Consider the following 72,089-nt stretch of genomic DNA (forward strand, 5'->3'; position numbering starts at 1 on the left):
CAATGTCATTTATATAGATAATAAAGAAAAGTGGTCCCAGAACAGACCCCTGCGGAACCCCATACGTGATTAGTTCAAGCATTGATCGGTAGCAGTTTAGACAAGTGTACTGCATGCTATTCGATAGATAGCTACGGATCAGTTCGAGCGCCACAGTTCGGATTCCATAAAAAGGAAGTTTGTGAAACAGGATATCGTGTTTCATTGAATCGAATGCCTTTTTAAAGTCAAGAAATACTCCAACAGTGCATTTTTTCATTTCAAAATTATTTAACAGCTGTTCTTTGATATTTACTAGCGACATTTCCGTAGATTTGTCCCTCTGAAATCCGTATTTTTCTTATACAAATACACGTTGTTCATCAAGAAATTTAATCATTCAAGTTTTTAGCACATGTTTAAGTACCTTTGAAAACAGTGAAAGGACAGATATGGGCCTGTAATTGTTAATGTTATAAAAAATGCCTCCTTTGTGTAAAATAGCTACTCTGGCGATCTTCATGCCATCTGGAAAAGTTTCTGTAGCCAAAGCATTAATGGATACATGTCGTAAAGGGGAACACAATTAATCTGCGACAGCTTTGATTGGTTCAGCTTTTATATCATCGTCTCCTGCCGCAGTATTATTCCGTAGGGACCTCAGAAAGACAAATATTTCACTTTCGCTGCATAGCATCAAAGATATAGAACTTTAGACTCTAGGAAAAACATATCTGCCCAAGTCATGCATCGAATCCGCTGTTCCTAACGCAGCGCGGGAGCCCAAAAAATGAGAGTTGAATTTTTCCGCTAATAAAGCATCGCTATACTGATGACCTTTAAAATTAAGAGTATTGGGGATCTTGTTGTTCGATTTACCAATAAGCCTTCCCATTTCCTTCCAAATTTTCTTAGGGTCGTCCGATACGGCAATGAAGTTGTTCTTATAGTATTCTAACCGTGCTTTCTTTAGATCTGCGTTGAATTTATTTTCTTTTTTTGTTTACATTCAATTAATATTGTCTGGTCTTTTGATCGGATAACTTGTAAAATAATTTATTTAGTTTTGTAATTTGTTTATAAAGCTCACGGCTGATTCATGGTTTTCTAGACCTTTGGTGTCTTCTTACAAGACATAGAGGGAATGCACTCTCATAGCTATTCGTTATTTAACGTAGAAATATTTCATAGGATAAATTTGGGTTTTCTTCCCTGTAAACATCATCCCAACTTATTCCTTCAACTAGAGAACGGAAATTAGCTAGGGTATCCATACAAAATCTCCGCTGGAATATGGGCGTATTCGAAGTGCGTCTCTTTTCCTTTTTAGCTCGCTGAAAAACCTAAATATTGGAAGGTGATCACTTAGATCAAAAGTCAAAATGCCAGACAAAATATCAGTGGAGTGATAGCTGGTAATACATACGTCGATCAGAGTTTTAATTTCTAGAGTTATTCTGGTTGGTGAATGATTCGCTTTTGCGCAGCCAAAAGATTCAATGATATCGCGGAAATGTCGGCATGTAGGGCTTGATGATAGCATATCAATGTTTAAATCACCTAAGTATAATGACTGGCAAAATCAAAGATGACGCGTAATCAAGGACCTTGCAAAAATATTGAAAAAAATGTTTTTATTTCACCCGACGGAGGGCGATAAATTGAAGCGATTAGTGTATCAAGACCCTTCACGACGATCGATTCATAATAATCACTAACGTATGAAAATTCAGAGAGGGTCATATACTGAAGATTATCCTTAACATAAAGAGAAACTCCCCCTCCCCTGCGGTTTGTTCTATACACACCTTCAGATTACCAGCCACTGCCATCTCCGTCCTACCATTTGACACGAGGCAGTTCGTTTCGTTATTTAATTTATCTTTAACGCCTATTTCAAGGACGCCGTTTCTTCTCTACGAGAAGCCTTCAACTTAACCACGTTTATATTTTAATTTAAAAACACCACTTGTGCCAGGAGTGTGCCCGCTTTTAACCAGGTGAGCATGGGCGCCGCCATAGTTAACTTCGAGTTTTTTTTTCCTCTTATACTGTCCGCTTCACTTCGTCATTACAGTAGCAGGCCAGGTTATTGGCATTTTAGATTCCACTGTGTTCTTCTCCCGAGCATTGACATCTGTGGAGGTTCGTCAATGCCCGTTTTAGGGGCTCGGTATCACAGTAACAGACCAGAAGGTCACCAATGGCGGCTCTAATCTGACGTGTTGAAAGTGTCTATAGAAGCTTGCACAACTACGCTTCAAAAGCTAGTCGGGTCATCATGGATAAATCTTTGTTTAAGGCGCAGATATAACAACCGTGGGCACGTCTCAGCAAGGCTAGACGACACTTGATAAGAAGTAATATAAAAGGAGTATGTAATTTTCTTCTTTTATTAAAAACAAGAACAAAATTTATTTGAGGTATAAAATTAAAATATTGTCAATGTCTAAATTGTGTGCCAACTACAAGTATATGCTTGCTATAATATTGGTGAAATAAAATATGCTGGAAGCAAATTTTGCGAAGTGTTCTATGCAAGTAAAAAAATTGTATACTTTTAGTGCATTACTTTTTACCATGAATACACCTCAATACGATAAGAAAGTATGGGGTGTCCGAAGTCACCACGCTCGGTTTAAAATGGACCGTACAAAACGACGCCTGCATGAAGCAATTAAACGTTTTAGGCAAAAGTGTATTTCACAGTTCCGTTTCATTAATTTTTGGGGTAAGATCAAATCGTAGCTACCTTTCTGTAAAACGTAGGGCCAAAAGACTTGCCAGGGTCAACCGCGGGCGGCGACGCAAACGGCTGAGTCAAGCGCCGGGGCGCATTTGACGCTCGTGTCAATAAAGGGCGTCGGGAGCAGAGTTGGAAGGTGTAGCCAACCAGGGAAAGAAAGCAGACGACAGGCAAACAAAAACTGTTGGCAGAAAAACGCCGTTGTAATGCAACTGATTTTTCTTTTTTTTTTTTGCTTCAAAGTTGCTTCTATTGACCCATTATTATTTTGAAGCGAAGGTAGACTACGAAAAGATTATCTTCATTTTAGTAACTCTACAGTTGACATTTGGGCTGGTTGGTAGTCTAACATATTGTGGTGTTTAGCGCACAAGGTAGACAGAAGAAGAACAGGACAAAAAAGAGCGCTACTCACAATTACGTTTGCTGACAAGAAAAAAAAAAAGAGAAAGAAAAATGCCAAATACTTCGCCGCGGACTCGTGCATCTACCACAGCCCCGTGAATGATAGTGGCTCGTTCATCCAGGCTTGTTTGCGCCATTCCTTGGTACTGGAGGCCTTTTACACTTTCTGTAAGGAAAGGAATTTTATTAGTGTGAAGTCCGTAAGGCTGTCAAACAAGGAAAGAGAATTTCTTGAACAAACAATGAATGGCCCACACGAGCCTGGATGAACGAGCCACTATCATTCATGGGGCTGGTGGCAGATGCACAAGTTCACGGCGGATTATTCGTTTTTTAACTTTTCTTTCTTTTCTTGTAAGTAGACGTAGTTGTGAGTAGCGCTCCTTTCCGTCCTGTTCTTCTTCTTTCTACCTTGTGCGCTAAATGCCTTTAATACGGTTGTCGCGAGCAGTCTCAATAAAGAGGTCGCGCCATCCATCATTACGTGGGCTAAATGCGCTACGCCGTTCGACTCGCTCGTCGGTGTAGCCGCCCGCCGTTAACCTTGGCGTGTTTTGTGGCCCTGTTTTTTACAGAAAGGAAACTACGCTTTGTAATTTTACGAGATAAAACAGTCCTGTGAAATTCACCTTTGACGAAAAGTCTAGACTTCTTCGAAGGCATAGATTTTTACGGTCCATTTCAGATCCAGCCTAGTAACTTCAAACACCCTATATATTGGAATTACTCTTTCAGTCTGCTTTCAATATCTGACAGGTGTGCCAACTACTAGTATATCTGCAATGCCTTTGGCAAACTAAAATATAGTTTAACAGTTTGCAAAGTGTATGTTAAAAGTGCAAAATTAATATACATTTAATGTGATGACTTTTACTATAAGTATAAAAAAATATTCACACACCAGCGCCGAGATCTGGGCGCTCTAGCGCCGTTCTTGTTAACGTGTATAAACAATGGGTGAGCCAAAAGATAAAAAAAAATCCTATAACGTTAGGAAGCTTTGAATGCCGTCATGCTGAGCAACCATAAGAAGGTCCTTATCGTCAGTAAACGGCCTTGAGACACGTATTTTTTTATGGTGTGCTTAGCATAGACGGTCACTCCAAAATCAAGAACAAAGATTTTCTCAGCAAAGGGCTCGTCACGGCAATGAATACACGAAGGACTTGCACTTCAGTGAAAACGAGGCAGCGTTCTCTTCGCCAATGGAAAAAAGCAGCCGGTAATGGGGGAGAATACCCAGTGCACCATGAGTCCTTACGCTTATGTCCCTCCTTTATGTATGCCCGTTTTGGGAATTTTCAGACTCGCCTTTTGTACAGATGTCTTCGCTTTCTAGGCCAGTTTAATAACCGTCCGCTGCATCTGTGCGCGCCACTTTGAGTTTTTCGTGTTTTTTTTTTACTGTATTGATTTTCCTTCGCATTCATTTTTCGTATTTTTGGTTTATTTTTTATTTACCCATTCCTTACTGTAACTTGACATAAACATGAGAAACTACATTCAAGACTCTATGACTTCGAATGTCTACATTACTTGCCATTTTAATCCTGCCATATTTTTTTGTCTCTCAAAGCTCTTTTTTTTTTTATCCTACGTATTCATTTTCTATTGTATGGTGTCAAGACCCCCTTCCGTTTCACGAGATATTGTTGCTTTTTATTATTTAGTACTTCATGCAATTAGTTAGATACGTGTTTCTATCCGACATTGCTCGCTAATTTTTTGTTTCCTTCTCTCTAGTTTTCTGGCAACTTCAGTTTAAGTGGTAGTTTTGTTGGAACCTTGCTAATCCTTTGTTCCTTTGTCTCTATTTTTAATCCGCTTCAGCTTATGTTGTCCTTTCGTTGGAACATTTATATTTCTTCGGTAGCTTCATCTATTCGTCTGCTGTGAGTGCTTTCAGGCTCTTTTATTTTCCAATTAATTCAAATCACCCTCACCCCACTTCGTCCTGTGCTTTAGTCACGTACGTCCTACAATTTTTTACGCGCATTCTTTTTTTTTACCATTTGTTTTTTCGTGCCCGTCGTAAACATTTTTTCTTAACATTGTTAAGACCTCTATGAAATGTTGCTTTTCTTCTCCCTATTGAGTTTCAGTTCTAGTTTAACCCCATCACTTTCCTCTCTTTAACTTTCACCTCAAACTAACAAATTCGTCTAGTTCAAGCTACGGCACATGAAACACGTTTTCGCCTGGTCTGTTTCGTCCCCTACGCGGAGAGCAAGTTGTCTGCTTCTTGCACAGGAGTTGCTGTGTTGTCAGAACAGAGCCAAACTCTGAGTGGAATTCATTGAAAAGACAGTATTTACACCCCTATGCTAGATGCCTCGACGTCTATCTAACATTTTTTTTTCAATCAGCCAATTAGAGCTCGGAGCTCGGCACTCTGAAGTCATCGCAACCCATGTGCAAGAAACAGATAAACCTTGCGTTCCGCATCGCCACCCGTACAGCGAAAGCGGTACCAAAAAGGCAAAAAATGACATTCCAGAATCCACCATGTCATCCGAAGCCGCATAGATTCGGCCAAACATTGCTCAATGGCTGACCTTCATCTGGCCATTCGCCAATGGCCACTGGCCATCAGCAAAGCGTTGACCGATGAATGGCTACTCTTTGGCTATTGGCCAAAAGACCACCATCAGCCATTGGCCAATGCTTGGTCAAATGTCGTGCTGCTTGGAGTGTTGTCGAATGTCGCAATCCTGGCGGTTCGTCGTAGAAGTTCCGTCGAAATGTGGGAGCGAATGCAAGCGTCTCTGTAGTAGTTGCCTCCCAGTTCATGACTGCTGCTTCCGTGAACCGTCTGACAAACAATAATTGTATTTTCAGTGGATAAAACGAGTACAAGATATTCGAAACCTTTAATAAAACTGCTTAATTTTTATTCTTCGTTTCGTATAGCTGTCTCTTTTTTATGTATTATGAGACGCGGAATGCACTTGTTTTCAGCAGCGTTCTGCAATAGACCCTTTTCAAAAGTTTATCAGGCAACAATGGAGGTCGCCATTTGTAAGAAACGAAGCTCGTCCTTAATTAAAGTACCTAAAAGTACGAATGCTTACTTTGAAGCTTGTCATTAAACGAGAGGGATGCGAATTTTCACCGTACGCTGACGCAGACCTCGGCTCCAATACATATAGAACGTGCTCAAAGAATAGATAACTCGAGTAATTGAAGTAGCAGCTGCTGGGTGACCCGCACGTCTAAATATATTCTGTTAGCGGAGAAGTTATGAAAGTATATTAACATAAACTTTTTTTGAAAGGGAGGTGGGGGGGGGGGGGGGGGGGAACGAGGCACCCCTCTAAATCCCTTTAATAAAAGAAATGATCTACTTCTAATATTTATCTCGCCATCAGAAACCGCATCATTCACTACAATCTTTGTTCGGTGATCCTTGACTCGTTGCTAACTTAACAGTTGTCGCGTCAATCTTAAGCTTACGCATCTTTCGGCGTAGCATACAAGTTTCTGTTGAAATTACTTTCGCGGTTGCACGCAACAAGGAGACTTGCGCGCAACACTCAAAAAGAAATGTAGGCGTGGCTAAAAAAAAAGATAGATACATGTAAGTGTTTGTTATACCGTGCTCATGAACATGTGAGCCCAAAAACGTCGCAACGAGCACCTGCAACTGACACAATGTCGCTCCCCAAACTCCTTTTAGATCGTTTACAATTGTCGCAATCCCGGAGCCCCATAGACGGAGCCACTGTTCTGGGACCTAAAAACTTGTCGAATATATTTTATTTTCGAGGTCGTTCCACGTCCACAATAATGACTTGTCTGGCGGTGTCGGGTGTAGTCTGCCGTCGTTTCTTGCTTATCCCGCAGAAGCCTCCCTTCTGGAAGGTCATGCCCTACGGTTGACATTCTTGCTTTTGAGTGGTGATTTATCACTCTATAGTTTTTATCACATTTGTTCTTGTGTTTTTTAATGCATTTATTAGTTTAAGCTAAAGCACGAAATCGTAGAAGTGCAAAGACGCTAACGACGACGTCGAAGCAATTTTTCTCTTCTCCACAACGAGAACATAATTCATTGCCGAATGTACCGCTAGTACTGGGTACACATATTTCGTCATTAGTCTTGCAGTTTCTGACGGCTTCGGTGGGACCAATGATGCGACTTTAAATGTTGGCACACATTTTGTTTTTCGGCGGAAATGCATTTGTTTTTAATGTAAAACTATCCCAGGCAGTAAACAACTAAATACACTGACATCTTAAGAGACGCAGGAGGTTATTTATCGTCTTCACGTTCCTTATTTTTATATGTGTCGTTCTTATTGCATAATGTCGTAACCTCATTGGCCGCGTTGCAATAATATGATACTGAGTACGCCCCACGCTTTGCGCTTTTTTAGGTGGCAAGTAACTTTAGCTACACTAACTGATGCTTGCTGTGGTGTGTAATAAGTTAAACCCGTTCCACCCAAAACATGCCAAGTTACTGTTCCTGTTAACATGCCGATGGCACCACATGAATGAAGTTACACCACTACAAATCATGTGAGGTATTTATTTTTTTCGTTTATTTGGCGATTACATCAACGTACACGAGCTGTACTCTTCCACTGTGCTACATTCTACGTGCCTTTACTTAACTTATGCGGCTCTTCCTAAACCTCCCCAGGTGCCATTGGAAAACCCCGATGGCCTCAATAAAAGAAATGTTTCCACCCATTTCTAAAATCATTAAAATGTATCGAAGCAGCCTCTTCCGCCTGAAAATAACATAAATTATTATCCGCAACACAATACGATTTTATCTCCTAACTTCAATCCTATATCTATGCTCCTCTCCTTATCGCGGTCATAGCCGCCTCGACGGCTCCGAGGCCAGAGCGCCGGCCTACGGGTCCCCATGTGGCGGGTTCGAATCCCGGCCGAGGTGCCCGCAATCTGACGGAGGCTTATTGCGGTGAAGGCGCCGTGTAACCGAGCTTTCGGTTGCACGTCAAAAGATCCCCACGTAGTCCAAATTAATGCTCAGTCCTCCGCTGGGTCGTGCCAGATGGGAACGTGACAGAACAGCACACGACAAAACAGCACTCGACAAAACAGCACGCGTCAAAACAGCACAGCGTCAAAATAGCACGCGACAAAACAGTACGGCGTCAAAACAGCACAGCGACAAAACAGCACGCATGTAGAAACTTCAAGAGCGTTCTTCACCTCCCTCTGCGTGAATAATATCGATCTTCCTTGACCTATTCATTCATCGTAGCTCGGTTATAAAGCAAATTATGGCCTATTTCAGAGCTTACCAAACTCCGCAACCCGGAGACACCCCAAACATAATATTTCGCTTCACGATCCTCCCCCCCCCCCCCCCCCCCTCGGGCTTTTCACGAGGCTACAAGAGTCAGTTACAGTGATGAGTACTAGTAGCAGTCCACATAATAAAATGTATGCTGAAGATGAGTAAATTTATAGCAACCAAAAGAAAATACTGATAGTAGCAATTGGTTTGCGACCTTCCACTGCATCTGTCGGACCCACAATTTTGAAGGCAGGGCAGTTGTTAGTGGACCACGATTTTTATCAAAACAGGAGTTACCGATCGGCATCCAGCGTAAAGCATTCCCGTAAGGTGACAGAGGGAAAGCTTTGAACAAACGAATGCAATTGTTCGAACCTCCTTCAGCGAAGCTCTTGTTGGTACGTCTGTCGGATTTTTCCGTGTCGTTTATAGTCACCAGAAAAAGAAAATGTCAGTATTAATTGAAAAATGTCAGTATTTTCGAGGGCGTTTGGAGGAGAGCGGGGGGGATTTGACTCATTCCTGACTGTATGACCACTTCCTTCGCAGTTTTCAGTTTGTCTCCGAGGTCGGTTTAACATTCAAGAAAAGCTCCAGGGGTGCAGGGGTCTTCGGGATGAAATGTGGGTTTTTGACCTGATACAGATTTGTTTGCCGAGTTCTTTGTTCAAAGAAGAAAATCTAATTGTGAATTGCACAATGCAAATCAAGAGCTTCCGCAAATGCCGCACATTTTTTAACAACCCTAGCTTCCGTCGATTTGATGAGGGCATAAATACGATTGTTTTATAGCCGTTTATGTGGTCGGCGTGAATTTACCACCTCTCGCAGTCGTGAAAATGGGGGAAAATCACACTGAGTACAATGCTTGCAAACTTCTGGATTTTGATATTTGCCTCTCCGACCGAAGCGGTAGCGCGTCCTGTGTACAAATGCGAGCACACGACAATAATGTCAGATCAAGACAGGGCCCAAGTGCGTCTTGCAGAACAGGTCGCGTCGGCTGCCACAGACAGCAACAAATAAAAAAAAACAGTGCCTGGTTAACTCACTATACATTTTAAACAAACGCTGGTAAATATTACATTTTCGTCAGTATACTGATTTTCGTCAGTGAACCGAAAATAACCGAGAAGTTTATGAATCTACAAATATTTACCACAATAACTTCAGAAACACCTTTTTTTTAAACAATGTGCTGTCTTGTCGTTGTGCTGTTTTGACGCCGTGCTGTTTTGGCACGTGCTCTTCTGTCGCTGTGCCGTTTTGACGATGTGCTGTTTTGTCGCGTGCTATTTTGATGCGCGCTGTTCTGTCGCTGTGCTGTTTTGACGCTGTGCTGTTTTGACCCTGTGCTGTTTTGACGCGTGCTGTTTTGACCGTGCTGTTTTGTCGCGTGCTGTTTTGTCGTGTGCTGTTCTTTCATGGTGCCGTGCCAGATATCCGTCGTTGGTTTGGCACGTAAAAACCCCAAATTTGACTTATCACACTCAAACGCGGGTCGACGGAGGTGGCGTCGACTAGATGAGCCGCACAGCTGCTTCAGACCACCTTGCATGAGGAAGGAACAAACTAAAGAGATGCTAGCTGGACAAAAGCGGTGACGAACTGAGTATGCCCTCAACGTGCCAAGGAGAGGCTGGAGGAGAAAAAAAGAAAGAGAGGTATACGCTTGCCTTGTGGAATAAAGCCTTATGCCCGAGTTATTTTCGAGCGAGAAAACAGAAACATTCGGCACACCGACGAGTCTCGAACACGTGCAGCATCCACGCGATGGTCCATTTGGCAGGCTTGCAATCACTCGTGCTCACTTCACGAGCACCGAGAGGCTGCAAGCCTGTCAAAGGTAGAATCGCGTGCGTTTTGATTCTGCTTGAGGCTTGTCAGCGTACCGAATATTTCTGTTTGCCACTATTGGGGCTCCCGCATTCATAGACCCTTCCCGAAGTTTAGTTTGGCAACTTCAGTAACTTTCATCATCTAAGTATATATCATCTATACATGCTAATGGCGGCCTTCGATGGCTGGTTAAGCCAGTCTTTGAAGACCGGCATCCACGCAGAGCCTGTACATTGCACGCCTGCGTTTGCTGTATTGTAGTTCATGAGTGATTTTTACGTATAAAGGAATGAATAAATCACAATATATTTATAGAGGTACTTTAGCATGACGACTCTTACAAGCTTCTATGCGTTATGCTTTTAATGGCATCATGTAAAGTTTCGGAAAGTACGGCTTTGGCACGCCTTAGAAAAGCTCATGACAGTAAAATGTAAAGACTTTTATCGAACTTTTACTCAACTAGTTGCCTCGAACTGAAAGGTAGTTTCTTAAAGGGGCCACGATGGATTTTTTAAGTTTTTAGAGCGCAGCTCTTAGGGGCCCGTTCCCGGCTTGAGCGGCGTCGCCGTCGGCGTCGCCGTTGGCGTCGCCGTCGGCGTCGGCGTCGGCGTAACCAAGGTCATCCCAAGGTCACGTGACCCCTCCCAAGGTCATCTCAAGGTCACGTGACCCCACGTGACCCCCTGAAGGTCACGTGACCCCTTCCAAGGTCATCTCAAGGTCACGTGACCCCAAGATGACCCCACGTGACCCTTTGAAGGTCACGTGACCCCCAAGTCACGTGACCCCTCTGAGGTCACGTGACCCCCGAGGTCACGTGACCCCTTCCAAGGTCATCTCAAGGTCACGTGACACCACGTGACCCCCAGGTCACGTGACCCCTCTGAGGTCACGTGACCCCCCGAGGTCACGTGACCCCTCCAGGTCACGTGACCCCCAAGGTCACGTGGGGGTCACCTTTGGGGTCACGTGGCCTTGAGGTCACCCCCAGGTCACGCCTCCCCGAGGTCACGTGACCCCCTCCCCGAAGTCACGTGACACCCCACCCCCCGGAGCATATTAAAGAATGAGGGGAGGAGGAGGAGAAGGGGGAGGGGTCTACCCTCCCCTCAGTACCCTTCACTCCTCCTCCTCAAGAGCTGCGCTCCAATTCGGCGTTACAGGGATTTGTAAACGGCTTTCACTTTTTTTCCTGGATTTCTGCCTCATCCCGGAAGGGAGATAAAAAAATCAAGTGGTCGTGAAGTGCTCGGACACGGGTACGATGACTCCAAGCTTCTACCGTCCTTCTTAATCACACAATGGAACTTATCATTCGCAAGCGATGATAAGGGCAGTCATGGAAATCATTGCCGTAGACCGCGAACGCGAACTGGAATATTCGCCGACCTATTGATTGTTGTCGAGTGCACCCATCCGTTCGGAGCAGTGCTCCTGTCCAGAGCGGCTCCTTTGCTCGGCTGGGAGAACTTCCGTTTCCGGTAGAAAGGCATACTTTACGTCACGGCCACGCGATTTCAACAGGTTGCTGGCCGAGTCCTGTCGAGCGCAGAAGGAAAGCAGACGTTTATTTTCAACTTTATTTTTTTGTGCAAATCTGTAAGCAAATAATTAAACACAAATTCCTGGTCCGAGTTTTATAAACATTGAAGATGAATAGACCGATCTCACTAAGTGTTCGGCGCATGCGTGACGCCGCCATAACTTTAGTTCTCAGAAGACCGGCGGCCACGCATACGAAGACTCGTGCCGTCCCGTGCTCCTCACGCGCACAGCTCCAGCGGTGTTGTCGCCAAGGCTGAAAGACTTCTGTTCCCTCGAGGCATTGCAGCATGCAGCAGTGGTGGCGTAGTCAAACTGGCTAGGGAGATTGGTCTACTGGGGCTTGCATTTGGACAAAGCCGGAAACTTATTTCATGGACCCTTTAATGCTATCGACACTAAAACAAATACTGAAATAACAGCACATCTAAGAACACCGTAACTTTCGTACCTCCTCGGTTGACTTAAAGGCATTACATTTAGCCGCAATTAGCATACACAAAATTAGATTGCGATCTAAAACACTAGATGACACTGAATTAGTGAAAGGGTATACAGAAGACAAGCTTTACGTCTTTCCATAAAAGATTATGAGGGCGCGTTCATTGCTGCGTTTGTGCTTTATGCGCGTGCATTTTCCTAGTTTTCCGCAATTGCGAGCGTCCGCTGACTGGACTTTGATTTAGCACGTGCGGGCTGTAACATTTGTGTACAGTGGAAACGCGAATACTCGGCGTGAAGTTTTTTGTGCTATGTTGTCAATGACAGCGTAGCTTCGGTGGTGCTCCAACACTGTCGAAGTGCGCAAGCACGTGCAAATTAGACACAATACGAAGTCTCGTGATCAACAGTGCGGGGCTGCAGCACAGTGCAGGCTGCGCTAGCCTTGACAGTGTAACACCAAAGACGTTTATAGTTTTCTTTCGTTTTCAGTCACGTGGGTTCCGTATCTGGTATGCCGGATGAAACAAATAACACATTTCAACCTGGAATATGCTAAAAATTATAGGTTAGGCAAAACAACAATATTTTACAATCACTCAATTTTGGTAATTCATGACAGCGGTGTGGAAACGTAAAAGCGATGTTTTAACGCGTACCAGAAGTGGCCATATTTAAGGATGCTGCGCTCTTGAGGGAAAGGTGTATAGACAATCGGAAGCATGGCGCCTTTCTGGTGCCTCACGAGTGCAGGCATGTGCGTCGTGCGCCTGAGCGTAGCTTTGGCAAGCTTGGAATTGCATGCGCTTGCCTGCACGAGCGGAGACATGGCGTCGGCCAAATCCCCTGCTTGAAATCGCCTCTATGCAACCTTATCTTGAAAAAGTCCGATGCCGAAGCCCCGGAGAAGCGCAGCCCCGGTTTTTAACACCTCACTCCACAAGCCCCTACCCGAGCCCCTACCCGAGCCTTTTATTTTTATCGAGTGAATGAATAAAATATTCATTCACTCGAACATTTCGATTTTTCTCTTAGGCTTAATATTACAACTGTAGGTTAGAACACTTTATGATTATTACTGAAATTTAATTCGAACTTAACTTTCTCAAAACTATCTAATCCTTCGGAGGTCAAATAAAAAGGAACGAAGACGTTGGTCGCTTTAAGATCAAGCCGACAATTGAATTACACTCTCAGGTTTTATAGATATCTTTCCTGCTCACCGAAATTAAAACTATAGCATCTGACGGCTTAAAAAACGCAGTGAAGGGCTAATATGTTTACGCCTGCTGCTTTGTGATTGTTTTTTTATGGCGTGGCAAAGGTGTGGGTTTATTCAATACCGTCTAGGAGACAAGGCATGTGCATGAGGTCATCGCTAGTCACAAGTTGTCACGTGAGGCCTTCACACCGCTTGAAGGACTTTGGATTTCAAGTGGCATCTTTTGTCGTACATCGTAAAGTAAAACCGAGTATAGTCTTGCACCGGTAAGGTTAAGGCGCAATGAGTCCATCTCAGCAAAGGGTCAGACCTTCCGCAATGCCGTGCTTCAAGATACAATAGCGGCGAGTATAAATGCTACTGAATTTTCCTACTCGCATCGATGGGCTCGTTAGTGAGCGGAACAAAGACAGAAGACCAAAATAAACAATGGGTAAATCCCGGAGGCATCGCCGAGCCCTCGTAATCGAAGCAGCAGCGCGTGTCGGACATTGAAAAGGCGTCTCCTGTTCCTGAAGTGAGGCCTCCGCTTTTTTTTTTTTTATCGTTGTCTTCGTCGGCGTTTGTTCTTGCTGCTTCTCCCTGAAGGGAAAACCTTGGAAAGAAACAGAATCGTGCAACGGTTTTGTTTTCTCGTTCGTCGTTCCTAGTCTCAAGGGGATTCGAAAAGCGATATTTGTATTTCTTTTTTCGATCAACATTATAGGGTTGCCCTCCCCCTTTTTTTCCGACGGGGGAACATCCTCAGTGGTAATGGAGTTTAAAATCAGTATTCTTTGTTGCCTTCCATTCTACTCGACGCACTGACTCCTCAGTCGAACGGAGCTGCGGGTCCTGAAATTTATCGCCGTGTTTCCGCGTTCAGGAATAATTGTTCTTCGATCACCTTCCGGATTCGCTGAAGCGCGCCTAAAGCTTAAGATTTCACCCAAGCAAGTAAGAAGTCCAGTAACCTAGGCTCACTGAGCGAAAAATCAGTATTGTCCGGTGGCAGGAAAAAAAATCACGGTACTTTCACGTGCTTTGCAAATGTACAGTACCACTGCGACAGCCGATGCGCCCAACAATTTACTGTCCACAAACAACGCACAAACAAATTTCACACTAACCATTATGTCATATGACGTCAGAGTGTTTTTTATTGTCATGAACTCACGTGACCTCACAGGGTCACTTGACATCATGGCGTCAAGTGACGCCCATTGCATCCTGTGCCAAGGCATCACAATCCATCGTCATGACGCCACGGGACAAGATGGCGATTACCAGAGAACTTTCCCAGCCACGACCACACCCAAGAAAATTTGCTCTATAAAAATAAGACAACCTGAGACATATGTTTATTAAACCAAAATTTTAAATTTTTGTCGCCTATAGCATATATTATAGGGAATGAAATGTTATCAAGAAAGAAAACAATATTGCCTTCCTAAATGACAATTCATCTTCATTGAAATAAAGGCTACAACACTACCCTCATATTTTGGTTTTATGAATATTAGGTTTAAATAGACATCGATTTATGCAATTTTTTTATTTTTTTTTTCAACCTTTGTGCTTAAACTTTCGGATTTTATGAACACTACTAACGTCACCTTCTCCCGGAGCTTCAGATTACTGTGATCTGCAGTTTCTCTAAGCGAGCAAAAAAAAACGGATTTACTTTTCTCAATCTAACCCAGTAATTACGCAACCTATCGACGTGAGGTCCTAAGTTCCTAGTGACTTGTGCACGCAGACTTTAGACTAGTGGTTGTACTACTCCGGCTAGATTTCTCATCTTCAGCTGAGAAACCAGATGCCCATTGGAGCTGACTAAGCTGCAGTTGTCTATACTCTTTACTATATTCATATTTGAAGTTATAATTATCGTTCGTAATATATATTGAGCCTATTCACTGTTCCTCTCGCTGTTTTTTTTTCATTGAACGGAAGTCTACTGCTCAAATAAAGCTTTTACATGAACTAGATTCTATTTTTTTCCAGTTGTACACACTCTCATTTATTTTTTTCCAATATGTTTCTTGCATATGAATGAAAAATTCAAACCCCCAAAAAATGTACTATACCGTACAAAAACAAAAACAAAACATAAAAAAACGGAATTTCGGTTTACCATATTTGCATGATGGGCTTCCGAAAAGCCACCTCAGCTCAAGAGTATTCCAGATGAAATGGCGGAACCGTGTCATACCGTCGCGGACGGAGTCTTTCCGTCTGTGTTTTTTTTTTTTTTGTACATAATTTTAAAATGCATGCGCACTGCGAAAAAAGAAAAAAAAGGCAAGACATTGGATTGAAATATCAAAACCGCCAGAGTGTTTACGCTCTTCCGGGACGACATTCCTCGGTGACAACAACTCTCGTTCACGCCCTCTTACGATGTCCTTCTTTCCAGTGCAGTAAAGCGAGTGTTAAAAAAGTCTATAAGAAGAACGCGAGCTCTCGGTTGCGCATAAATTCTATTTCTCCTTTTACACTGTGGCCCTTAGGCGAGGTGTTTTACTATTTCACTGAGCGTTTCGCAACGCATTCCATTGCCCCTCTCCGACTCTAAAAATTGCTTTCCTCGAGTTGGCTTTCTAACACAACACTCGAAAAAACCTTAAAAAAATGAAAAAAAAGCTCGAATTAAAAGATAACTATATTCCGGCCTGTTTTTAGTATGGCTGACAAGCATCTTGAGGCGTGGCCCGTGGGAAAGATTCCGGGTCATGTTTTATGTTCCCTTAAAATATTTATTTCTATTAACACATTAGTGTTATGGTTTTTATAGGTGCTACGAGTCCGACATTGTTGGAAATGTTTAGAGTGATGGGCCCTTCATTGAGGCGAAAATAAATGAATATATTGCGAAGCTGGTTCGTAGGACCCGATACGAGACAATAGAAAGTTGTAGGGAAGAGGGAGGCCCCACCGCTCTTTGGGTCCCCCAATCAGCGTGTGGTGTCGCTGACGCCCCGAGAAGAGGTTGTCCGTGATGTGCGAACGCGGGCAACCTTTGTCGAGCGTCCGCACAACAATGGTTGTACGTACTTGCAAGGAAACCAATACGTGTGGACTGTTTTAAGTACAGGGTGTCACAAAAGAAAATTTACACGGTCTTTTTTGCCGCAAAAATAAACTAGGCGTCGCCGAACGCTCATTCTCCGCCCAAAGGTAGAGCTAGAGGTCACAACCAGATGCCAAAGTTTCAGCCCGATCCGATAACTTAATCAAAAGTTATAAATGATTTTCTGAAAATTTCAATGGGAAAATGGCGGCCGACGGAGTTTTCAAACACATGGGGCTCTATGGCACCAGAAACCGAAAACGGGCAAAAATGGGCTCCATTTTCCCATTGAAATTTTCAGAAAATAACTTATAACTTTTGATTGAGTTATCGGATCGGGCTGAAACTTTGGCATCTAATTGTGACCTCTAGCTCTACCTTTGGGCGGAGAATGAGCGTTCAACGATGCCTAGTTTATTTTTGCGGTAAAAAAGACCGTGTAAATTTTCATTTGTGATACCCTGTAGATTCATGGAAGGTTAAAGCACCTTGATAAAGTGCACGCTTCGCCTTGTTTTTAAATACATACAACCATTGTTGTGCAAATATGCGAGCATAGCCTCCTCTATACTCACAAAGCCTGGCAGTCCGATGAAAGGCCATTGAGTGCCCGGTCGCAGATTTGGAGCGCGAGGGTCTGGTAGCACAGAGCATTTCTCGGGGAGTGTGATGTTCAGCGCACAGCTTTTGCTGTGGCGAGGACGCGAAACATGGTTTTCAAACCCGAGGAGAAAGTAAGCGATAGCACGAGGAACGCGAAAAGCACGAGCGGACGTTCCATCGCTCGGGACAAGTGTGTTTCGGCGTCTCGCCGCAGCCAGGTGCCAGTTACATGCCTGTTGTCTGTCGCTCTGCCTTTTCACTTTTGGCGTCTCGCCGCAGCGCGGCGCCAGTTACATGCCTGTTGTTCTGTAGCTCTGCCTCTTCACTTTCGGCGGCCACGTCTCGTGGCGATCTGCCAGGTTTTGTCAGTATAGAGGAGGCTATGGTGCGAGGCTTGTTCCACGAGAAAGAGTTGCACCGCCACTTGCTTCCAAAGGCAGCACACGAGGCACTGACCTTGCTCACTGAAGCATTTGAGGCCGCTCGGGAGACAAACAGAAACATATCAAGGAACTTCATCCTATAGGAGGTATTCACTGGACGCCATATTTGAGGGCGATGTCTAGAGCGCATGCTCAGAACGAGCTCACATTAATAGCCTGCTAAGACCGGCAACCTTCATGGTGCTAAATGCAGGCTCCAAAAGGACTGCGGAAGCCCGTCGTCAGCACGCGCTCAGCAGCAGCGCACACGGATATGATCGCCAGTGAATACTCCCTATAGACAATTGCAAGCATGGTGCGTCCCTGCATGGTGCCTCTTGCGTGCAAGCATTTGCAGCGTGCACGCGACGTACCATCGGCAAGTAATGGTATATTCGGCCGGTCACTTTCGAGCACTACAATCATCCGAGTCGTAGCTACCAGATCCCGGAGCGCCTCCGCATCGGAGCGAGAGAATCGGCGCGCCCAGCCGAACGCTCTTCAACTTTTCAAAGCGGCAAGCCGAGCGGATAGAGGGCGGCGTGCGCCACTACAGGACGGCGCGAGCCGCCCTCTAGCGGAACTTTTGCTCTTTGAATTCAAAGGGTTGAGCAGTATTCAGTGATCCATCCATCCGTAAATCTTTGAAAAATGGCAACCGTCAACACGGACACTGATAAGGTCATCGCAAGTCAGCCGTTCCAAGCGGAAGTTCCTACGAAACTATAAAAAAAGACAACATTACAGCTTGACAACTCTCGTACTTTTGTACTTATCGCTTTGTCTGGTATGGGCTACTTGCCTTTCTGCGGCACCGCGGTTCTCCTGAACCAAAATAAATATTATTATTATTATTATTATTATTATTATTTGTCCGAGTAGGTTCGCACTAGAAAAACATAGGCCTTGACCTTGGGCACCGTACAAGGCAACGTTGGTACAAGGCAACGTTGGTACAAGACAACGTTAGGTACAAGGTGCGTCAAACAACCCGGCAAACTTCGCTTCGCAAACGCGGTCCTCGTCGTCGTAGTCCGAGCTGCTGGTGTTGTCGCTGTCTGCTAGCTTCGCCAGCAGCACTGGCGGTGCCACCACTAACATTAAACGTCTTCGTTTCAACGACATTTCACCTCAATTCGGGGAGCACAACACAACGGTGACGGCGTCGAGACTGACTGCTGTTTTTCGCAGCCCTCTTTTTGCGGAGTAGCTGCGTTCTCGCCGTCCGCTTCCGACACAAAAGCAAAATGGCGGAATGGCTGGAGTCACGTGACCGGTCGGCAGCCAGATCTCTCGCGCGCTCCACTTCCAAGTCAGAGCGCCTCAAACCGGTCCCATTTAGGGTGCCTAGATGTCTGTCTGTCTCAGGGTGAAGACATCCATTGTTGTCCGGAATGTGCCAGCGCGTGACGCTCTCGCGCACTCGATGCGTGACTTGGGCGGTAAGATGGCGTCTATGCATCAGCCAAAGCTACGCGCTCGAGCTGAGTGGCACCGGATTGCGCGCACTTCAAAATGCATAAAAAAACGATTGGGCGGAAAAATGGCTGAGATGTCACCACTCAAGCAAAAGCGCGCGTGTGTATGAAGGCACTCTAGTCCCATTCGGAGGCCGGCGAGAGTCGGAGCTTCGAGAACGCTCCGAAAGAACCAGGCGAATATACTTAGAGCGCCTGGCATCGACCAGCCGAATGCACACCGGCTTTTCAGAGCGCTCCAAGAGGCCGAAAAACGACCAGCCGAATATATCATCAATGCGTGCACTTGCCCCCACGAGTAGAGACCAGGTGAAGGCCAGGTTTTTTGCTTGCAATCATCTATAGCTGGTATTCACTGGCAGCCAGTCCTGAGCTCGCTGCTGCTGGGCACATACAGACGGCTAACTTCCACAACGCTTCCAACACGCCCAGTTCACACCATCACGATTGTATTTTTCGGAAAACCATAAATACGAATTCATTCCGAGCATGCTGTGAGAGCAGTAACCTCAAATATGGCTTCCAGCGAAGTCAACCTAAACACTGCGTCAACTATTTTGAGCTACATTGTCAAAGCTAAGGTAGCTGCCATTGTGCAGCCGTCCCGCCCTGCTACTAGAGTACTTTCCTGTGGCTGTTGTGCCTCATTTGCATGTACTCGCGCAACTAGCCCTGACAGTGTTGGTACACTGTGAAAGCTAGACTAGCTTTGACAACGCAGCACAGAATAGTTGACGCCTAGTGTAGCTCTAGGCTAAGGCCCCTCGTTAAAATGCACGCTTCGTGTTTGTTGCACGTACCGACAACCCTTGCGGAAGCTCGCGAGACACGTGTTACAAGCAAATGCCGCGCAACCATCTGCTTCCAAGGGTTTTTCATTTCAGCGTTGCTATGGTCGGCTACAAATGGGTGTGTGGCCCTCGCTTGCTTTTCTAAGCGGCCAAAGCGGCCCCAGGATTGATGTCTCATGTGTCCTTAGCACCATATGGTTCTCTCTGTAAGCTGGCAGCAGGGCCGCAAAGGTAAAGAGAAGTTCCTTTTAAAACGTTTTTGTTTACTTTGAGCTCCAGTCACTCTCTCGGTTCCGTTTGATACCGTCGTATGGTTAGGGCCCCAGCACAGAGAGTTTTGCCTAAGAGACCTTTACAGACTCCGCGAAGTGGGAATCGTAGAGCACAAATATGATCACCTACTGCTGGACTTCGATCTGATCGCACGGTATCTTTGATAAAGACAGTTCACTTACCTGGTTTGCCCAGTTCATTGCTTAAAGGGCGAGCCAAAGTCAAAGTCAAAGTGTTTATTGGCAATAACATATGTATGGCCGAGACTCTGAGGCAGCAAAAAGACAGAAGCCCGTACATGCAAGTGTTGGCTTCCTCATCCGCCCTAATTTAACAAGTGATGGATGATTGTAAAATGGAATGTGTAAATACAAGAATGGGCAAGCGTGTGGAAGACCAAGTTGGAAAAAAAAGATACATATTCACTCGTGATGCTGAACTATATGCTCGTCGCTACCGAAGATAGCCGACTCCGACGAGTTCGCTTCACTTGATCAGGCGATAGAAAAAACGAAACAACACCTCGCAGAGCTGACGCGCCTCAGGCGTCAGCGGCAACCCCATACGGCGGCCTCCGCTCCGCTGACTGTTCCAGCATCACAGCTCTCGACAACCGCTAACCCCCAGCCCGCGGCCGCCCCGGTGGCTGCGATAATGACTCTCCTTCATCAGCTGATGGCCATGATCGCATCAGCTTTCAACCTTCCCAATGGCCATTAATACATCATCCATCGTGGTGCAATGGAACTGCCGAGGTTTGACCTCTAAAGTAACTGAAATTAACCTTCGCATAAAAGAAGGCAAGCTGTTTCCCTGGGCCTTTCTCCTCCAGGAGCATAATGCCTTATGTCGCATATCTGGTTTCTGTGGCTACCATACTCCTTCGATTCCGGACCGCCGTCACATAGATAATAGCCTCTACCCTGGCAAAGCTGCGGTTTATGTAAACTCCTCAGTACCCCACACGTCTCTGAATCTACAGAAATGGTGCAACACTCGCCAAGAGGTCGTCGCTGCCCTCACCCAACCTGCCCGCACCCCTGTGATTCTCGTGTCATATTACGGCCGGCCCTCCTCCTCATCCCCCAACCTAGGCTGGCTTCGTCATCTCCGAGCTGCACACCCCAGCGTTCCTATCCTTGTGGGCGGTGATTTCAATGGCGCCCACTCCGCCTGGGGTTACTCTGCAGACAGCCCACGGGGTACTCATATAAACGACACGTTTTCGGACCGTAACTTCCTCCTCCTCAACCTGCCAGGCACCCATACCCGACCACGCGCTGGCTTGTCGTCACCCGACCTCACATGGTGGCTTGGACCAAGCAATCCACGCTGGCACGTTGAACCCGATACCTGGGGCAGTGATCACGCTCCGATTTTTATCCACCTCGCTGAAACGCAACTTCGCAAGTTACGGCGCTTCGTTCGCACCACGTCGTGGGATGCCGTACGCGCCGATGATCGCACAACGACGCTCACCCCAGCGACGGCGTTACAAACGCTGTCTACGGTACTGTCGGCACACACAACCAAAACAACGGTTGACGAAGACCAACCAAATCCAGATACCTACCTCCTCAATCTATGGGCGCACCGTAGGCAAGCGGACCTTTACGTATCACGGAACCCGGATGACAGCTCAGCCCTGGTCGCGTTACACAAGGTTACAGCCAAAGCTCGCCAATATGGAAAACAACTTTGCCGTTCCCGTTGGTTGGATTGGTGTGACTGCCTCTCTTCAACCCGGGGGAACAGACATCTGTGGCGAGTATTCCACGCCATGGAAAAGTCCCCCACAGTTAAAGACTATGCCGAGAGCATCCGCCTAGCCATGGCACTGGACGAGGACGCGTTTGCCCAGCAAGCGGCAGCTCACTTCTTCCCGCATCACGACCGTCCTGCCATTCCGCCACCTCCCAATCCGGTTGAAGATTCGGAAGACCCCGCTGCATCTGATTTCACTTTGGCCGAACTTATCTCTGCCATAGAGAAGGTCAAAGCCAACACCGCTCCGGGACACGACGGTCTGCCGTATGCAGTTTTTCGGAATCTGGAAGGTGCTGCCTTAGAATCACTCCTCGAAACTTTTAATGAAGTGTGGCGCACAGGCTTCATCCCACCTGACTGGAAGCACTCGATCGTCGTACCCATTCCGAAAACCGGTCAACCACCCACTAGCCTCTCTGCTTTACGCCCAATTTCTCTCACACCCACAATCTGCAAACTGTACGAACGCCTCGTTGCAGCCCGTTTATCGTGGTGGCTCGAGGAACGTCACTGCTACCCCGACGCCCAGATTGGATTCCGCCCGCACTTTGGTACCGAAGACGGCCTCGACATCTTTGCTAGCGACGTCATCCAGTGCTCGCCCCACAGCCACGTTGTACGCACGGTTCTGGCAACGGACATCTCGAAGGCCTACGACAACATTATGCACCATGCTATTTTAGACTCTATGGCAACGCTCGGTGTCCCACACCGCATCTGCCTTACCATTTACTCCCTTCTCTCGAATCGCACCTTTGGCATACGCATTAGGGGGCACTCTGTGGGCCATTTTGTCTCCAATCGCGGTGTTCCCCAAGGCTCGGTCTTGGCACCGACTCTTTTCAACATTGCTTTCATCCCAATGGTGAAAGCATTATCCTCACTTTCAGATATTGGCGTCATGGCCTATGCGGATGACATCACCTTGTGGTCTCGACAGCCGTCCTTAACAAGGCAACAGACTGCCCTTCAAGTGGCCCTTGACACCATGGCCCACCACCTTCAACCACTCGGGCTTACACTGTCGCCTACCAAGACATGCTACGTGCATATAGGCAACAAAGCAGGCCGACGCAGACTCACCACTACACCCATGACTTTTAGTATTGACTCCCAACCTATCCCAGAAGTGGACCGCGTCCGTATACTCGGCCTTTTGCTCCATGCTTCTGGCTCGGGCACCCCCTGGCTTGCTGACATCCGTAAGTCGTCCCGTACCACTCTCGGACTCATCCGCCGCATCGCGCGCCGAGCTGGCGGTGCCCGCTCACATACAGCGCGTCAACTTGTTCGTGCTATTTTTCAGCCCCGAATATTGTACCAAGCTCAGTTTCACAGACTTACTCAAAAGCAGTGGTCATCGCTTGAGGCCCTTAACCGCGAGGCCATGAGAGTTATTACTGGACTACCTCGCATCACGCCCATTCCCGTGCTGCAGGAACACGCACAACTTAACACACTAACAGAGCTCATTGAACAGCGGGAGACGAACCGGGCACGCAAGCGTAGCCTCGCTCTTCATCGACGTCCCTCACTGCCACCCTGGGCCTACTGCCAGGTCACCACTAACAGACCCACCACGAACAAGACTCCTCCTCTTCCTGACATTTACCCCGGCGTGTGCACTGTTTACTCTGACGCATCACTTGAGGGGTTCTGTGGGACCACGGCGTTCCACAGCCCTTCCCACCCTTCCATTAGTGATCAACATAGGTATTCGATGGATCACCCATCCTCACTTGCACTGGAGCTGCAAGCAATCCTCGATGCCTTACGCTGCCTGCCCTCTGCCCCCAGTTTCTGCTCAGTCAACATTTACACGGACTCCCTCGCCGCCATTAAACATTTAAAGCTTACCCGCGGCACCCTGAAGGTAGCTCAGGAAATTCATACCTTCTGCTCGTCTTATCCCACCTCAGTCCGCATTCATTGGGTGCGCGGCCACAACGGCGATTCAAACAACGAGCTAGCAGATTCCCTTGCACGCGCTCCAACCGCTACTTCCTCTTCTCCTACCCCTTTCCCTCCTGACCCACTCCTGGCTCACATCTCCAGCTCTCACCTCCTCCGCATGCGAACACGTGCTCTCATTCCCCCGTGTTCACATCCCCTCCCTCGTAACCTCACCCGAGAGGAGGAGACTTCCCTGCGGAGGATCCGAGCAGGCGTGGCGCTCACCCCCGCGGTCCGTCACCGCTGGAGAGATCGGACGTTACCAGCGACGGGTCATTGTCCACACTGCAGTGCTCCCGCTGATGCATGTGACATAAAACATCTCTTGTGGTCGTGCCCCGAAACAGCCCCTGTGCGCGATCGCCTGCTCAGAGAAGTGGGCCTTCGCAGCAATCGTCCCTCGGACTATGATGAATGGACTACAAACAATTCATACACTGACTCATTGTGCGCGTACCTGCGCGAAACCGGGTTGCATGCCTACCTATAATCTTTACTTCCCTAACCCTATCCCCTTTCCTGATGCCCCGTGGCAAAACTGACGCAATAAAAAAAAAAATATGCTTAAACTTCGTCAAGCTAGGAGCCTTTCGAGCATCGTCTGGTGAAACATTTCACAGTGTAGGAGCCTGAAATAAATTAGAAGAGGAGGAGCTAATGGTGCGAGCAAAGGGCTGCTCGAGTTTCGAAGGGTCACGCTTTGACTTCCGTATGCATTCGTCAGGGATAGGGTGGACACCATGAAGGTACTTGCACACAAGTACTCGCCTGGAGAGAAGTCGACGCTTGTTAAGTCCAGACCATCTAAGAGGCTGTAAACATCTCTCGTAGGGGGCTTGCTAGTCCTGCCGTCCTACATGTAAAGCGCTGCCTTAGGGCTTTTCTTTGAGCCTGCTCAAGCTTCTTCTCTAAGCCATCCTTGCGGGGGCTCCAGACAGTGGGATAGTACTCCAGAACCTGCAGTACAAGAGCGGTGTAGAGCATGCAAAACGCAAGTTGAGACATCCCCCTCCATGTCCTATTTACAAGTCCTTTCAATCTGTTGGCTCTTTCACAGACGAAGTCCACTTGCGATCAAAAGGACACTCAGGTCAAACCGCGTACTCCATGCAGCTTTATGCCAGCGATCTCCCGTGCCTACGTTGTATGCAAAGTTGTACAGTTTTAGAGCGCAGCTCTTTGGCACCCGTTTCCGTGTTTCGCTGCGTTGGCGTCGGCTTAACCAGGCTACATTTAACGAGAAAATCGACTTCACGTAACCTCAACACCAATTCAGTTTCCTGTTAAATTTCGCGGAGAAATTCAGTTTCTTCGCTAGATTTGGAGGACAAATTCAGTTTCTTCTCAAGATTTAGCAGAAAAATTTGGTCTCTCCGCTAGAATTAGCGGACAAATTCAGTTTCTCCGCCAGATTTAGCGCACAAATTTAATTTCCCCGCAAGATTTAGCGGTCAAATTCAGTTTCTCCGCTAGATATAGCGGGAAAATTGACGTCACTTACCTTTTAATCAATTCCATTCTCCGCTAACTTTAACGTGGAATTAAATGTGTGTTGAGGTCACATGACGTAAATTTTCTTCCCTAAATCTAGTGGAGACACTGATTTTGCTGTTGAGGTCGCGTGACGTCAATTTCTCCGTTAAATCCAGCGGAGAAACTGAATCTGTTCATAGGGGACGTAATACCGAGTCATGGACATCATTTTCTCAGTTAAATTTAACGGGGAAACTGAATTGGTGCTGAGATCACGTAGCGTCAGTTTTTCATCTATATTTAGTGGCAAACTTTGGGAGGATGGGAGGGTATGGACGAGGAGGAGGGGAGGGTACGGAGGAGGAGGATGGGGGGTAAGCAGGTGGAGAAGGAAGGAAGGAGGGGTGGAGAAGGAGGAGGGCAAGGAGGGGAGGAAGGGAGAAGGAGGAGAGGAGGAGAGGAAACGAAGAAGGGGGAGGGGCATAGCCTCTCCTCCGTATTCTTCACTTCTCCTACTCAAGAGCTATGATTTAATTTCGCGTTACAGATATTTGTAAACGTATTTCTTTTTTTTTTTATTGTGAGCTCCTTCTTCTGAGGGACACAGCCATGGTGGGGTTAAGAGACAGCCCGTTCAGGTCACTTACAAATCCAGAGGAAACCGGACTGCAGGTCCTGCCGATTTTTGTCGGAGTAAATGGTTCTGTATACTACATTATCATCAGTAAAACGGAGGATGTTGGATTCAATGCCGCATGTAAGCTCGTTGATATAGAGGCGGAAGGGAAGGGGCCCTATTACAGAACGTTCTGGCACTCCCGCTTCCACATTCTGCCACTGGCCGTAGGCGCGTAAGTAGCTGGCTCGCTGACGGTGATCAGTAAGTAAGTTGAGTATCTAATTTAGCGTTTATACGGAAGTACCGAAGCTTCAGAGCTTGGCAATGGTAAGATTGGGGATCACACTGTCGAAGACAATTGAAAATTATATGGAGATTATGCCGGCTACTTTGGAGCCGTCAAGTGGTGCAGGAGAGAGAACAGACTCTCCCAAACCCGCCTTTTCCTAAAGCCGTGTTGGTTATTAAATTATTACAGATGAGATTCTTAATTTCATGGTGATCGAAGATTTTACTACAAATTAGGGTTTTATATACTTTCCAGAGAATGCAGGTAAGACTAATTTCACGGTAACTCTCAAGAGTGTTCGGCGGTTTCCCCGATACTTTATGGACGGGAATAACATTTTATAGTTTAACAACATCAAGAATGAGTGTCCTGCATAAGGAGCTGTACAGGCCTGCCAGTGCGGACGACAGGGCTGTAGCACAGAATTTCAGCAGGTATGAGGGAAAGCTATCAGGACAAGTTGAAGCACCAAACTACAGCTTGGAGATAGCAGAAAGAACACCCTCAGTGCTTACGAGCGGGGGAACGAGTACAGCAGTGGTCTCTACGAAGGTATGACCTTCAGCAAAATAACTCTCGACATGAAGAGAAGGAGAGACGTTGCTAAACATAAAAATTATGTATCTGAATTGTTTACCAAATGAATCTGCGAGAACCCGAGCATTGTCAGGACAGCCATCGTATATCTTCTATTGGGTTGCTGCACTGTTTCTTCGTGAGGAACCATAGAACTGCCAAAAACGTCGGGGGCGTGTTACTGCCTTATTTCCAGCATTGCGAACGTATTACCGATTTGATATATATATATATCTTTCTTTTAAGTTCTCATTGGAGATTTTATCAGCTGCCCAGCGTGCAGCCTCATGTGTCTTCAAAGCTCTTTTAAAGAAACGATTGGTCATGCAAGATCGCAAGTAAACCAATAATGTGCTGAAAGGGTCCATATATCCATAGTTTGTACTTCTTGTTCTTCGAGGTAATCTTGGTGGCGGTGGAGTTTCTGCATATAGCCCAAAACAATAAATTATAGGACACGTTCCATGGCTCCGCGACAAAATTCGTGCAGAGAAACCAAGGGCATGAGCGACAGAGTGCTCGAGCATTTTTTGTCAATCCTTGTTGAGTTGAATGACTCGCCTGGAGATAAAAGGTTTTCTTGAGCAGCCAAAGCATTACGTGGAGAGGATTCCAATTTGATCGGAGTTTGACAGTGGAGCTGTGTCCGGCACTGATAGAATTTGGGCCGTGTTCCGGCGGAGGTCTATGTCTACTTTGTACTGCAGATCGCATAAACGTCTCAAAGTAGCAAGCACTCACTCAATCATAGACACAAAGAATACACAAAGCTCTGGCTCACAACTGTTTCTATTTTGTCATCGTTTTCTTCTACTTCCTATTAAAACAAAGTCTAGAAATTGTTTTGTCATTTGTTTCTCCGCCTATTAAAACAAAATTGTAAAATAGTCCGCGATTATCATCTTAAGGTTTTCGCTTTAATAGGCGGTCAAAATCGACAAAACAATTTCCAGATTTGATTTTATTAGAAGGTAGAAGAAAACAAAGAAAAAATACAAAGAGTTGTGAGTCAGCGCTGTGTGTATTTTTTTGTATCTATGATTGAGCGAGTGCTTGCTATTAGCGGCGAGATGTTTCGGTGGTGCCCTCGTTTGGTTACCTTTCGCGACGTCATTACCTTGCGAACAACATGTTCTATGGTGTTTTTAATGAACATGGTGAAAGCCACAAATCATAGCGCTCTCAAAGCAACACTGCCAACACCGTCAAAATTGAAGCTCTTACATTCCACTTATTCGCGTCGATGAGAAATCATTTGCTAACGTCGCAGCACGATGTCATAGTCAGCATTGGGCAGCGACGCTTTCTATCGCTCACGTCGCCAATTGTGAGACGCTTATGCGCAGGTGAAGTGCAAATTATGAAAAACCAACTAGTCCGAGCTGGGGTGTTAACAAGCTTTACTCCTAAGTCTACGGTACGGCTCAGACCTTTACCACTTATATGAGTGGGAAAATGGAAAATAAACGACCTTGATTAAGTTCGCATACTGCATCCAGTCGAGAGATTAGGCCTCAGTCAAGTTGGAAGGCATCGGTTCCGCGGAGTTCCAGTTGATGTGGAGGTTAAGATCACGAGGTAAGAGAATGCTATGAATCATTCCCCGCGAGAAATAATTTCATAAAATACTGCACACAGCTGAGAAAAAATATTGTGTCCTCCATTTGATGGCGTGTTAAAAGAACCCAGGAGAAGCTTCCCGCCTCGACCGATTTGTTTTGTCGAAACCAACAGTTTCAAGTCTGCACGTCATATTGAAGAAAAATCGTGCTTCACGGCGACCAGAGCACAACCATAATTATATTTTGGGTCCTTTTGAAAGACGGAGTATTCGGGGCTAAATATTTTATGCTCCAGAACGGAGACAGTAAAACTATTTTTTAATGCCTCCGTGCAACGACACCGCGTGTCATGCCGTAGATTTTCGTACCGATATCACACGCAATGTTAGTGCTTGGAGGCATTAAAAAATAATTTGAATGTCTTAAAACACGCAAGAAGAGCAACATAATTGTAAGATATTTGGGAAATAAGCTTCAGTGATAGGTTTAGTGCATGCACAGTGCCAAAGACGCTCATATTGGACGAGGAACGCTTTAAGTACGACGAAGCTCCATAGCGATCTTGGGGCGACTGATTTCGATGACCCTTGCGAAGCTTCAAACCTGTGGAGGCGTCCAAAATGGAGATGACCATCGCAACTGACATCGATGATCCAATCACCTTGAGAAGTTTTTTTGTCTGAATGTTGGTATTTGTTTTTGTCCGGCTAGCAGATGGAAAGGCAATGGCGCTACTTTCCCAGATCCACTGAATTTAGTCATCATCCCTAAGACGACCTGAAGGCGAAAGCCCAGGCACCGATCCCTGTGATAGCGAACCTCCGAAGACAGCGCGCTTTCTGACGACGCACTTTTGGCGCCGTTAATCTCGCGGCATGTCGCAGGCCCGCTCTTCACGGCTGCCCGAGTGAGAGTGTCCTTCTCTCCCGCTGGGTTTGCGCCGCGAGCGCGCCTCCGCCTATTCTGGCACAAGTAACGCCATCTCGTGGTCCAGTGGCAAACAATGGGTTTTGTACCTTTCGTGTCGCCGAAGTGTTTCTGCTCGAGGATTTTGAAGGTCGACTGAACAAATGAGAAAAAATAGTCAGAGTGCAGGCGAGCTGGTGTAAGTTGAACATGATTGTAAACCTGAGACTGGGGCTGAGACGTTGCCTGCTCTATTACTACCTTCTGTTGTGTTCTCTTTTCTGCCCCAGTCTCAGGTCTACAATCATGTTGAACAAATGAGACCACGGTGGAAGAATGTATGTCTTTTACCGTGGATGAGACATATAAGGCTTCCGCCTTAATAAGTAAATTGTTACACATAAATACAATAAATATATTGTAGCCGGAAAAAAGGGAACTAGATGCAGGAAACCCTTCAATTGTAGCACCTTCCAGTCGTGAAATAGGTTTTGGTTTTGTGTTTTGCTGTACGTCTAAATTCAAGGTAACCGCCGTTACCCCAAACAAACGGTAAGTTGTTTGAACATTTTTGAAGACTGTTTTTTTTTTTTGTAAGCCGCATGAGTGGGTCGTCAAACAAGAAAGAAACACCTCTGAGATGACGTCCGCAGTCTGTCTTTTGTAGGATGTAGTAGAAATATGACCGCGGTTTTACGGAGAAAACAAAGCAGCTCAGAGTAGAAAAGGCGGGCTGAGGCACGGAAAGGAAAACAAAAAAAGTCGCGTGTGAGAAACTCGCCAGGGGCAAAATCGGCGTGCGTGCTCGGTGCGTAACAAATGATCGCCACAATGAATCATAGTGCCTTCTTGCAACACCCTGCAGCAGCTTCCCATTCGCGAGTTTTTCGTGCCAATAAAGGATCCCCTCAACGGCAAGTGGAGTTCGATTTCTCCCCGCGGCTGCTCGATGCAGGGAGGCCGCAAATAACCTCTCGCAATTCACCTGACGCAAGATCGCGCGGGTCTACAAATAGTATTTCAAACGTTGGAAAAGAGGAAAAAAAAAAGAAAAGATGTTTTGCGTTCTGTAGGTTGATAACTGCATCCGATGGGATCTGGCAGCAGCGTTTTTTTGTTTTTTTTTGGCATATGGTGGCAACTGAAAGCTTGGAGTTCTTAAAGACGCATATTCCGTCTCGCTCAATGTAAGCCCCAGCAGCTTAAAGGGACAATGAAGGCGATTTTAATTTTTTTTTTAAATGGTATTTTTAGGCTTTTTGGAAACCTGGCGTACTGCCCAATTTTTTTATAGACATTTGTGACGCGTATTTCTGTACCTACAAAAGAATTGAAGAAACCGAAACTGAACTATCTGCGTTTCTCGTTTTTGGGCCTCCGAAAACGGAGGTGACGTAGGGAGTGACGTCACATGTGAATTGCCGGTACCGGCAGCATTTAGGGCGTCGAGACTCTGGTTACCGCGGTGGGTTAGAGCAGCGCGGTGGCGCGGTCGTTTCGTCGGACCAACATGGACGGCAATGCCGCTCTCGCGAGCGAATTCGGGCTCCCGTTCAGTGACCTGACACCAACAGAACGGGAGATGCTCCTAAGGACACGGAACTCTGGAATGTCTCTTTACGAGGACGCCCCAGAATCGCCGCCGACCCAGAGTGATTTGCCTCACACCTACGCCCAAACTCCGGCTAACCTGAAGGTTCTGTTCAAAGTCTCCTGACCGAAAACGTAGCGAACAAATTCTGACGCCATCGCCGAGACCTCTGCGCAAGACAACGCTGTTCAACCAGAGACTTCGCAATGCTCATCGCTTGGGAGTAGGTGAAACCTAGCGTCGCCCGAACGATCACGGGTCTTCAGTCGACCGTTTGAACATCCTTTAACGGCGCACAAATTTGGCATGACTACCGCTTTGCAGAATCCCTCGAGTGCCGTGTTCCTAAAGTAAACACGGCACCGACATCTGAAACCAGAACCAAAAAACTCCCGGCCGCGTGCTCCGCGCTGCGTTTTTTATTTTATATATTTTGTTTGCCCATAGTTGCTCGTTGCCCGTTTCGCGTGCAGTGTAGCAAAGTGAAAAATAATTATGGTGTTTTGTTAACCGTTTAGTTATCATTTTCGGTTCGATTTATAGTTTTCATGGTTATTCAAATGGAATTAGAACAGTGTTCATAAAAACCACGAACCAAAGCGTGACCGAGGGCACGGTTCTCGTTTCGACCAATCGCTGACACGTCTCTTGTGACGTCATGTTTCCAGGCCCCGCAGGGTCACGTGCCCTCTGCTTCTGCTGGTTTCTCCCGCAACGCTCGGGGCGTCGCCTCGATCGATCCCGGTACGATTATTACCGCGACTGTTTAATTGATTTGCGCGGCACACAAGCGCCGGTTTCGGCTGAAATTTGGGCATCGTGGCCTGAGGCGTGCCGGGAACCCAGTTCAATCGCCAAAAAATATCCGAAATTGCCTTCATTGTCCCTTGAACGCGTCGTTTTGTTTTAACACAAAACGTGTGTTATCACCCGGATTCGATGAGAGAACTGTCACGAAGAGCCGTCACGAACGACTGTGACGTGACAATATGGCGTCATGTAACACTACAATGTCACGTGAGAGTGTAACGTCATATCGCACCATGATTAACGTTACTAGATTACCTCAGTTGTGGAACTCAAGCGGAAGGGGGTACCCCCCTCACTCACCTCAATCCGCCAAGTGTCGTTCGAAGCGCCATCTAGATTTTCGTTTCATAACTGTGCGTTCCAAAGAGCAGAGATGAAGCGCCATCTAGACGCCGTGCTTCGAAACGTACGTAGCGATCCCAGCGATCCCGACCCGATTTCACCGTGCCCGATTCCTATAGACGCTTTACACACGCGCCGAATTACAGCCGCCATTGCTGACCTTCTCTTGTTTTACCGAGATGCCGAGCAACTGAAACGATAGTTGACGATCCTCTACAAAGGCCAATGCTTTAGAAAAGGACACAGTTGAATCTAATATGGCAATAACCTGGCCTGCTACTATAATGATGAAGTGAAATAAACGGAATAAGAGGAAACAAAAACTGAAGGTCAGTTATGGCGGCGTCCATGCACAGCTGCTGCAAAGCGTCTATAGAATACGCTGCAGTTACCAAGGCAGCCGTCTGGCGGCGCGTCGAGCGACGCTTGACAAGTCGTGGTGAGTGAGGGGGGTACTGCTCGTGCATGCAGCGTCTATGAGCAGTTCCGTAACTGAGCTAGTCTAATAACGTTGACCATGACGCTGTGTGACGTCACAGTCACTTTACTTGGTGACGCTACCTGACGTCATGGCATGGGCCCAGCTTATTCGCAACACGTTTTGTAATCCCCCGATCATTATTAGCTCGATCGAGATGTAGTAATATTGTGTTTACCCGAGCTATTTCAGTGTTTTCTGAGAGACTTTGTGTAGGGTAGTTTGTATATTCGTGGCCGATGATGAAACACACATTACCCAAAGACTTGCGGGGAATTGAGGGGAGCTACTTTCCAAATGACTATTTCCTCACTTCGATCGCTGTTATTATGTAACTCGACTAAGCAATGCGCTGTTGTGTGAATCGCCAAAATTAATCCTGGAGCAAACGGAGCCCAACAACACGGTTTCCGAGCCAGCGACGGATATAAGCAGGCACTTACGACGCTACCGCGGATCTTGACGACACAGGCATTCAGTGGCGCCCCCCTAATATCCCCACACTCACCGAAATAACAAGCCCAACAGCGTAATACGAAAACTACGCGATAATAATATCTCGCACCCCACGTCGACGCTGATCCGGGCTGTAGCGAAATGGCGAGGCGTTTCCTCCGCGCCGACACCGATGCTTGCATACTAGACGTCCTGTACAGATAAGAAGATACGCTGATTTTCCCCTTTTGCGAGATTGGAAGCCTTAATCCGAACACGTCCCGTTCATCTGCGTGGGAGCTTGCTCGCTTTTTTTCTCCCCTCCGGGGTCGGAAATAGGCGCGAACAAATCGCATACGCTGTGTTTTTGTTTTGTTTTTTTGCTCCCGGTTTTTACTTTTCGTTACGGAGTAATGTCCTTGTCGTGTGTGCATCTATTTGTTCGTTCCTTGTTGCGTAAGCCTTCGCGTCTGCTCGCTGGGAACAGAAAGTTTGTTTTGTCTGTTCGTGAATAGTGAGCCCGACTGTTTTCTTGCGGGCCAGCGCCGGATTTGAAACATGCGGGACGTTTCAGCCCCCGTTAGAATACGTTTTCCTTTGATGCATCGCGGCTATAGACACTTTGCAGCAGCTGTGCATGGGCGCCGCCATAACTTACCTTCAGTTTTTGTTTTGTCGTATTGAATTTTCTTCACTTCATCATTAGCATAGCTGGTCAGGTTATGGCCATTTTAAGTTTTATTGCGTCCATCTACCCAGCATTGGCCTTTCTGGAGGCTCGTCAACATCCTTTTCAGTGGCTCGGTATCTCCATAAGACAAAAGAAGGTCAGCAATGGCGGCTGTAATCTGGCGCGTGTGTAAAGCGTCTATACTGACAGAAAGCGAAGGAGAGAAAGAAATTAGAACGCGCAGGACGTGAGAGCGCAGAGCTCTGATTGAAAGAATTGGTGGGTACACTCTAAAAACAAATCTGGCCGTAAAATAACTCTTAGAGCCATTGTACAATAAACGCCTCGAGATATGGACAGAAAGTAAGAGCTACACTAAGTACCTTTAACGGGTCTTTGGTCTTCGGGGTCAAAATGCTTCACCCTATTAAAGCTATTTTCAACATTCCATAAAATAGTTCTTCGTGAAAAACCTAACAGGGCTTTTTGAAGCTAATTTTTTGATGCGAAAGTTTTCCTAATCGCACAGTTGCCTTTCCAGTTCGCCAGGGGGCAACAGTGCTCAAGGCTAAACTGTTCTTCAAGGGCTGCGAGATTCCTTAGGGTATCAAAGCACCTCTCAAGAACAAATTTGCTTTTGTGTAAACAGCTAAACTTGTTGTTTCACAAAAAAAAAAAAAGGAGTCTTTTCAGATTATTCATGCGCAGGGCGAAATAGTTTTTACATGGTATGGTTGTCGAGGGACGAAAGAAAGCTTTTAACGCTTGGACGTGACGGCGTGACGGCGAAAAAAGAAGCCGAAATAAGAATGTTACAGTGAAAAACATTTTTAGTTGTGTTTGGAGTTTTGGGTCTCTCTACACGTTCCTTCTTTTCCCCGGCTCCAGGGTTACCATGTCAGTATTGAACCAGCTCGCCAGCACCCTTGGTTTAGTAACATTGAATCATGTACGGAGCGATAAACTAACATAAGGCCAATCTGAGATGCACCTCTTTCTCCCTCTATATATATATATCTCAATTCAACGCACAAATGTTTAAATTAGTGATATTCCGCGTGGAGCCGAACTTTTTTTACAAAGGTTCTTGAGGTGCATACGACTACGGGCGTAAAGGATAGAGCTGCATTTGTCTTTGCGTACTGTTCGAACGCGTTTGAAAGCCGAACGCCGGCATCCGGAGTTCGAACGCGAGACGCTGCTCGAGGAGCGGACGACGCTCTTCGCTCTGATTGGAGGAACATAGTGGGTATAGGGCCAAAGGCAACTGGCCTTGGCGCCTCCCCCCTATTCCTTCCAATCGGAGCTCGGCACTCTGGCGTCCCCGCGTGTTCTCATTTCCTCCTCTCCCTGAGTGTCCCTCCGTACAAATCGCTCTTACAATCGCCTTCTGCCTGCTGCCATCGGACGCAGCAGACGCAACGGACAAACGACACCAATCAAACGGTGCCAAAAGCGCAAGTCGCTGAGCCTTCCCTCTGAGTTATTAGTTCATCGACTAGGAAACAAGCACAGAAAAAGTGACGCACTCGAATTGGTGCGTTTTTGAAGCAGTATAATGGATCTCATTGGTTCGTAATGTCGGCGGCGTCTGGACTTAGAAGTGAAAAAAAGTGTAGTTGTCGTATCTTTAGTAGCTGCCATCTTTTCTTGGCTCATACTTCGTGTGCTATAGTGAATAAAAACTACTAGGCTGACTTAATTGTTTTCGACGTTTCGAGAGCATTTGACAAGGTTCATCATAAGTTACTAATGCTTAAACTTTTTTTAATTAGCCTAGATCCCAATTTGTTAACCTGGCCGGAAAGCTTTCTTACCAACCGCTCTCAACATGTAATCCTAAATGGCAATAATTTTTCCATGACCGATAGGTATCGGTTATACCCCGAGGTTCGGTTTCAGACCCGCTTCCTTTTCTAATATTTATTAAGAATTTACAAAATTTGTGTTTATTTCTCCATGTTTTTATGCTCGAATGACTGTGTAATTTAATGGAAAGTTCATGATGATGACGATGAATGCCTTTTGCAATCCGATTTAACTAATATTGCTCTTTGTTGCGAAAAAATGGCGTATGGAACTAAACCCTTACAAAAGCCAACTAAAGCAGGTTTTCCGGCAAGGCGCGCTTCATTCAGCATATGCACTGACCGACGTTCAACTTAAATCCGGGAACTCATACCGTTATCTAGGTTTTGCTATATCATCCACTTCAACCTGTAAACCTCATATTTGTAGAATAATCACCAACGCTAACCGCATGTTAGGATACCTACGATGGAACTCCAGAGCGGTCCAAGTTAAATTAAAACTTCTTATAACATTCTTGTACGGTCGAAATTGGAACAGGCAGCCTCCATTCGGGTGCCTAACCCTGTCGTTCTACATGAGGCTCTCAAACTAGTTCGAAATAACGCCGTTCGTTTCGTTCTGTGTAATTATAATCAAACAGTCAGCATATCATCATTAAAGTCTGGTTTGCTGTTACCCTGCATGTCATCGCGTTGAAAGGTTTTTTGACCTTGCCTGTTTCATGAAGTGTATCAACATCACTCGTTACGTGACCATTTATTTACTATAACTAACTATAACACTTTGTGTGTGGATCATCAAAATAAATTTGAATTGACACGTTGCCAAGCCAACCTTCTCTTTTTATTCATGTATCCTTCATGCATCAGCGATTGGAAACACCTTACAGCAGATGTCGGAACTATACCCGATCATTTTTTTTTTCGCCAATCTCTGTTTAGATTTATGTCTGATGAACGAACATGAGTCATTTGGTTGCGTTTATATTGTTCGTGGCAGATGTTTCTTTCAGATTTTGCCAATCAGATTATATTTTTGATGCTTGCATTTCTCGCCACATCTTTTTGTTTTGTAATTTATTTCCGTTCGCTTTACCCCTCCCAACAATGATTCGGCAATTAAGGGTATGCACAATAAATAAATAAATAAATAAATGAATAAATTAGTTTTAAAGATATACATATAATTTACACTGTTCTTGACAAGTTCTATTCATTGAGTCGTGTTTTTGACATCATGCCCAGCAGTGGGCAAGGTTTAAAAGGCAGAGCGCACGAAGATGCTTCGCCCTTCAGAAATGTAGTTGCTGAGTATGCGTATTGCATCGTAAGGCTGGTTCACACAGACCCGTTTGCTTAAGTTACGTTGAGTTACGTTACGAAAAGTCACCGGGAAATCTGTGATTCGTATTAAGCGTGGCTACCAATTCAAAGTGATCGCCTGGCACGCGACTTTCGAGACATGAATGCTTCAGTGACTGAGACGTAACTCAAAGGGCCCATGAAACGAACTTTGCCCTGGAATAAATCAATTTATATTGAGATTTTACCAACAGCACATTATTCCGTGGACCCCAAAAAAAGGTATAAAGTCAAAAGCATGACTTTCGGTACAAAAATTCGAAATCACAGCGGACTATTTTGTACCTCCTTCCCTTCGTAAGCTCTCTGCATTTTCACTGTGATTCATCCGCGGTCCCCGAAGCGCGTCACCAGGTCTGCAGCGCGTCACCGCGCGAAAACGCTCCTTACACGACGCCCGACCTCACTTCTTCCCTTCACCCCTAAGCTGACATTTAGCGGAAGCTACGCGCTTGCCGGACCAATCAGCCGCCTCCCTTTCATCACCTGACCTCCTTCTCTGCGCCTGGGTATGTGCGTGAGAGCGTGATCACGTGGCAAAAGTGGCTAACCCAACGAGCACGTAGCTTCCAAAGCATTGTCAGCTTCGGGGTGAACGGAGCGGGGGAAAGCACATTTTGTCTAAATTTTGAGCGACGGGATTCTCTTCTAGGTGGAGAACGAGAGTCCGTGCAAAACGGGACTCCCCCCTTTCCGTCTCCTTGAACTGTTTGGTAGAATGCGCGATTTATGAGTTGAGCAATAAAACTGAACACGAAAAAGTTGGAAAAGAGCTTCGTGACTAATTTAAAAGGATGGTGAACCGAAATTTGGATTAAAAAAAAAAAAAAAACAATGCTGGAGATGTAGGCGGAACGCTACAATCACTACAACACTACTCGTAGGCGATATCTCAAATGAACGGCCGTATTTTTGGAAAAAGAAGGCGAGATTGAACCAGGCCGACGAAGCGCGTGACCGTCAAGATACCTAGTTCCCTCCTCTCTTCGCTTCGCTCCCTCAAGGCCGCGAGGCGGAGAAGATGCAAGGCCGTTCCCTCTCCTTTTCGGAGAAACATAACGTGAACATTCCTGCCAAATGCACCTCTTTTTTTTAAGAAAAAGAAAAAAGAAATACGGTCATCCGTTTGAGATATCACTGTATGAGTGATGTTTTGGTGTTTCTAGCATCCCGTTGTACGCTTTTGCCGCGTGTTTTGGGAAATCCAGATTTCGGTTCAGCATCCCTTTAAAGTGGCCCTGCAATCATATTTAGGAGTATACCTTTTTTGCGGTTTCCATGTCTCTTGGGGCTCGGGCAAGTCAGCGGGCACGGACAGAGTAACTACATATCAGTGCGTCATATTTTAACCGGACGACGTGGAAACCTTCTTCACCTTCGAGGGCGACCCGCGTTGCCGAAAGCGCGCGATATGTGACGATTTTGGTCCTGGGCTTACTACTAGTCAGAACCGCTAAAATCTTTTTTTTAGTGGAGATACAAAACATAAGTGTCTCAACCCGTTTCAACCATGTATTAAGGTAGTTTTCGTTCAGTATTTAATCAGAAAAGAAGCAAATGCAGTTTATAAAGTACGGAAACAAAAGATGACCCCTCGGCATACCCGCCACCAAGCGGCGGAAAAAACGGCGCATACTAGAAAGGGCTAGTGGGATGAGGCGCCGACGATCGGCGAGCCTAAGAAGGTTCCGGATGTACGCGGCGGCGCTGCGGTCGTATACCGGCTCGAGGATCCGACCGGTTCCGAGCGTTCTGAAGACTTTCGGCGCGGGCCTGGCTGGCAATTTTGCCATTTGGCGGTAAGAGAGCGCGAAGTGGCTCCCGTTCTGAAGTGATCTTTACCCGTTGTTTGCCGTCGTTTGTGGCCAATGAGGTGTTATGCCGAATGAGTCTTCAATCGTGCCGCAAATGCAATGCGAACCGCCCTGGCCGCTCGCTTCATACAGCCTATCAAACACGTGCTTTAGTGGCGCTCTCTCGAGCCGTCGACACGGAGTGCGGCACCCTGTGAGTGCTCGCTGAGCTCGCTACCCCTCCTCTAGTTCACGGCCACTCAAGCCAGGACCTACGACGTCATGAATGAGGTTATTTTTGCTTGTTTTTCTAATTCTAATTTGCCTATAACATTTGAAAGAAAGCGAAATTCGAGAAAAGAAAAGTTTCATTAAGTTACTACGTTCAGTGCGCTCAGGATCAGTGCAAATTAAAAACCAGTCAGACGGTTGTCGCAAGGCCCCTTTAAGAGAACGGTGCTGTGTTAAAAGTGGAACCGAGCTCAACTCCTTACGTTTCAATACGACGAGCCTTGTGTCCTTGGTTGCCACGGTAACTCACCATCCTAGCTCGTCGTCACCGAAACAGTCTTGTTTAGAATGTAGCGTGCCAGGCTATCTCCTTGAATTGGTAGCCACGCTTAATACGAAGCACAGATTTCCCGGTGAATTTTCGTAACGTAACGTAAGAAAACGGGTGTGTGTGAACGAACCTGTAACTGGTCCAATAGTCATTTCCGGAAAATTCCAACAGACCTCGAAGTTGAACATAATTATACTACGAGGCGAACAAAATTGTGTCCATGATTTAATGTGCTGTCGGGTCGACTCGGGTGCGTCGTTTAATCTGGGAGAAGAACGGTTCATTATTTTTTGTAGTTGTAGATAAATGCGCAGAGAAAATTATGCAAACGAAATTCAAGGTTATGAAGTATTTTGTTGTGCTTTCTCTGTGCTTTTTTTTTTCAAAGCTCAAAATGAATTATCTGATGTACAACACGTGATATATTACGGGTCGTACACCGGGTGTTCTATTCGTTCGCTTATAACTATCCAATTTATTTATATATGCCCTGAAAGGAGAGCTTGTATTTTTGAAGTCTCTGCTCAATTTTGTTTATTCTTCGGTGCTAGATGCCCCTTATTTTCTCAAATGTACGCTTGTTTTCTTTTTTTTTTTTACTTTAGCCCGTTTTCAGTTGTCACCCCTGTCACACTCTGTTCTGCCCAATGAACGACGTGGAGTCTGTCCGGAGCGGGTTCTTGTGAACTCGCCATCTGCTCGTCATCTCCCCACTCGTTGCTGAGCGACACAATTTGTCTTCCTCCAGAAACGCCAAGAAAACCCGTACTCATGTCTCTTATACCCCGTTTTCACCCACGACGGGCCATGACGGACGCTACAGACCACTTACACAGATCTGGCGCCCTGCCGGTGTCACGTGTCAACAATCCCCACGCTTCGATGCGCTCCTCTCGAAGGTCACGTGGCGCCCACATTGCACTGGATTGGCTACCGATGGCTCCTATAGCATCCACTGCGGTATACATTGCAAGGTGAGGCGGTGTATCATTCCGTCACTCTTATCTTCCAAACATCGCCAGTCCCAAGACCCGGAGCGCTTGCTCGGAGCTCCGACAGATGAGACGCTCCCTGTACCAGAGACGCGATCCACACAAAGGTGGCCGTGCTTCGGCGCTGTTCTTTCGCTGCATCTCCAACCCGAACCAAAGCTGTCGCTTTTCTAAACTTCGCCTTACGAGGAACAACGGAGACCTCTACGGGCAATCGCTGCCAAGCAAAGGTTGCTGAGTGTCACGTGACATTTAGGATGGGCGCAGCAGCGTGCGGAACGCTTAGTCACGTGATGCAATCCCAGGGCTGGATTGGCTGGGTTGGCCCGTAGCGTCGGCTGCGGTCCATCATGAGGTGATACGGTGTTTAGTACCGTGTCTGTTTTCTGATATATGCTCGTCACAACAGAAAGCAGTTTTATACGTTGTTGTTTTTTCTCGGGACAGCTCTCTCGGGGTTATCTTTCATACCAAATCTTCTACAAAAAAAAAAAAAAAAAACTCTTTGCCATTGTAAACGATAAAAAATTTGGATAAGAGAAAAAAGGAAACCAAAAACATACAAATTTGAATGAAGTATGAGAGCTGCTTCTTTTATGCAAGTTTTCTTTCAAAGGACTCCAATCTTCGAGGTTCGCGTTGTACCTGGAAGCATTATGAAAGAATCTACGAAGAAAGAGTCGTGCTCAGACGTCCTGGGTAATCATGTTTTCTCCCATAGCAGCTCGGGATACCATACGCCCAATCCGAGATACGATTATATCCTCCGAATGTTGTGTTGTATGTTGCATTGTTATTTCTGTCGTAAAATCTGACAAAAATAAAAGCGTTTTGACGTAGAGCTGTCAGCGTCCGTGCTTGGAAGGAAGCGGAAAGTGGCGAGTCGATATCACGCAAACTTGGTCAAGGAAGTGACGTCTCTCTCGAGTATAAGTCAGGTGACGTCGGGACACATGACGTCATTTAATGTCACGTGATCCTAACTTCACGTGAACTATGCACAAATTTAGTTTCCCCGCTAAATTTGGCGAGGAAATTGACGTTAGGTGACCTGACCTCACGTCAACTACGCACAAATTAATTTCCCCGCTAAAATTACCGCATCACGTGACATAAAAATTTCCGCGAAATTTAGCTGGGAAACATAACTGCTTTCTAGGCCACGTGACGTCAATATCCCAGCTAAATTTAGTGGGGCACTAAATTTCTAGTTAGTTCACGTGAAGTCAGTTCACGTGATGTATATTTACGTCACGTGACCCGACGTCACCCGACTTGTACTGCAAAGAAACGTCACTCCCGTGGCTAAGTTTTCGTAATACCGACTTGCAACTTTGCACACCCCATTAAGCGCGGACAAAGACGTTGTTCCTTTTCAAAAGAGTCAAGCATGTCTCGATGGTATCTAATGAAGTCGGAGACACACCAAATCTGTTGTGCAGGAGCTGGGTGCATGCTGTGTGCCTAGTAACGACACGTAACTTCGTGACATCACGTGACCGTCACCGTATCACCTCGTTTTAGGTTGTCACGTAAAAACCTGATGCCAAGCTCATATGATCACTATTGCCCCTATGGCGCTATAGTGCTTATATGTCTTCCACCTATATGTCTGTCGAGTGTAACGTGCGGCTTTTCTCATTGCACCCAAATGCTTAACGCTTTTTGAATTAAAAAAAACTTACATATTTCGCGGAGGTACTAAGCGAATACCCTGCCATATTTTCGATAGATTACTGCTGGTCGTTCATTACGCACAGGTTGTTTTGATATACGAAGCTGAACACGGAGAAAACACGCGGAGAAAGTATTTTTTTCGCGCGTTTAAGGCCATGCTTCGCGAGGTTCTCGGAGCTGTAATGCAGAGTACGATCGTTGTATAGATCGTTTTGTTTACGTTCTTTCAAATCATGATAATGGGGAGGCTCTGCGCAAATACTTACCTGTCGATGGAAGGGCATATGCCGATGTAAAGGCGTCCGACGGACCTCTGAACGCAGACACTAGAGGCAGAAGCGCCACAACTTACTTTAAAGCTTTAATCCCGCCTTTTAAGACGTAGAAATTAAGCTAAACGGCATTTATCTCTTTCTTAAGTATTTCAGTTTTGTGGGGGAGTATTAAGCTCTCAGGATAGTGAATACATCATGATAAAAGTATTTCAGCAATGAAAAAAAAAAAAAAAAACGGTTACACTAGCTGCGAGGGTTCACGTGTTAGAGGAAATATAAATGATCCCACGATCCAAAACGAAAAAAAAAAGATTCTATTTCGAACGCTACTCAAATCACGTGTCAAAACACGTGGTTTCATTAGAGGCGAAAGATAATTAAGGATTTTTTTTTCAAATATCATTATTGTGTTTTTCTTTTTTTTCACCGCATGTGACATTAAGAAAAAGAATTTGAAAGACACGTTAACTCCCTCAAAATGTGACCTAACTTCTACGTGACATTTTGTGTTCTGTGTCGACATTCAGGTTTCTCTCCACGTCTATACATTCCTAATAAAATGTGTATATTTATTAACTTTTTTAAATAGCAAGACGATGTGAATGCAGGGTCGTTTACGATGGCAAATGTGGCCTTCGTGGAGTGGGGGGCCAATTCTTGTCCCTTTTGACTTTTAGTTAACGCACATAATTAGTGTTCTCAATATTCCGAGTTCTATATTTGCCGTAAATTATAGAAACACTTAAAATCAGTGTTCGACTTTGGATGGATTAACATAAGGTCCACGGGTGTGGAACAGGCTTTGAGTATTCAAATAACTTGTGATATTAATTATGTGGCATTTTATTTTAATACCGACCTATTTATTTATGAGTAACATATCGAATAGTAATAATAATAGTGTTTTGTAGCAGCTGACAGCTTCATTTTTATAATTTCAAAATTAAAAAAGCAGAGTTTAGCGTATGCAACTGGAACAAATTAGAAACGATCACAGAACGAGGCAGTCACTGTCGTAGCTTCAAGAACGTTAAACAACAAGCTCCTGTGCTTCGTTTTATGCACATTAATTAGGACTTAGAGAATTCTCTCTTTGGTCTTTCATGGTAAACGTCATCTTTCGAAACAAATCCGACTAATGAGTTTATCTATCGTCGCGTTATTTTTTATTTTTTTGGACGGACGCGTATCTGACAATATTCTCGAGATCGTTGTCCCCCCTATAATTAGTCTTCATTTTCTTGGCCTCGGCGTGATCATTATTCATACGTTAAAAAGAAACACGCTAATTAATGTTGTTCGATCTAATTTTAGGCGGAAAGCGGCAATGATCTTTCCTAATCAAGAACTTCCGCCCACAACTATAGACAGGAAGCGCTACGGACGCTCAACCACGCTCGCTCAACAACAGAATTTGTGTGCAGGACTGTCTTTTTAACGATCCGTTCCTGGTTCCTGTGTTGTCAGACCGGTCGTCGGGGGCCACGTGCAGAGCGTGCCCCCGAGACATTTCGGCTTCTCACCGAGGAATCCGAATGGCGGGATCGGAAACATGGGCGAAGGCGCCTTCTGACCGCGAGAAGGTCATGGTGGGCAGACCCCGAGGAAGCGCACCTTAATCTCGCTAAGCGGATCCCCCTTCTCCGACAACGCTGACTGGCGCATGGGACGCTGATTGTCGCCGGCTTACAAAGGCTTAGGAGACAGGGACGCTGCTATCTCCTAAGAAACCGGTGCTTCTCCACTTTCTTGTGTCGCGGCTCAATTGCAGGTTGGTAGGAAAAAAAAAACGTCTACACGCGTTGTAGATGATCTGGCAACACTTAATGGATATACACATGGCAGCCTACACATCAGGCTGGTAAATACAGCATTTAAAGGGCGACCGTTTGAATAGACCTTGCCAGAAATATAAGGGCTTTTTTTAAGTTCCAATGAATCGAATAAAAGGATGCTAGTTCGTTGAAAGTGGTTTAAAATACATAGAATGTAAATACAGAATCTAGTTACTTTCCCACATAATCACAACATAGATTTAGGCAGTTGTAATGTAGTTCAAGCCTTTTGGTGGCCGTCAGTCACCACAGACGATGTTCCCTTATAACCATCATGGAGGACGTCTGTTCGTCCTTCCCCAAGGTTTATGTAGTTTCCTCTATGCAGATTACACGTCTGTGGCACGTGGGGGTCTTGATGGCGCGTGATAGAAGGACTGAGAACCACGGCGATAACCTTCTTTTGAGAGAACATATAAACGCTTGTGCCACATCATCATAACTGACTAAATGTATGCTGTGATTATCAGGGGGAAAAGCTGAGATATGTATCTACATTCTGTGCACGATAAACCATTTTTATGACCCCCGTGTTTTTTTGTTTTTTTTTTGTTCCCTAGTTTATTTAATTTTGAAGTAAGAAAGAAACAGCCCACGTATCTAGCATTTCAACCGTCTGCTTGAATCATTATGTTGGGAACATTTACCTAGGCATAGAAGACAACTTTTCTGTTGGTTTAATATTTTGATATCTTAGTACGGAAACAAGTAGAAGTAAAGCAAAGAAAATTATATGCCTTTGAAAAATACTTGTTGGGTTTTGTACACGCCGAATGTATCATGTTCTAAACTTAAATAAAAAAAAAAGAATGAACCTCTCTGCTTGGAGAATTAAAAAGGTGTCTGAGTCGGTATTAACCAAAGAGATGAGCCTCAGCGTACATCGGGACAGCCCCACCATTTCTCCTTGTTAGCAGTCGAATGTGAGGTAGCAGCGAGATCTCCTGAGACTTTCCAAGTAGGTCTATTGGTTTAGGAGACGCTAATGGTACGTTTCGGGGAGTGAAGGGAAACATGTTTTGTATTCATTTTCTCGCAAAATTTTGCAGGGAAATCTACGTCCTGACCTCACGTCATGGTGTGAAGTCGTGGTGTGTGATGTCATGTCACTTGGCGTGTGATGTCACATGATGTCGATTTTCCAGCTTAATTTTGCGGGGAAATACCCGGACGGATGCACGGACAAGCATCTGGTTTTGAATATGTAAAGTAATACAGCGTAAAAAAAAATGTTTTTGATATGTACCGGGCTTGGTCCAGCCATCCCGAAAATTAAAGCAGATCTATAGAGGAGAGTTTGGATTAGCTCACGAGAATGAAGGAAGTAGCACAAAAGTACTACAATTACAAAATGTTTAAAGATTGAGTGAGAACTGAAGGGAGGTGAAAAATGTTTCACCAAGATTCTTCTGTTAAACCCCTTTAACCTGATCTTAAGTTAGTGGAATACTATAAATATAGAAGCGGCACAATTCAGAATAAAAAAAAATTCGAGGACATTTAAGCACTTCTTATGAGTTGTGAATGCGAAAACATGAATGTCGTTCTTCCACGCCCTTAGTTTGTCTGCGGTGTACTGGCGTCGATTTGTGTTCCACGCAATCACTAGGAGCTCGGCTGGGTTAAAGGCGGGCAGTCTAACCGGTCATCATCCGGTTCGGTTCGGGTTGCTTTGCATTTTGCTTCTGTTTGGTTTTCGTTCGGTGATGCTTTTGAAATAACGGTTGGGTTACCTGTTCCACCAAGCGCAAACCATTTCAAACCGGTTATTGAAAAAAGTCCGCAGCTGCCAGTCGTGGTTAAGAAAAAGATGTGTGTTCAACACGGCGTCATCTTCATTAAAATAAGTTAGGTCACCAGAAGCAGTGCTTCGGTAACGAGGAGAACGAATCATATATGTGCATAATTTAATCTTTTTATCTTGAATCTTTAAAGCACACCGTTCACAAGAAATACGTGTACATGCGCTTGAAAAGAGTACCAAAGTACAGTACTCATATGTGAAGTCAATCGGGCACTATGATGGTAGCACGCACCGTGCTCAGTCGTTAGTTGTTTAGACAGCAGGAGTTTAGTCTGCCAAAGTATGTAGATGAGACATATAATCAGTGCGTTACGACTGGTAGCCTGAAGACTTGAACGGGCGTCACGCAGTACTAATGGACGACCGCACGCCGGTACGATGGTCATCCAGACTGCAACTGGAAAACTGCATACCCCCACTGCCACACCGCACGTCTGAACGACTTGCTCGAACGTCTGAGTGAAAATGGAGAAGGATAGCGAAGGACTCTGAAAATACGATAAACGCAACATATGGCGCAAAAAATACAAGGCTCGAGTTGCTGGTTTTATAAAGCGCACACATAATTTTTTTTTTTGTTCAAGCAGCGTCTAGGGTTTTGGGCGAGTAGCGTCACGGCGACCGAGGCCGCAGTGTGACGCTCGTCGCGGCTTCACCTCTTGGCACCTCCCGATTTTGCCACCGCGGAACAAACACGCCAACAGCCGTAAGATTTTTTTTTTAATTTTGATGTTTATGTTTGCTGTTTTTTTGCTTAAATAATCCTCTTAGAAGTAAAAACAAAAATGAATGAACACATAAACACAGACGCGGAGACACACACACACAAATTATATCTATTTAGCCTCTTGGCATAGATATACTCCGCTTCACCATCAGATGTACCACGATGAGCGCAACGACCTTTAGGAGCCAATCCATCGTTCGTAGCATTTTCTTTTATGGAAGTGTACTCCTCCAGGCCGACCCGCGGACGCCAATTTGTGCTTCACATAAACGTAAAATATAGTTATTTGTTTCATTATTACTGGGCTGCCTCCATGTCGTCGCTGCTGTTGCGCTTTGCTTAGTCTAGGCTGCGACGTTGACGCCACCGTTGCGAATATTTATTTGACTTCGCGGCGCCACCCGGCGCGGCTCACAATTTATTACTCCGAACCGTTTCCAATTGACTGGTAACCACCACACGAGATTATGGTTCAGTTTCGGTTCAAATTCAATATACCGGGTGTACCAAATAGCGGCCAGGCTCTTTAAATCGACCGCAAATTTTGGTTTCTTAACCTATGGCGCTACCATTTTGTGCAGCGTTGCCCATGGATGGTGCATTTTGTTTTCCGTAAAATTTACAAAGAGCGAACTTACCTGAGGAAAACGTAAAGAAAGAAAATGGCTTAAATCCTATGAAACTGCAGCGAAGCCACCGGTCTTCAATCCATAGGGCGCCCTATTGTTTAAATACCAGTGGCTTTTCTGCGTTTCCAAACCCTTTTTTTTCTTTATTTTTTATTCAGAAAAATTCGGTCTTCGCAAATATTACTAAAAAATGCATCATCTGTGGGCAAACCTGCACAAGATCGTAGCGTGGTAGGTTAAGAAACCGAATTCTGCGGGCGATTTAAAGAGCCTGGCCGCTATTTGGGGACGTTCGGTATATTGATCGATTTCGGCTAGAGTTTTGTTCCGGTTCAGTTAAAAAGAAGTGTTTTGATAAGGCGTTTGGTTCGGGTTTAGTTTCACACCCTAGTTAAAAGGTGTATGCTATTCGGGCATGGTTATAACAGCCGTTTTGTCGCGTCTCGCGGCGTCAGGAACCGCACCTTGTCCGTCTTCAACTTTTCAGTTTTGGTTGCTTCACCACAGAGGGCGCGCCATTTTCATCCTCGAAAGAGCACGAGCCAGTGAGACCGACCTTGAGCAAGGAAGCGCCCGGGTGATACCGCGATCGCGAGGCGCTCGCTTAAAAGCATGCTTCAAAGGCTCCGGTAGTGCGGTATGTGGAACACGGTAATGTCTTAATAAAACTTCCCAATAAAGTCGTCAGTGAACCCCTGCGCAATGATGTTGTTTCAAGAGACACTTACAATGTGCTAGCGAACATACCTTTCCGGAAATATGTGGTGCCCCCACCGTCTGCTTCCCGCATTGCGGCGTTCAGATGTACGGAACGTGAAATTATGCAAGAAGCGAAGCGGGCGGAGTTGTCGTTGGTCTAACAGTTCGTGATTTCAAAACGGAGAGGAGGCAGAAGGAAACAAAATAGGTTATGTGATGTAAAATACCTTCTTTTTCGGTAGCTTTACTTTGTTGCGTCTTCCGAGCTCCTAGTGAAAAGAAAGAATAAATCGTTCCGCTTCTGCATTATACAAAGCGTTCGGGCCGGCACCCCGAGCGTACATCCGAACAGCCTCACAATTCACCTCGTTGTGAGGTCTCCTGGGATTTTCTGGAAAGGTTCATTGCGCCATTTTCCCATTCCATTCCCACTCCATTCCGAGAAAAAAGAATATAATTTCATTCTCGATTCCTTCCCTCAACGCTGCCGCCATCCCATTCCCATTCCAATGCGGGGTCGCGAAAATGCGAAATGATTGCGGAATCATTCCAACTCTGGATTGGCAACTCCGCAACAGGGGAGTTTACGAAGAAAAGGGTCTGCTCTGGCACAGGCACGAGAGCAGGAGGTCGCTTCTTTGAAAAGTTCTCTTACAAAGCTATCATTTGCGTTAGAAATGCGAGTCTCAAAGCTAGAAGCACGGGTTAGATCGCGCTTGTAGCTTTGGGTACGATGGCTAGAAGGGGAGGTGTCAGCATCGGCGCGGGTGAGAAGGGCCAGCCGGTCAGGATGCAGCGCCGGCTCTGCTGTCCACACTGAGATGCGGTGCCCACTTGCGTCCGCTGCGATTCGGCTGCTTTCTCACTCCGCGAGTAAGCACCGGGTGCTATACGCGCTTTTTAAATCTTTTTTTAAAGTTGAACTATGTTGATTTTGGACATGTGGGTAACGTAACACAGGAATGAACCTGTCGATACCTTTGTTGTCGTCAAGGACGCCGAATACGGAGGTATTTGTATCTTTGTTTTTCGAAGAAATGTGTCTCGTGGTGCATCTTGGAGCAAAGCAGTGTGTTTGCCGTTTTGCCAAAGCGGTGGTCTGAACGCATGGGGCTATTTTTCAGCCAAGAGTGCAACAAACGAGCACTTCTAGCGAAGCAAATGAGCCTATCCCAGCGCGGCGGCGTCTGCATTGGGACGGGGGCACTCTATCGAGCTTGTTGTTAAAGCCCCTCTATCCTGGAAAAATTGGCGCCATTCATTGTTCTGGAAATGCTCGAAACACGTGCCGCTCCCCACTTCTGGGAAGAACATGGCGCCTGAAATGTAGCTCAGTGCTGCGCTGTGCCGCCATGATCTTCCCAAGGGCTACACGTGGAGCGTGCCTCTTCAATCCACGCACCTTGCGCCACTTTTAAAGTATACAGGAGCTTTACTTGTTGTCCACGCAGTCCGGTGTTTACTACCACGGCATATCAAAGAAATTAAACCTCGCCTAGCGCGGTCTGGGCACAAGCGCTTCGCTTTGACCAATGCTTCGGTCGCTTGAGGAGCGGCCTTCGAACCGTCATATTCGATTTCTCTGATCAAGGATAAACAAAATTTGGTTTGTTCCGCCCACATCTGGAGCGTTCCACTAAACGCATTACCGTTCTATCGCCTTCGAAATATGCATCTAAGAGTCGATGAGCGCCCCACTTAACGTCCTCATGATATACTACGGCGCCGCCGCACACGGAGAAAGCTGCGGGATGAGTAAAGCGAGCCTTTAATTATTTCCATCTATTCCAACAGGTACCACGCAGTCCCGATGCTTGATTTCGAATGCAGTCGAAAACATCAAGAAGAAAAAATAGTGAGAGGAAATTCCCCTTCGCACTCGGAAAAACGACTGCCGAGAACCGATATTTTGGAAATGAGTGCCACGGCTCGGCGAAGAGCGTAAACGAGCCATAAATAACGGCCCGCCTCAAGACTCTGCTATACTTCACGATGGACCGCAGCAGACGCTACGAGCCATTCCTAGCCAATCCAGCAGTCTGAGCGTATCTCGTGAACACACCGACCCGATCGCTGCTGCTCATCTTGTGGAAGGTCACGAGGCGCGCACATTGCGTTGGATTTGCTTCAATGAACCGCAGACTTTCTTGCGGTCCATCGTTTGGGTGAAACAGAAGATAGCTGCAGCCATCATTGATCGTAATAGCGTGTGAGCGGGAAAGAAAACCACTCTCGGAAATATACATTCGAGAGTGTGGTTTAGAACAAGGAAGATCGGGAAAGGAATTTGCCAAGCCGTCTCACTCGTTTCGAAGTTGGGAACGAAAGGGGAACACGACGGACCGAGAGTACGTTGAATAAAAAATAGGGATATAAAGAAAAGAAAAGGGAGAAAATATAACGGGATTAAAGTGGGAGGGACTGGAATTTGGTTGGCGGAGATTGTTTCTCGAGAAAGCGTATGACCGCGAAAAGGATTTGAACGGGAACTTGTAGCTATGCCGAAAGTTGCGTAAGCATAAGATGGAAGCGAAAACTTTTAAGTTCGTACCGCGTCAAGGATCACTGAAAAAAAATTGTCGTGAATGATTTATTCTGTGATGACGAGATGAATATCTGAAAGAGATAATTTGTTTTATTCAAAAATTTTAAAAGAGGGCCTGATTTCTCAAACAAAAAAATAGAAAAGGAACACAAAATGTTTGAGCAATTTTTACTTTCAGAATTTTTCCCATAAAAGAATATTTTCAGATGTGCGGGTCACCTAGCAGCAGCTAGTTCAATTATTCGAGTTCGCCATTGTTTGCAGCCGAAATCTGCATTAGTGTTTGAAGAGGACTTGGATCACTAGGATCCAATCACCAGCTACGAAGTAAGCATTCGTACATTCAGGTACTTTAATTAAGGACGAGCTTTGTTTCATACAAATGGCGACACCCAATGTTGCTCGATAAACTTTTAAAAAGGGTCTATTGAAAACGCTGCTGATAAAAGTGCATTCCGTGTCTCATAATATTTAAAACAAGATACAGCTATGTGAAAGGAAGGATAAAAATTAGACAGTTTTATTAGGGGATTCCCTTATCTTGTACATGTTTAATACGCTAAAAATGCCGATATTATAGTCTGTCAGACAGTCCACGGAAGCTGCCATCAGGAACTGGGAGGCAACTACTGCAGAGACGCTTGCATTCGCTCCCCCTTTTCGACGGAACTTCTACGATAAACCGTAAGGATTGCGACATCCGACAACATGATACGGTGGATTCTGGGATGTCATTTGTGGCCACTTTGAGACCGCTTTTCATGTATGCACGGCTAAGCGGAACGCAAGCTTCGTTTGCTTCTTGCACATGGGTTGCGGTAATGTCAGAGCGCGAAACTCTTATTGGCTGACGGGAAAAGAAAAATAGTAGGTAGACTTCAAGGCAACTAACATAAGGATGTATCTACTCTCCTTTTAATGAAAGCTAGTCAGAGTTTGGCTTCGTTCTGACGTCACCGCAACTTTTGTGCAAGAAGCAGACAACTTTCTCTCCACGTAGGGGATGAAACCGACCGGTTGAAAACGTGTTCCCTGTGCCGTAGTTTTAATTCATCGTAATTGTTAGTTTGAGATGAAAGCTAAAAAGAGAAGAGTGATGGGCTAAACAAGAATTAAAACTCAATGAAGAGAGGAGAGGCAAAAGTTTAAAGAAGTCCTAAGTTGACAGGAAATGTTCACGACCGGCACGAAAAAGCAAATGGGCACGGCAAATAAGAAATGGGCATTAAAAATTGTTCGACATAACTAAAACGCAGGACGAAGTGGCGAAAGCTATTCTGTGGTGAGCGAGAATGGTACGGCGGGGGTAGAGAAGAAAGAAGAAGAAGAAAAGAAAAAGAAGAAGAGCGAAAAGAGGCCGGTTGGGCAGGCGGTGGAAGCCGACCTTCGGAAGTCTGAACAGACGCCGACATCGACCCTGGGACTTGGCGAAGGGGTCCCGATCGACGTCGATCTCCATTCTTCCCCACGACGAGCAGAGACGGAAGGAAGACGGCTGACTCTGAGTGATGCAGACGAACACTGACTGAGTCACCTACGTTGATCTCCTGATATCTAACGACTATGACACTTACTCTTGCTTCGTGCACATAGTTTTTCTCCTTCATTCATTTCAGTTTACTTTCTCATTTTTTCTACGTTTTCTTCCCGATTTCTTAATTTTCTTCTAATTCCCAAAGTAAAAATTGTTCATATTCACAAGGTCTCCTAATTTGAAACCACCCTCTACAACATATACACACTCTGGTGTTGTGACGGCTAGCAACGTCAAAATTCGAAAGTAATCCAAGAATAAAAGAGGCTGAAAACATTGACAGCAGATGAATAGTTGAAGCTACCAGCGGAATATACAGGTTCCAACAAAACGACAACATAAGCTGAAGCCGCTTAAAAAAGTACAAATGAAGGAACAAAAGATTAGCAAGGTTCCAACACAAAAGGCCACTTAAACTGAACTTGCTGAAAAAGTAGAGAGAAAGAAACAAAATATTAGCGAGACAATGGCGGATAGAAACACGTATACAAATGATTGTCTGAAGTGTTAAATAAAATAAAAATGAACGATATCTCGTAAAAACGGAAATCATATAAGAAAAAAAAAAGAAATAGGATAAGATAAAACAACTTTGGGACAAGCAAAAAAAAAAAAAAGGGCAGGAGTAAAAAGACAGATAATGTAGACATTTGAAGCCATAGAGTCTTGTATGCAGTTTGTCATGTTTATACTAGATTGGGTAAACAAAAAAAAAATGAAGCAAAAATACGAAAACAAAATACGAAGGAAAATCAATACAAGTGAAAGAAGCGGAAATTTAAAGCAGCCCGCGCAGATCCCGGGAACGGTTATTAAACTCGTCTAAGAAGCGAAGACATCATCGGTGCAAAAAACAAGTAAAAAAATGCCCAAGACGGGCATACGTGGAAAAAGGACTGAAGCGGAAGGGCCCCAAGGTGCGCTGGGTATTCTACCCCATTACCGGCCGCTTCTTTCCACTTGCGAAGAGAACGCTGTTTCGTCCTCACCGAAGTGCAAGTCCTTCGTGAATCCATTACCGTGACGAAGCCTTCGCTGGGAAGATTTTTTTTCTTCATTTTTTGGCCACCATCTATGCTAAGCACAGAATAAAAAAAATAGGTGTCTCAAGGCCGTTTACTGACGATAAGGACTTCCTTACGGTTGCTCATCATCACGGGATTACAAGCTTATTAACATTTTAGGTTTTTTCTGTTTTTTGTTTTGGTTTTGCCTTTCGGCTTACCTACTCTTTATACACGTTTGTGAGAACAGCCCTTGGGAGCCCACGTCTTTCCGCTGCCGTGTGAATATTGTCTTTTACCTATAGTGAAATGCATCACACTAAAAGTTGATTATTTTTCACTTTTAAGAAACACGTTGCAAAGCATATTTCAAGTATATTTTAGTTTGTCTCTGGCACATTGAACATATACTAGTTGTAGGAACACCTTTAAGATATTTAAAGCAGACTAAAATAATAATTTTGATATGTAGGGTGTCTGAAGTCACCAGGCTCGATCTGAAATGGACCGCTAAACTCGACGCCTGCAGGAAGTAATTCAAACTTTTCGACAAAGGTGAACCTCAGAGGTCCGTTTTTTTTGTAAAATTGGAAAGCGTAGTTTCCTTTCTGTAAAAAATGGGGCCAAGCAACATGCCGGAGCCAATGGTGGGCGGCTACGCGGACAAGTGAGTCGAGCGGCGAGTGCGTTTAGCGCACGTAAGGTTAGATGGCGCTGCCTCCTTATTGAGACTGCTCGCGACAACCATGATTTACTAAAATGAACATCATTTTTTTTGTAGTGTACCTTTAATAAAAAAAATAGGACAAGAAAAAAAAACGGTTGAATATTGACGGCGTTTTTGCTGCCGACGGTTTTCGTCTCCGTATCGTCTGCTTTCTTTCGCGTGTCGGCTACAACTTCCGACGCTGCTCCCGACGCCATCTATCAGTACGTGCAAGACAGCGCGCCCGGCCGCCCGACTTAGTTGTTTGCGTCGCCGCGCGCCCTTGACCCTATCAAGTTGTTTGGTCCTAAGTTTTACAGAAAGAGGCTACAATTTGATCTAAAAAAAAAAAAAAAAGAAATCTTACCTGGAAAATATTTTTGTCGATAAATTTAAATTGTTTTGTGCAAGCCTCGCTTACTACGGTCCATTCTAGATCGTGCCTGGTAACTTTAGACACCCTATATTTTTTATCTTATAGAGGTGTATTCATGGTAAAACGTAATGCACTAAAAGTATACAATTTTTTCACTGACATGAAACACTTCGCAATTTAAACTTGAAGTATATTGTAGTTCACCAATAATATAGCAAGCATACACTTGTAGTTTGTACTCAATTTAGATATTAACAGTATCTTAGTTGTATGCCTTAAATAGAGTTTTTGTTTTAAATAAGAAAAGAAAATTATATACTCCTTTTATATCCTTTTTTTTTCAGTGTAGTCTAGACTTGCTAAGACTTGCCCAGGGTTGTTGTATTTGTGTCTTGAACAAAGCATTTTATCTCTGGTGGCCCGACTAGCTTTGAAGCGTAGTTGCGCAAGCTTAAATATTAAATAGTCGATTTCACACATAAAAACAACAACTTATGACTGTATAAAGGTCACTTAAATACATTTGTTCATCTCTTGGTGGTTTCGGTGATGTCCTATGTCTTAAGTAATATTTGTGTCACTCTATGATAACGTTCCACGGGCTTTCGCTTTCGCTATTCGGATATAATTCACGACACACTTTAATAAAGAAACAAAAGTTAAGCCATGAATCATGAAGTCTGCCGAGAATTACAGCTACCAGGAAGTACCGGGAAGGATACTTCACCGCAAGCTGGGCCTTTATGAGGGGAAGCCAAGTGGCTACATTGATCCCTAAGGTCGGCTTTTTCCTTATAAGTGTGTAAATGCGGTGAAGCACCCTTGCCGTTATCACTTTCTGCGAAGATTGTTCTGAGGACACTCCCTGCGACAACTTCTGCAATGGCTAGCTAGGCCGTAGTGACGAAATTTACGCGGCATCGAAAGAGGACCAGCACGGAACGCAAATTGGACCCGAGTACTTTGTCAGTGTTCCACTGGATCTTGTGTCCTCGGGCATTGGACACGTGTTCCAGCCATACACTGACGCAGCACTCGGACCCACTCTATGAACAGCGCTAGCCTTCGGTGGGTGGTGTACAAGATCTAGTCTACGGCCTGCTTCTCTAGCAGGTATTGCTTCGTGTAGCGTTTCTCAAGAGCGGGAGAATTTCCAAATCACTGCTTGAATCGACGCTCAAGGTGTGGAGAAATCACTTCCTGGCCTACATTTGAGTGCCACGAAACTTTGTTCGAGCTAATGCTGATAAAACAAAAAACAAAAGGGGAGGAGGGGAGGAGAGCGCGCGGCGACCTCATAGCGCAGAGGCTTACCAAGATGGCCACGAGGCATGCTACGTGTGCATTGGCGCATTTGACGCTACCTACAAAACAAACGCCAACGCATCGAGGTTTTTTTGTTGTTTTTTTTTGTTTAACTCAAGTGTCTCGCGTCACCTAGCACTAGCTCTTTGCGAAGCAACCTTACACCTAGTTTCAAGTTCATAAAATGAGAAATAGTTACTACGATACGATAAAAAATGCTAAATCAACCATCCTAAACTTCTAACGTTTCGCTCCTCGCAGCGTGGAGGGACATGTCGTAGTAGTTGGCGCAGAACGTCGCACGATTCAGACGGATTTGTCCTGGCCGAATTCGTATTCAATGGGGCGCTAGTCTCTAAGAGTAAAAAAATGAAGTATGTGGGTTGATTCTAACCACCCTTCTTGCTTCGTGAATGGGTCTTCGGAGTTCTTATTGCATAATGCGGAAATCTTCTTGACTGCGAAGGAATAATAAAAAGTTCGGGACTCGCCACACCCTACAATTCATAAGTTGCGATTGAATGATGAGGGGTTGCCGCGTCGCCTTGGCAGCTCGTTAGCAGCGCTACCAAAGACAGCGTCCAAGTTGCCTCTCGTAGTAAAGCGCTGACCGTACCGCCCTATTCCCACGCAACCGCGGCGTCCTCCCCGATTTGGCGCCATCCCGTGTCCGTGACTCTCGATCCCGCTTCGTAGTAAAGGTTTTGCACCGTGACATTGGGAACTACCCACGGCAAACGGTGCTTTGTACGCGTTTGTCTCCTCAGTTGTTTCGCAGGAGTTGCACGGCGCTCGGGGTTCGATCATGTGTCCTACAGTTGTGAGCGACAATGCTGGCATCATATCGTCATGTTTATTGTTTATAACCTCTGCAAAATATCCCCTAAGAAGCATATTTGTGTTCGACATTTTTGAGATCACTACGCGACGACATTCGCCGGTGGCAGTAAATGGTAAGATTTACATAATAAGTACTTTTTGTTTCCCCTATTATCGGATTGCTCTTTGCTTGCGGGCGGATCGACTACACACATGGGATTTAGGTGACCGCAGGGCTTTTCGTCAGCGTGTGGAGGAAATCTGCGTTCCCAATATTTGGGTCTCGTGTAAAAATAATTAGCACTGGCTGTGCTCCCGAACGTTTTGTATATAACGCTGTGTTCAGGTTCGTTGACATTATATATAAACTAAGCTTGACTACTACACCGGAAGTTTATGCCATTCCCATTCGGGTGGATGTAAAATGTTTCGTATAGGAGCCGCTCCGTGGCTCTACGGTCTTGTCACCACTTTCAATAGGGCTTTCTCTCCTCGCGCACCCTGTGAGCAAGTAATGGAAACAAATAGTTCTTTGTTAAACGTCTACATATTTTCGTTTTTGTGTATTGCATGTGCAATTTTTATTCGATATTTGAATCTCTAGGTGAATTTTTCGGCCAATATTCGCAACTATTCAATTCTAATTTGATTCGTGCTGAGGTTTACTCTTTGTGTACCTGAACTTGTAATTGATATCTATCTATACAAGGAAGTATTCAAAGTTAAGGTAAACCGGCGTTTTCAAAACACGACTGGCGAACGCTAAAAAACACCCTAGTAGGTACGCCGTGACTACTTGTGCGGTAATCAAGGAGTGGTTGTGACGAACGTTTCTGCGAGTCAAAATACGTCCCCAACCGTACTTCCTGACTTCTGTCGTTGAAGGAACGAACCGCTATGTTTTCGAAATTTACCAACACCAAAAAGGAGAAATTTCTTAAAGGCAAAGTTATCCTGACAAGAGAACACAGCGCAAGGAGTTCATCAACATGTCGGTAAACGGCTTTCCCTATGCGCTACATCCCGTTTGCCGCTGCGCTGACTGTAAAATAAAAGCTAAGTGCCCTTTGGGCCAGTCACACGTGTATCTCTCGCCACCTCGTCACGCTCCCGCCCCCTACCGACGAGCAGAGAGCGAGATCACATGATGAAAGGAATACCCGTGATTGGTCCGGTGAATGCTTAGGCTTCATCGAACTGCCAGCTTACGAGTGACTGGGGCACACACCCCAACAGTCGGGGTGACGCTCGTTTTAGCGAATTCCAGCTTTGTTCCCAGCCGAACTCGCTCGAACCATTCCCAGCCCCTTTTTCCTGCCTCGAATTCCCAGGGTGAAAGGCCTACTTTGCAGAGGGTATTCCAACATCTCGATCGGCGCCACTTGGTTTATGGGCCCCGTTTGCAATGCCAGCTGCGAGGGGGTGACGAACGCAATCACCTAAAAACGTCTCAGCCTTTGTGCCAGCGTTCATTCTCACCCCCCGAAAACGCAGCGCATGCGCACTTGCGACTAAACTGAGCGAGAAGCGTCCGCCATTAAAATGCAAAGGCTCCCATGGCTTGAGGTGAACCCTCTCTATAATCTAGACTTTCTATCCCAGGGTAAAGACATAGGAGACATCATCTACATTGAAGGGATTATTATCTCGTGTCCCGGATGAGCGGGGACCGTGTCGGGTTTTGAAGGAGGGAGGGGGGGGGGGGAGGTTTTGCCTGGTCCCTCGTTCCCGTCGAAACTTGCTCCGCGCCTCCACGCTTCTTCTTTCACTTGTTTTTGTTTTGGTCGTTTATGAGCGCTTTCGAGGTTTACGTAAGCATGTGTAAGGGGCGGCGGATTGCATTACGCAAAGTCGGTTAGTGCCAGAGGCCCTTTCAATTCAGTTTTGCATTTAAACAACTTCGCCGCCCGCCGTGCTGGGAAGGGCAGGGCGGATTCCGAAGAAAAGGAGAAAGCTAGTTATGTTTTCCTGGTGAATGTGTGTTTGGGAACTCGAAATCGTGCGAAACACTGCGCGTTCTCCTTGTGCGACGTTCGGAGGTGTCTGTTAGGGTTAGGTTGGAACGCGAGCTTAATCGGCGCGAGTGTCACGCTCAATGTCTGTTATGTTCATCCGCTTGTGCGAACTGTAATGATCATAAAGATTCCGATATCACTCGAAGCATGTGCTTGTCGAAATGTTCGGAGCGCGACATGGCCCACACATTACGAGTCTTGCGTCGTTTAAGCTTTGCTGATATACCAGTTCAAAGTTACAGCCACCGAAAACTCAGCAACCTTTACTGAGAACATTTTCCGCGGAAAATGAAAGATTAAAATTCACTTGGAAAGAATTTTGCAATGCCGTCGTCAATTGATATTGGACTGTTGCACGCACTTGACGACATATTTCTTAAACCGCTAATTTGTTTTCTTGTTTTTCTTTATTTTTCTAGGTTTATAATTGATTGCACTTCTGATAAGGCTTTTAGTGAAGAGCCGCAGTATACTTAAATACATAAAACAATAACATGAAGCAGTTCCTCCCCCTCACCGGCTTTGTGATGAGTTAGTCGAGGTTCTTATAGACAAAGTCAGTAATGCTATTGGCTGAGCTGCGATTTTACGATGCTTCGGATTCGCCACACCCCGCGTTTTTAAAGCACTTAGAGAATAAAGGACAAACCAGCATCATCATCATCGTCATCGTCGTCATCATCACGATTCAATATTTTTGACGTCTTATATCGGCATTACAAAAAAGAGCGGTAAATCTTTGTTGTTGTTTTTTTCAACCGAACATCTTTGCACGCAATTTTAGCGCATTAGAAGGAGCAATTCCTCAGAAAAAGCAGAATTGAAGGTGGTTACAGATGCAGCAAATTTATGCGTGTCATTTATGGTAACATGAACACATGACGAACGTTCCCGCACAGTTGCGTGTGTTCTCATGAAAAGAAGGCGTCAGCACGCTGAGATGTGCCCTCCTTCGCTTTGACTTTGATAGCAGTGCTATGAACCTGTGCAAGATACTAGGACGAAGGTAGCTTGCCTATGAACGTCATTTCTAACCATCAGTGGATGCGTGAAAATACCTTAGGGCAGGTAGAACACTTAAAGAAATACATAACAGTCCAATAACACAACCGAACATAATCATCAAATGTGACATTAGATGATTGTCTTTTGTTATAGACTGATTCAAACATGTTTTGTCGCGTTAGTATACTCAGTTGTGATATATCAGAGATCGGCTCTTGAGTCTGACACTGCCTATTTGTTTCTGGAGCAGATCTTTGAAATAGTTAATATATTAATGTTTGCAAATGTATATATATATATATATATATATATATATATATGCTACACATTTTTGTTTGCCTTTGGCACTATGCATTTTTTAAACTTTCACGACAAACATGAAAACTGCTTAAGAAAAAATAAGGCTTTTTTTTTTTTAATAAGATGTCCCTGTTTTGAAACGATTAAAAATGCACGCAAATGCATGCAGGAGGCCGTTTTGCGAAATCACTGTTAGCATTGCAGGCTTGGTTCTTGTAACTTTATCGTCCGGGAAACGTTTGTTCCGTAAAGCTCTTTCTGGTATGTTGGGACTGCCAAGAAATTACATGGTCACGAGCCTGGGGTCTATAGAGGCGTTTAACTGCAGACCCACAAATTGCAGTCAGCAGACATTGGAACAATTTTCTCGCACACCTAAAGTCGTTCTTGCATCTGCCCTTTTGCTAAACTCCTGGAACCCCTTCTCGCGTGCAAAAGAATCGTAGTTTCAGTAGATCTGTCGCAATGTGTTGAGCTCATTTAAACGAGATACCTAGACTTTGGCAGCGGCAGCGGCGATGGTAGCACGCTGACGGCTAACTCTTGCCTGTGCTACTTTCAGTTTCTACGATCACCGAGTGCTGGGACTACTATCGGAAGCTGAAAGCCCTCGATTTCGGACCTGCTCGGATAACTCAGCGTGGCAAGTCATCGCACGGTACAGATAATTCAACGTCATTGCCACGTGCCACCGTCGAACATCTTTGAAGGCTGCGGCGGCGCCGCCCCAAGTCTGCTGTAAAAGAGCTGCTCGAAGACGCCAGGAGCCACTTTGGCAGCGGCAGCGGCGATGGTAGCACGCTGACGGCTAACTCTTGCCTGTGCTACTTTCAGTTTCTACGATCACCGAGTGCTGGGACTACTATCGGAAGCTGAAAGCCCTCGATTTCGGACCTGCTCGGATAACTCAGCGTGGCAAGTCATCGCACGGTACAGATAATTCAACGTCATTGCCACGTGCCACCGTCGAACATCTTTGAAGGCTGCGGCGGCGCCGCCCCAAGTCTGCTGTAAAAGAGCTGCTCGAAGACGCCAGGAGCCACTTTGGCAGCGGCAGCGGCGATGGTAGCACGCTGACGGCTAACTCTTGCCTGTGCTACTTTCAGGTTAGTTTTGTATTTTTTAGTTTCTGTAGGTGATTGCCGCCGCTGCTGCTGCTGCTGCCAAATACCAGCTTGTCTTGAATTGTTGCCTGCGACTAATATGTCGGACGACGAAGCTGATGGTTGTTGCGGTTGTGGTAGAGCCTTCCGCGATAATGAAAATGTTCTATCTTGCTCGGAATGTGGCAATTCTTTTCACTTGGGCGACTGTTCTGGTGTAGCTGAGACGACTTTTAAGTCAAAAGGCGAGAGTTACAAGAAGGCCTGGCGGTGCCCTGCTTGCAAACCGGGGAGGACAAAGGGGAGTCAGCCAGTCAAGCTTGATGTAGCAAGCTTGCTTGCGGATATCAACCGCAAGCTAGACAGCCTAATACCCCTAAAAGCGACCGTAGACAGCATTGAAAGAAAAATTCAAGAAGTCTCTGACAAGTACGATGAGGTCCTAAAAAGCCAAGCTCAGCATGATAAAGAAATCAAAGAATTGAATAAGCGCATGGAAGCTGTGGAAAAAGTGAGTGAGGCTAACGAAATCGACCGACTGAGGCAAGAAGTGAATAATCTTGAGTGGCAAAGCAGGAAGTTAAACCTGGAGGTTCACGGCATCACTCGAACGGAGAACGAGAGCTTGCTTGACAAGATAAATCAGGTAGCGTCCAGACTGCAACTTCCACCGCTATCGGAGAGTGATATCGTTGCCCTTCACAGACTACCCGCAAAGCCCGACAATGTGCCTGGTGTAATTGTCCGGTTCACCAGGCAAGCCACGAGGGAGCAGTGGTTGAATAACAGAAAAAAATTGTTGGGGACAGAGCCTAAAGTTTTTATCGTGGAAAACATGACAAAGCAAAACAGAGCGCTCTTTCTGGCGGCAAAAGAGTGGGCAAAAAGGACTGGTTTTCGGTATGTCTGGCATCGAAACGGAAGCGTTCTGGTACGAAAACAAGATCGCGAACGTGCTATTGTCGTAAGAAGTGAAGACGATCTGCTGAGGCTAGAATAAGTAGTGCTGTCTTTCTTTTCGAATTGTTTTAACTTGTTTCTATTTTGTTTTTATGGAAACTGCAACTCCATTACTTCCGAATGAACTAAAACGCAAACTTGATCTAGAATGCAATTCTCATTTAAAGTGCTTCTGCTTGAATACGCAGTCAGCAGTGAATAAAACGACTGACCTTGAATTACTCTTCGATCAGTTCGGTGCTCTCTTTGATATAGTCATGTTTACTGAGACCTGGTATACTGATAATTCAGATGTTTTCCGCTGACCGTCATATGATACGTATGTTTTAAATCGCACTTCGAAACGCGGGGGAGGATTGGCTGTTCTGGTTAAAGACTGTATCGATTGTAATCTTTTGAGTGACTATTCATTTATCACGAAAGATGTCGAGGTATTATGTCTACGAAACAATCGGAATATTTTTGCAGTTTTCTACCGCCCACCAGATGGTAATGTTTCTGCTTTTTTTGAATTTTTTGAAATATTTTTGGAGTATGTAAATGAAAATCAATATAACGTTATTTGTGGCGGTGATTTTAATATAGACATGTTTTCGGATAGTGTCTCGCAGAGAGAAATGAAGAGTCTTATTAGTATGCATGGGTGTGTAAATACAATTACAGACCCCACAAGAGTCACTTTACACTCCACAACTGTTTTAGACTTATTTATTACGAACTTTCATATAGATCAAATTAAGAGCGGAGTACTTAGTTGTAACCTGAGTGACCATCTTCCAGTATTTTTATGCGTTAAAGTTCATGTGTCTCGAAAGACGGTAGAGAATCAACCAATAGTTTTCCAAAATATAGATATAAACAGCCTCGAGGCCTTTAGACGGGACGTCGCATCTACCATTTGGAATAAAATTCTTTTCGAAAATACTGCCGATTGTGCTTATGAAATATTTCTTGAGAAAATCCTTAAGCTATATAAGCATCACTTCCCATATAAAATTAAGAATATATCAAAAAAGATCCGTAAACCATGGGTAACCTTCGATTTAGTTCGTAAAATTCGTAAGAAAGACATACTTTACAAACGCTTTCTTAAAACGCGTGACCCTGATGCACTTAAAACATTCAAAACCTATCGTAACTGCTTAACTAAAGAGCTAAGAAATGCAAAAAAAAGTTATTACTCCTCTCTTTTTTCTTCCGCAAATGGACGCACTGACGTAATGTGGAAACACATAGGTTCTTTGGTAAAAGGTGCTCCTTCGTTAACTGCCATTGAAACGTTAGTGCATAACGGAGTTACATTAACCGGTGAACAGCTTTCCAATCTGTTTAACGAGCACTTTGTAAATATAGCCGTCCATACCGATGGTGCTGATGCTTGCAGATACATGTGCCATAGAAACTGTAGCTCAATTTTTTTAGAACCAACTACTGCCTCAGAAATAATTAACGTGATTATGCACTTAAAAAATAGTAGTAGCTGTGACGCTGATGGTATGCAGATACGTCCAATTAAATATGTTGTCGATATAATTGCCCCCGTTTTAAATCATATTTTTAATCTCTCCTTAGCGTGTGGTGTATTTCCAAGAAAGATGCAAGTAGCGAAAGTAACCGTACTGTACAAAAAAGGTGATAAGAATGAGTTGGGGAATTACAAGCCCATTTCTATACTGCCCGATTTTCCTAAAGCGCTAGACAAAATAAATCATCGCCGTTTGGTAGACTTTTCAAAAAAACATAACCTTGTTACTTCCTCGCAGTTTGGTTTTAGAAATAATTGCTCAACTGAAACAGCCTTGCTTAATCAAAAAGAATTTATATTAAAAAACTTTGAAAAGAAAAACTTGGTTCTCGGGGTGTTTTTAGACTTTACCAAGGCATTCGATTGTATTAGTCATAAGGTCCTATTTCAAAAACTTGAAGTTTACGGTATCCGTGGGCAGGCGCTATTACTTCTGCAATCTTATCTAGGGCATCGACAGCAATATGTGTCCATCAATGGTAATTCCTCCACTATTAAGCCTATTACGTCAGGCGTTCCACAGGGTAGTGTATTAGGGCCATTCCTTTTTAATTTGTACATAAATGATATAATTAACGTCAATAAGGAGGCAAAATTTGTAATGTATGCTGATGATGCAAGCATATTCTTTTCCTCCGAAAACGCTGATGACCTAATCGATATGGCTAACTTAACTCTGTCTAGAATTAAATCTTGGGGTGATAGTAACTCGTTGATAGTAAATAGTAGCAAAACAAAAGCTGTTATTTTTCGTCCAAAAAATAAACATGTGGTGGTGTCTAAGCATCTCCGTTTTAATTCGTCTCTAATTGAAATAGTCAATTGTTTTAAAACTCTCGGAGTATTTTTTAGTGAAAATATGTCCTGGGATAGCCATATAAATTATATTATTCCAAAACTAGCTCGCGTGGTAGGGATTGTAAATCGCTACCGTTACATATTGCCAACAAATGTGAAACTCTTGATCTATAATTCCTTGTTTTACTCCCACTTAGCCTACTGCTACCTCGTTTGGGGTACATCAACGTTAACTAATATTGAAAAACTGTTCATACTACAAAAGAAAATACTCAGAGGTATAGGTAATGTGCCTTTTGATTTTCACACTGCCGAATTATTTAGAACCTATAGGATAATTGATGTTCATAAATTGTATTCATATCGACTTTGTACCAGTTTTAAGAGTGAAAGATTAAAGGGCACATGTTTCCTAGAAAATCTTGCATTGTTAGAGGAAAATTCACCAGTGTATTCTACTCGTCATGCGGAGAAGTGGAAGATGGTCACCCAGCGAACGAACTATGGCTCTCAGATGCTCCAATTTACTCTTCCAAATTTGTTAAATACTTTTTGCAGTAGTAATGTTTCTCTTGAAAACTTGACTTCCAAAGACTTGCGTGAATATTTTTGTACATAATGCATTCCTTTCATAAAGCGTTATATGTTTTGTTTTTCTGTTAACAATACCTGCAGCTGCTAGTTGACGTGATTTTCATCTTTGTTTCCTGATGCTTGCCGCTGACCACTGTAAGGGGACCGAGGACCAGTCAAGCTGCATATCGCAGCTTTTTTCCTCGGGCTCCCCCATCAAAATTGATGGAAATAAAGATATTATTATTATTATTATTATTATTAGTGAAGCTGAAGGTTCACTTACAGTTAGCCTTTTGTTGTTTTGCAGCATTTTCCGAGCCTTGGCAAGGTTGGACATCTGTAACCCCAGTGGATGTCATACCGAAACATGCTTGGTCATTCGCTCGCGTGTTGCTGTTTATGAAATGCATCCATCACCAAACTTCCGAAGCACGTCTGACTCTTTTATCACCAAGCAGTTGCCTTAATATGTCAAATGTTTCGATTCTGCTCGTCATAAGCTTAACGCCGAATTCAATCGCACCGTTCTGCCGTCATTTCACTGGCACCCCTCCAGAATCCGCGATGAAGACACGCACGACGTTTTTTCACATGCTGCGATAGAATACGGCTTTTTTACTGCAGGTTAGGACCTGTGGATGTAGGGCCTATATAAACAAAAATGCAAAACTGCTTACTCTCCTTTTAAAAAAAAAAGTTATCTAATTATCCTTTAATAGTCCCTCACTTAACACGACTCTGTGTTTACCAGAATGCTTAGAGTGTTGGAACGTGACCTTTTTTTTTATTTGGGCTTTTGCTGGGATTCGAAGGCTTTCCGTACTGTCCCACTCACACCCGGCTAGAGATTGAGAAAAAAAAAGAAGTAGATGGCGCGACTGACATCAGGACACCGAGTTCCGATCGGAATGATTAATGGGTTGACGCAAAGCCTTCATCTGAACTCCGTCTTTGAACGCCTTCGAGCGCCGAATTCCGGCGCCCGACGTTCGAGTTCAAACGCGTTCGAACAGCGAATAAAAAAAGGTTGCTAGTTATTCATCTACACACTTATCTCCCCAACCAGAACTCGGTTCTCCGACGTCCCCGATTGTTCTCGTTCATATCTCTCGCTCAAATTCAACCCGTCATGTATTTCACCTCCGGAAGAATAGTATATCTTAATAAACGAATCATTAAGTAAAGTTGAAGCACCTTTACATTTTGGAAACATGACGTCAGCTGCGCTCCAAGAACTAACGACGAGGATGCGCGCATGGTTGTCCGTTAGAATAATGAATTCCACGAAAAAGAGTCGTTGTTGTTCGCGATCCTCCGGTTCGAGGTTTGGTCTCGGTGGGGTACCGCGCAGTGCCCATTAAAACAGGGCGCGTGTTCAGTTGTGGGAGCGGACGCTCCGGGCCAAACAATGCCGCGGCGTCAATTTCAAGACCTTGTAAATCACTCGGATTAAAGGGTACGCTGCTAGCGGCATAATGCGCAACGCGATAAACATTCAGAAAAACTCAAACCAAGAGTGATTGCAGTCATCTGGAAGCCGGGTCATCTCGGCCCAAATATTCGCTGGAGGCGTGTCTTGCTGTTGTTTTGGGTTTCATGCGACACTCGCGGAAGATAAATTTTGTTTGAAAGCCTGGCGTAACCATTGCACCGCGCATTGCAAGAGTGGAAGATTTGGTGATTGTACTTAAAACTCCAAGCTTAGTGGCGTATAGTCTAATGAGCCCCAGCATTAAAGACGCGGTTGGCGAGCTGGCCATCGTCATGAGACCTGAGCGTGAAATATATTTGTTATAAGGTCTCTGGAGCCTAATTGTAAATAATAATTAATCACTTCCTCTACCCAAAAATGTGTTTGCGAGGTACATAAGTCATGTAATTCATTTGAGTAAAATATTAGCTGCGTCCAGTGTGCAGTAGCAGATCGCCTCCAAACATTACTTTTACGTTTCTTTCGTCGCGCGGAATTAGTTGTTGATGGAAGCAAGAGGGAGAGAACAGATTTCCAACAAAACATGCGGCGCACAAAAAATGCATGAATATTAAAGGCGCACTGCGGAGGAATGTGGGAACGACAAGGTGGTTGCATGACACGTAGTAACATCATGAAGGACAATTCCTCAGGGACGAACGCAAAGGCCTTTTTGTTTGTCTAAGCTAGGCTATCCCGCGATAGCGTAAAAAAAAAAAGAAGGCACTGAGCATGGCGCATGGCGGCACCACTAGGCAGTCTGCGAACAAAAGCCTTATCCGCCAAAGAGGACCCTAGTCTTCGATTTAGGAACCTGCTGAATTTAGTCAAAATTAAATCAAAAAGAAAACCATACGATTGGCTCCCTGAAAGTCTTCATCCACAAACTTGCGTTACTACATGATTCCCTTATATGGTTGCATATTATTGTTCAAATTAAGTTTGGGTGCAATAGAAGCTCTCCGTAAAAAAAGAAAGCACTGAAAGCCAGCCGATGACACATCATCTGAATATTACATGGGGTATCGGTCGAGCTAGTTTTGAATTCTCTAACGCGTGGCACTTACTTTGTGCTGCTACTGTGCGTTACTTAGAAGAACGGTGCACAATTGTGCAGCAGTACCAACTGCAGCTTTGCTTCTAACTTGAACAAAAAGTTGGTGTAAACAATTTTATAAGCTCGCTTGTCTTCCGTCTGTGAACTTTGCGCACACTCCACGACACAGATAGCTCGAATAAACCATCAACGGGTTCTTTTTTTTTTCTCCTTAAATGGACACCGACACCCCACAAAGTTTGATTTTGATTTTTCGCAAGACGATTTGTTTTTAGCTACGGGATTCGGTCATCTTTTAATATGCAGATGATGTCAAGTTGTTTAGGCAGATCATATTCTTGGAATACTGTGAAAAACTTATGGAGGATGTTAGGCGTATGTGCAATTGGTGACGCTCAATTAGAAGCTTTAGAAGCTTTAGAATTCGAAGCTTTAGAAGCTCAATTAGGAGCTTTAGAAGGATTGAGCTAACGCTCAATCCTTCTAAAACTGTTATTATGTCTTTGTGTAGAAAGGTACAAAAAATAAACTCTTGTTACCAGATTGGCAATGATCCTCTGCGAAGAGTCGAGTGCACGCGTGATCTTGGTGTATACATACACTCTTTGTTATACTTTACTGTACATGATAACAACGTTATAAATGGCTCTTTGCGTAAGCTGGGGAGTAATTTCTAGGATCACGCGTGAGTTCTCCACATCAACCTGTATTCTACGCTTATATTTCTCGTTAATCCGGACCAAGTTGGAGTTTTCCTCTGTAATCTGGAATTTTATTAGTTCTACGGGCCAAGAGATGATTGAAAATGTTCAAAAGCGTTTTTTTTTCGAATTGTTTACGATCGTTACATTGGTCACACTGTTTATTATTTTTATGCGAGACTGTTGAAACGATACAAATGCCCTACTTTGAGTTCAAGACGGCGTGAGCGCGATCTTGTTTTCCTGTACAAAAGTATTCATGAATTAATTTATTGCCCAAATCTCACTTCTGCTATTAAAGAGATACTTCAACGAAATTTGAAATATTCCCGTCGTGTTCAAAAATAGGTTGAATATGATCCACAATATCCGTAAATGACAATCGCACGTTTGTATTTTGATCCTGGTGGCTGTATTTGTCGTTATAAACGGCCCACTCTGGCAAGCGCTCGGAGAAGGCCCAGCTTAGAGCACGTGACATTCAACGCAATCGTGACGTAGGTCGTCTCAAGACGAGCAAAGCTACGACGAGGCTCACGTCGAGAGTATGGCCTAGTCGTTCCAGCCACCGAAACGGCTGCTTTTGTACGAATTTTGAGTGACGGGTTAATCTTCTATAATCTTCTAGGGGGACAATAGCGACTTCTGCGACACACAAAAGGGATTCTCGGGAAGATGGGAGTTCCTCCTTCCCCCCTTCTCTCGTCGTGGCCGGAGACGAGACAACCTCCGTCACTAGCTGTCAAGGTTCCTAGGCGAGCATTACAAACGAGGCGTTAGCGACATCCACCCGGTGCTCTTTGCTAATCGTTTAATTCGTTTTAAAATTCCTTTTCGTGACTTTTTTAACAAGACATTGGTATGTTCCATGTGATACTGCTCTTTTGAACACATATAGACCAAAAAATGAGCGCCGAAATTTCGTTGTAGTATCGCTTTAATATTCACGTTCCGAGTCGCGTTTTGCGGGTTTCTCTGACTTTCCATGTTAATCACATCATCTAAACCAGGAGAAAAGTTAAACAGAAAAAAGTTGGAAAAGCGTCATGAAACGCTTTTCCAACTTTCTCCTGTTTAACTTTCCTCCTCAACTCATAAATCGCGAATTCTACCAAACAGTTCAAGGAGACGGAAAGGGGGGAGTCCCGTCTTGCTCGGACTCTCGTTTGTCTACCAGGACTTAGCCATTCTCCCCCTAGAAGATTAGCCCGTCGCTCAAAATTTAGACAAAAAGTTGCTTTCCCCACCCCGCTCACCCCGAAGCTGACAGTGCTGTGCAAGCTACGTGCTCCTTGGGTTAGCCACTTTTGCCACGTGATCTCGCTCTCTCGCGCGTACCCACGCGCAGGGAATAATGTAAGGTGATTAAGTGGGAGGGGGGGGGGGGGGGGGGCGGCTGATTGGTTCGACAAGCGCGTACGCGCTCCACCACAATATCAGCTTAGGGGTGAAGGGAATAAGTGAGGTCCGGCGTCGTGTGACGTGCGTTTGGAGCCGGTGACGCGCTGCGGGGTCCGCGGATGTATCCCATTGAAAAAGCAGAGAGCTTACGAAGGGAAGGAAGTACGAAATAGTCCGCAGTGTTTTCAAATTTTCGTACCGAAAGTCAGGCTTTTGTCTTTCTACCTTTTTTCTTTTGGCCCAGTGAACGATTTGCTATTAGTAAAATCCCAATACAAATTGATTTATTCCAGCCCAAAATTCGTTTTATGGGCCCTTTAAGACGAGCCGGTGACCAACATCGCCCGAATAGATGCAGTCCGGGGTGACTTGAAAAAGGAACAAAAACAGGTATAGACACGCGCGTATCCGACCCAAATACGGTCCCGGGTCGCACGTAATGAATTCTTTTTTTCGAGAGAGCTACTCGCAGTGCTGGTGCCCTTCACCAACTCAGCAACTAAAAAAGGATAACTATACTCCGCGACAACTTTTCTTGGCAATGCAGTGGAAGGTACAGGCCCGCGTCCCCTCTCCCATTTTGAGTGTACGCAGGCTCTCCTCCTCCCCCATTTCCGGAGAGAGGAGGAGAGCCTTCGTAAACTCAAAATGGGAAAGGGGACGCGGGCCTGTACCTTCCACTGCATTGCCAAGAAAAATTGTCGCAGAGTATAGTCGTCTGCGAGAAATTTAAAAGTGAAATTGGCGGACACTAGTCATCAACATGGCGCGACACGGCTCATCAAAACTGAAAAAAGGCGATTCTTAAAACCTCCTTATACGGAGCGCAAATTCATCGGCTTCTTGCACATGGGTTTCCATGATGCCAGAACGTCGACCTCTTATTGGTTGATTGAATCACAAATAGAGGGTAGACCTCAGTGCATCTAGCATTTGCGTCTTTCCACTATCCTTTCGATCAAAGCCAATCAGAGCTCGACATCGTTCTGACGTCACCGCTACTCCCGCGCAAAAAGAAGACGACTTGCTCTCCACATAGGAACTGCGAGGAGCAGACGAAAGCGTCTATCGTCTGCAAGCGTCTCGGCTTCTCCACCCGTTTTCCTCTTTGCCTCGCGACCACGCCACGCATGCGCATCTGGTGTCCATGAGCGCGGGTGGCGTCTGCCATTAAATGGCAAACGCTCTCCAGGGTTTCAGTCGCTTCCTCTCTTCCCTCTGGGCCCTCTAATTCGCTCATGTATGCGAAGTACTGCCTCGGTGACTTGGCCGTTAGCCCATTAGGTATTCCATTACCTCGAGGTCGTCCTTCGCCGGTCTTTCGCCGCGTCCTTTCGGGCATACGTTCTCTCTGCTTCATCAAGAATGCACTGAATAGACTACGGGGCAGTTTCTGTCTTAGCGGAAAGATTAAGGTTTAGCGAGGTGCTTTTTTAATTTCTTCTATTATTTACGGTGGGCTGTCGGGCGCTACGATAAGCCCATTTCAGGACGACTTGTTCCAACCAAGTTGACTGTTCTTTTCATTAAAGTCGATTAAAGTGTAAGGGCAGACACACTATTCCCCGTAATTCAACTGATCTACTCAATTTATTGTAGTTTATTGCGTTGGTCAGAGCTAAGCCTGGGATAACAAAAAAAGCTAGAATCACGCAGTGGAAGGCACTACAAGCGGGGTCGGATAAGGTCTTCAACTTAGCAACATTATTTTTTTTTCCACGTCTCATTTATGCTCATTCCACACACACAAAACAATAAACGTTTGTGAGTTCACTTTTATTGAAAACAGAAGCACATACAATCACGGTGAACAAAAGAAGGGTCCCAGCGAATGACATAGATTAGAGTTCGATTTTATATTAGTCTGATGCGCGCAGGGTCAACGAGCAAAGGAAACGTGCACCTTGATTCCACCTTTGAAGATCGCATTTTTATGTATAATTTTATTTTTAGCTCAGTTATTCGCTGGGATAATTATATTGTTCTCCGTGAGTTCCAGCTTCCGCGCGTTACAAAAGAGTGAATGTGAGACATATTTTTTGTAGTGAGAGATTCCATTATGAACTTCAACGAAATAGCACTGTACTTTTATTGTTCTATTTTGTCGTGGAAGGCCGGTTGCTCGTTTTCTTTTTAAATTGTTTGACGAGCTGCAATTACGTTTTTCTACTTCAGCAATTAGTAGTTCACTTTAGATAGGAATGTAGAACCTTGACTTTATTCCGCAGAAAATAATTATTCTAGCATCCTCGCCTTATAAACTACGAGAGGAAGTCGCAATTTGGGAAAAAAAATCTAAACAGGATATGGGCACGTACTCAAGTCATTACGAGAAGTAAGAACAAAAAAAATATGCACCTCAAGAGATTTTCATTATCTTGTCATTCAAAAATAGCAGAGGACTTCGTAATCCTCAGAAAAACTTAATTTAAAGTATCAATTAATTGCGTGCATATGTACAGAGCGCAACACTGTTAGCGCGAACAAGCGATCGCCGCTTTTTTCGTTTTTTTCTCTTTGAAACCAGGGGATGTCATCCAAGTTATTATTGCTACGGAAAGAGCTCATTTAGTCCTATAATGTAAGTGATAACATTTTGTGCTCGCTAATACTATTTTGAAGTAAAATGCGAAAATGGGCCGATTTCGTGTTCGCGCTAACAGTGTCGCGATGCGTAACTTTTTGTTTCAAGGCGTTTCTTTCCCGGAGTATATTACTATACAGTTTCGGAAGCTAATTTTCTAATTATTTATGACACTCTCAAATTAATGGTGTTTTATGGTAGAATTTCGCAACAATTCTATCAAGGAAAGGTTTTAGCCATCATGTTCTTTCACTTTCCACCACTCTCAAGTAAGTATGAAGGATTGTTTGGTGCATTGGTGTTCTTTTATATTCGAACTGCGCAATGAGTCGTTCCGAAAAGGATTTCTAAAAAATAAAAAAAAATGGGGTTGTGTTTGCGGGCCCTTTTTTGTGTAGTTTATAGAGAAAAATTGCAAGAACCTCGCGAGTATTATACAAATGAAATATCAATTTTTTTAATTAACAGCATCGCAAAGATTAAAACGTGTTCCTAGGTAGTCTTGAACGTAAAAGATATATGCCTGGAAGGCCCGATGTTTGATATTGGCGATAAGATGCAGTTGGAAAAAATAAATACATCAAAGTACGCAAATG

The sequence above is a fragment of the Ixodes scapularis genome, unplaced genomic scaffold (assembly GCF_016920785.2).
Source record: "Ixodes scapularis isolate PalLabHiFi unplaced genomic scaffold, ASM1692078v2 PGA_scaffold11__112_contigs__length_91849675, whole genome shotgun sequence".
In the NCBI taxonomy this organism is placed as follows: Eukaryota; Metazoa; Arthropoda; class Arachnida; order Ixodida; family Ixodidae; genus Ixodes; species Ixodes scapularis.